Below are 72,089 nucleotides of genomic sequence, written 5' to 3'. Positions count from 1 at the left end.
CAATTAAGATGCGGGGAGTGATATCGAGACCTTGTTGCTTGATTCTAAGGAGCATCTCATTCTCCAATGCACGAACTTGATCCAAGATGTAAACGACCTAGAAAGAAAATTTTAGTAAGTCAAGGCAACAAACATGGTCAACTTAAGAAGCCAACTTAGGAGCTCAAAGTCAGACCAACCCTTAATGTTTACCTGGCATTTCTAAGAAGCCCTTAAACTAATATTTTAATTCATAAAGCCCTTTTATATTATTTTCAGTCTATTGAGTCCCATGGAGGTTCTCCACCCTAAACATAGCCAAAAGCACTATTTAAGGCCAAAGTAGGAATATTTCTGGCAAAAAGCTACAATGAGGGACTCGATAGAATTGAAATAATAACTGTAAGGGCTTAATGAATTAAAATATGCCAGGTAAATGTCAGGAGCTGATGTTGAATTTGAGCTCGCCAAACTAGTGTAGTTTCTAAAAAATCTTACTTGACCACCGGTATCGGGATAGCCCAACACATTGGCTTGAGCAAAGTAACCGTGTGGAGATAGGATAACGACATTGAACGTCATAGGAATTCGGCCAAGAAAGTTCTCAAGGGTGCATGGATCCGGTGCCTCGAGTAGGTCAAGGAGTAGATGAATCGTCTCATACACACGCTCAGCTGTATCACCCCAACCCTTCTCTAGTCCAAGCTCTTGGAACCTATATTTTATAATTCTATAAGATTCTTTTACTTGTTATATTATCAAATTTGAAATTATGAGATAAGTAGATGTTTGATTCACCCGTAGTGGAACTGAGAATATGGAGTGTCTACTGGAAGATTCATGATATGTTTCTCAGCCTTCCTTAGTGCAGACCGGAGAGCAGGGAGGCTCTGAATTCTATCATTCAGCATCATAGTCTGCATTCGTCCATGGATATTAGTTAACATAGCAAGTTTAAGCAGAAACACATATAGATGCCCCCAAAAAACAATTGTTGGATTTTTTTTACTTTTATTTTTATTGGAAAAAACAATTGCTAGAAAATTATACTCCAAGAAACTAAATTAATATGCCTTTAATTTTGTACAAACTTTACCGTTCCCCTGTAGCTATGAACCCTGAGAAAATTAAGCAGTGGCCACATGCTTTCTTTGTCATTAAACAACTTTGAGGAGAGGTGTCGATTAAGGAATTGCACTCCATTTCCAATTGACTTGGAAAGTGACGGACGAGGGAAAGTAGCATTGAAAGGCTCAAAATCCAACTCGAGAACAAAGTTCCCCTGAGCGCTGAAACAATGAAAAAGAATAGAGATTTATTCTTGGTTTTAATAATTTTTCAAAACAAAACTAGATAATACAATCTAATCAAAACACCCACCTCTCAGCAAGTTCTTCCTTGAACTGTAAATATTCAGCAACGGTCAACTCCTGCACAGCGAGTTCACTCACATTCACACGAACATACTCCCATACCCCAGGCCGAGGACGAATCGCAAGAGCAACCCATGGAGGTAACACTATTGCCTCCTGTATTATGGTTAGAAATATTAAGTTATTAGGTGTTTGAGGAGAACAAGAATTTTTAGACATATGAGTTTAGTCCCACATTGCCCAACATATTGTATCTCTAAATAGAGGGGGAGTAGTTATTGCCTTCAATAAGAATCTACATTATTTGACTGTTTAACAATTATATTAATTACACTGATAGTAACAGGGTCAGATATAAATGAGGGGTGAATAGATTATCTCGAAATAAGGCTTGTACAACATCATAAAAACACATTTTCATAACAAAAATTACAAAGCCATCATATATTCGATATATTTTCTTAAAAGTTATGTGATTAAGCGAATATATTCTCAAAAAAAAAGGGAAAAATGTGTCCATGCCCCCAAAACAGAAACTTTATGTGCTGCAGCCCCTCCTAGTTTCCCCCATGTGGTCCAGCCCCTTAAAGTGTGACATTTTGTGCTGCAGCCCCCTTTTTAACAATTATTACATGCCACCTAAGCTAAAATCCCCAAAATAACATTATCCCCTCTCATCAATCCTTCAAACCCACTTCTCTCTCTCTCTTTCTCTTTAAAAACAAGGGCTTTCCCAAGCTCGTCGCTCTGGCCCTCGCCCTCCTCGCAGTCGCCACCTCCGCCCACGTGAACGCGGTTTCAAACAAACCGCATGAAGCCAAGGCCCACCCGTTTCCGCATCAATGTCAGGCTTGGAAACTTGGCGTCCAAGTTCGATGAATGAATGGGCGGCTAATTTTTTTTCTACGACTCGTCCGCTTTCACAATGGGGATTTGTTGTGGGGGCCAGTTTCCCATGGTATACAGAATTCATGTGGTAGCGTTTCAACCGCAGGACGACACCAGGAACGAGCCGGACGATCCCAAGAACGCGTCGATTGCATTTCCGCTCTCGTTCGTCCCAAAAATAATTGGAGACTTTCGGCGAAATGCCACTTCTGTAGTGTGTTAGTTCTAATCTGCACAGTGTTAGTTTTATTCTGTGGCGTGTTAGTTCTAATCTGCACAGTGTTAGTTCTATTCTATAGCGTGTTAGTTCTAATCTGCATAGTGTTAGTTCTATTCTGTAGCGTGTTAGTTCTAATCTGCACATTGTTAGTTCTATTCTGTAGCGTATTAGTTCTAATCTGTATAGTATTAGTTCTATTCTGTAGCTTGTTAGTTCTAATTTATACCACGTTAGTTCTATTTTATACCGCGTTAGTTCTAATTTATACAAAATTAGTTCTATTTTATACCACGTTAGTTCTAATTTTAACCATATTAGTTCTAATTTATAACAAATTAGTTCTAATTTTAACCATGTTAGTTCTAATTTATACCATGTTAGTTCTAATTTATACCAAGTTAGTTCTAATTTATACAATATTAGTTCTATTTTATACCAAGTTAGTTCTATTTTATACCACGTTAGTTCTAATTATAACCATATTAGTTCTAATTTATAACAAGTTAGTTCTAATTTATAACAAATTAGTTCTAATTTTAACCATGTTAGTTCTAATTTATACCAAGTTAGTTCTAATTTATACAATGTTAGTTCTATTTTATACCAAGTTAGTTCTATTTTATACCACGTTAGTTTTAATTATAACCATATTAGTTCTAATTTATAACAAGTTAGTTCTAATTTATAACAAATTAGTTCTAATTTTAACCATGTTAGTTCTAATTTATACCAAGTTAGTTCTAATTTATACAATATTAGTTCTATTTTATACCAAGTTAGTTCTAATTTATACCACGTTAGTTCTAATTTTAACCATATTAGTTCTAATTTATAACAAGTTAGTTCTAATTTATAACAAATTAGTTCTAATTTTAACCACGTTAGTTCTAATTTATACTACGTTAGTTCTAATTTATACTAAGTTAGTTCTAATTTATACAATGTTAGTTCTATTTTATACCAAGTTAGTTCTAATTTATACCACATTAGTTCTAATTTTAACCATATTAGTTCTAATTTATAACAAGTTAGTTCTAATTTATAACAAATTAATTCTAATTTTAATCATGTTAGTTCTAATTTATACCACGTTAGTTCTAATTTATACCAAGTTAGTTCTAATTTTTACAATGTTATTCTATTTTATATCAAGTTAGTTCTAATTTATACAATGATAGTTACGAAATGGCCAAGAAAGTTTTCTGCAGATGTTGCAAACTCCCAAATGCGCATTATGCATTGATTAGTGAATTAATTATCGAAAGAATATGGTGATTTCAGTGATCGTGTCGACGTTGTTAACAACACGACAAGGATTTGCAAGGAGCGAAGAGAGGAACAACCGTGATACAGCAGGATTTGGGCGTCTGTTTTTGGAATAATGCTGCACTAATTCTGAAAAGCATATAAAATAAAAATGCTAAATCCAAATTAGTATGTGATCATGGAACATGAAAGACAAAAAAATCAGTGGGTAGAGAATGAGAGCATTTGTGGTATGAATTTAGTCCCAGAACCATCGGTTTGGATACCTATTATACGGGTTATGGAGCCAACTTATATGCAAATCAAAATAAAAAAGGACAGCTATCAAGATTGTTTAATCTAGTTCTATTTTATACCAAGTTAGTTCTAATTTATACAATGATAGTTACGAAATGGCCAAGAAAGTTTTCTGCAGATGTTGCAAACTCCCAAATGCGCATTATGCATTGATTAGTGAATTAATTATCGAAAGAATATGATGATTTGTTGTATAAATTAGAACTAACGTGGTTAAAATTAGAATTAATTTGTTATAAATTAGAACTAACTTGGTATAAATTAGAATTAACGTGGTATAAATTAGAACTAACGTGGTTAAAATTAGAATTAATTTGTTATAAATTAGAACTAACTTGTTATAAATTAGAACTAATATGGTTAAAATTAAAACTAACGTGGTATAAATTAGAACTAAGTTAGTATAAAATAGAACTAACGTGGTTAAAATTAGAACTAACTTGTTATAAATTAGAACTAATATGGTTAAAATTAGAACTAACGTGGTATAAAATCTAACTTGTTATAAATTAGAACTAATATGGTTAAAATTAGAACTAACGTGGTATAAAATAGAACTAACTTTGTATAAATTAGAACTAACGCCTAATATGGTTAAAATTAGAACTAACGTGGTATAAAATAGAACTAACTTTGTATAAATTAGAACTAACGCGATATAAAATAGAACTAACATGGTATAAATTATAACTAACTTGGTATAAATTAGAACTAACGTGGCATAAAATAGAACTAACGTGGTATAAATTAGAACTAACGTAATATAAAATAGAACTAACGTGGTATAAATTAGAACTAATTTGGTATAAATTAGAACTAACGCGGTATAAAATAGAACTAACGTAGTATAAATTAGAACTAACACGCTACAGAATAGAACTAACACTGTGCAGATTAGAACTAACACGCTACAGAATAGAACTAACACTGTGCAGATTAGAACTAACACTGTGCAGATTAGAACTAACACTGTGCAGATTAGAACTAACACGCTACAGAGTTAGTTCTATTTTTATACTAAGTTAGTTCTATTTTATACCACGTTAGTTCTATTTTATACCAAGTTAGTTCTATTTTATACTAAGTTAGTTTTATGTTATAACAAGTTAGTTCTATTTTATACTAAGTTAGTTTTATGTTATAACAAGTTAGTTCTATTTTATACTAAGTTAGTTCTATTTTGCAGTTTCCAAGAGAACGTAATAGTTGTAACTGTTGTGCTTGTAGTTGCAAAAATGTATTTTTTTAGAAATGGCTTGTAACCAAATTGATAATATATTTGTTCAACGCAGGATCCTGGCACGGCTCCAACGAAGAGAAGTTGGCCTTCCCTCGACGTTGGCACGGAGATTTATATTAGCGACGTGGATCAAGTGGCTGAATGGATAGTCAGCGATTTCGACATCTTAATCCCAAAGGTTAAACCTGGATATATTTAAACTACACCTAAAGAGAGATGAGTTTCATTTCCAGAAGCTGAATTTTTTTTTTAATCTTTAAGGCCAATCAAGATAGGAACTAATCCTTCTGTAGCAAATATCAGGCTTCGGCATAATCAGCTCATTTATGCCTCTCCTTGGTCAAGAAATATTATACTCCGGCGTGCTATACTATAGGGTTCACATCTATAAGAAATCCAAATTATTTTGCCGGCGTAGTAAAGGGCGAGACGGGGAGCGACGGCGAGCTACCGCGATGAGGTCGGGCAGAGGAGAGGAGGGGAGGCAGCGGCGAACTCGGGGGGAGGCTTGGGAGCCTGGGCGGAGGTGGCGACGGCGAGGAGGGCGAGGGCCAGAGCGACGAGCTTGAGAAAGCCCTTATTTTTAAAAAGAGGGGGGAGAGAGAGAGAGAGAGAGAGAGAGAGAGAGAGAGAGAGAGAGAGAGAGAGAGAGAGAGAGAGAGAGAGAGAACTGGGTTTGAAGGATTGAGGAGAGGGGATATGGTTATTTTGGGGATTTTAGCTTAGGTGGCATGTAATAATGGTTAAAAATGGGCTGCAGCACAAAATGTCACACTTCAATGGGCTGAACCACATGTGGGAAACTAGGAGGGGCTGCAGCACATGAAGTTTCTGTTTTTGGGGCCTGGACACATTTCCCCCCCCCCCCCCCCCAAAAAAAAAAAAAAGATAATAATACATGTAAAAAATACATTAAATTTTGATCTTGTAATTTTATATCAGCACATAGATAGCAGTGTTAAGTATATGATAGCAATTGGCAATGGTTTTGTTAAGAATAAACAGTTGAGTGAATGATTTGTAAAAATGTTACATGGCTAAAATATGAATTTTCTCTAAGCATTTGGAAGCTCTGTGTGCAATTGACAAACAATAGCATGTTATGAATTTGTAGTGCACTGTGTGCATAAAATAATTCAATTAAGAAAAAATTGACAAATTATTACTAAGTTGGAGAAAACTATCAAATTAGGATAGTCATTTAGTGACTAACAGTCACATGTGATATATATTCATATTGCACCTGTGCAGCTTTAAGAACATCCTCAAAGACCCCATCCTTGAGATTCTCACGGTCAGCTTCAGGGATTACATCTTTATACTCAGCTAACAGCTGATGGCGTTGCAGCATTCCCTTCCCCTGTTCGATAAACCTGCAAATTGAGAGATAGTTAATTTCAAAGATCAAAGATAATCGTGAAAAGGAGAAGAAACACAATTATATCAACATTTATGAAGAAGCACCATCAAGATTAATATCTTTCAAATAGAAAAGAATTGAGACCTTGAGAAGAGGGAAAGCAATTCATTGGTATGTGCCAACAAAGTATCACTCAATCGATCACGAACACTGTGGCCTAGGTTCAGCGATCCCATGGCTGCTTCGTACCCTTCGGTTTCAAAGCTTAAGCAGGTTTAAAGACTGCAATACAAATGAATGAGAATAAGGATACCCAAATCATCATTTGAAGGAATTAAGAAGCAAAGTTATGAAGGGGAAAATACTTCCCAGAGATAAGTAATCTAGTTAAAATATTGTCCAACCAGAATATGTCAAGAAATTAGATAATATGCTCTTCATTTATCTACCATGTTGATCAACATCAAAGGAACGGATCGTTTAATTAACTAACATGTCAGACACTTGGTAGGCATCTGTAACTAAGTTATATTCTTGGAAGTATTAAAGCGTCTCTTAATTAAGAATGTCAACAAGATGATGAAGAAACATCACGGGTATTAATGACCAAAAACTTTGAATTAAAAGAGAGATGAACACATAAACTAGGACAAATCATAAAGCAATTACACTGAGGGATATAAATTCTAAATTGGGCTCCTTTCAATCTTATTGTTCGCAAAAGCATACATCAACTAAAGCTAGAAGTTGGACATGCCAGAGTTATGGCTTTTTAATCACCAACATCAAGAAAACCATTTCCAAGATATTCAGCCTGGGACAAAGAATAAATTGAGATGTCATTGACGGAAATTTGCATAAAACATCAGATGTTTCAGAAACCTATATGAGTTCACCCTGTGAAGAAAAGTCTCTAATCAAGTACATGCTGAAGTTGAACTAATTGAAAAATAAAAAATATTTAATTAGAGAAATTTCCTTAAAAAAATTCATATCTATCTCTTCTATCACAAGTGCATCCATAAAATTGTCTAAGTGATGGATATAAAATAAAGCCACTAAAATGAACAATCTGAAGATGAAAGAGTACAAGGAAAAGCACCAAGTAAACCATAAATTTCAAAGAAAATGAGAGCATATAAGGATATACTTGTAAATGGGATCAAGGAGATGGAAAAATTAGGCAAGAGAGAACTCCCTTCTACTTCTGCCTGCAATGAAATTGGCTAAGACTCTCAGAAATTTAATATGTTGATGTCTGCATCAGGACAAGAGAATTAAAATTTGCAAAGCCACCGACCTACGGAAAACAATTTGCCAGTGAAAAGAAACAGAGTTGCCAACTCATGTTCCCTCCAGGAAGTGTAACGTGGTCTCAATCCCGTGAAAGAGGGAGAGAGAAAGAGAAAAAATTTCCTTGGAAAGGCTGGAATTTTTGGATGCTTCAAAGCTTACTCAGAAAAGTTCAAATACTGCCGTTGCAATAAAATTTCCTTGAAAAAGCTGGAATTTTTGGATGCTTCAAAGCTTATTCAGAAAACATCAAATACTGCCATCGCGAAAGAAACAAAATTTCATTCATGGGTTTAATGGAGAGTAAAAATTTAAAACATAAGACTTGACTATTTTACGCAAAAAGAATATAACTAAAAAGGTGATATAAGATTAGTGAATAAGGCCACCTTGGTGAAAATATAATTGAACTTGTAATAAAACTTCAATCATTGCACAAATAAAAGACTGGACAAGTAAGCAAACAAGAGTTAGTAAGCTCACCTGGAAAATAAAATAAAAAATTCATAGAATTTGCATAAAATTGCATGCAGGGAGAACGCAATTTTATGCAAAATCAGACAATCAAGCTAATGCTTAACCAAGAATTGTAAAGTCATCTGAGGAATAACATAACAAAATAATAGGTATACGCAGAAAACAGCTAATGCAGATACAGTACTTTCAATCTCTTCTTCAGGATGAACTTGTTCTGAAAGTAGTTGTTTAATTTTTAATCCATAATGAATCAAGCAAATTAGAACTATGTTAACAAATCCACTTTACAAAGCAAAAAAGTATTTTCAGTAGGTTCTTTGAGCTGAACTTATTTTTAAAGTGCTTGCTTCCAGAAAAGGGTAATTTGACCATATGGTTAATGGAGCAAAACTATAGTAACAACATTTACTTTACAAAGCAAATCAAGCAAAAGTATGATAATAACATCGACTTTTTAGTGTTGAAACCTTTACCAATCTATGCAGAAAAGTGATTGTAAACTCCTGAAAACTACAATTGAAAAATTGTTGCCTGACATTAAAATAAATTAAATCTGTTCTTGAAACGAAAGAAACTACTTTAACTCTAAAAAGAGCATCATTTCCACTACATGGCAAGGTTTTTTTTTTACCAGGGAAAGGAACTTTTACCTTTAAAAAGCCTTTCTTTCGCAAAATAAAAAAAAGTAGAGTAGTATTGATAATTTTTTTGGTGTTTCCACTAAATGAGAAGGCCTTAATAAGGGTAAAACAACCTTACTTTCCAAGCAATCTTTTCGCCCAAGTTTTTTTTATAATAATCAAGTACTTACAAGAAAATTAGTAATTTCATGGACTACAAATCTTTAGTAAAAACTGCATGCATGCCATTTCCTATTGGAGAAAGTGGATTTCTGCAGAAATTAGATCTTATAATGATTAAAAAAGAAATTTACTAAAAAAATAAGTTTGAAATACTGTAAAACTTCTGAGGTTTGGTAGAAACTTCTGCCTGTCTGCTAAGAGAAATTTTTTATTTTTTATTTTTACGCAATTGATTTTTTTATCAATTACTTACCAGAAAATTAAACTATATAGTGACTTGTTGCAGTTATCAGAGACCAAATTAAACCAGTTGAAATCTTTATTAGTAAAATTGCATGCATGCATTTCCTATTAGAAAACACGAATTATTTGACTAAATGCAGAAGTTAGATCTCAAATTAAATAGATTGTTTTCCAAAAAAACTACTTTTCAAATGTTTAATATTCTAAATTACAGCAGTAATCATTTGTAACTTGTAATAACTTCAAATCTATGAATAATAACCAAATTGCATGCAAATGCATACACTTCCCCATTACAAAAACTTCTGCTTTTCTATTAAGAGTGCTTTCCAAGACAAAGGTGAGTCCTCAACGGAGAAATCGAAAAAAAGATGAAATTTTGAGAGGTGGGCTGAGTCGGGTTTTGAGAGGGAAGAGAAACCCATGAAGGAATCTGAGAAATTCGAAGAGGGGGCGATCGATCTTGGCCTTCACCAAAATAAAAAAGAGATGAAATAGTTTGCAACTTGATTGACTAAAGCAGACTATCACCAAAATAAAAAAGAGATGAAATAGTTTGCAACTTGATTGACTAAAGCAGACTAATTTCCAAACTCATTAAATTAAACTGTGGATGCATAGCTAAAAAAATTAAGCTAGAAGAGATATAGTGAGCTTTAATTACCAAACTAAAGAAACCCAAGTGGAGCTCAGAGTGAAGAAGCGGAGAAAGCGAAGTAAAGTGAGGATTGAAGAGGGCGATGAGATTGAGAGCCAAGGCTCCTCCTTAGATACCCACAAGAGAAATAAAGAATCTGAGATTTTTTTTTTTTAAATAAAAATTCTCTTTTGGGTTCTCTTGAGTAGTTTTTGTTGTTATTTGTTGAATGCTGCCAAGTTTTCAGAACTTTTTTGGGCTTGAGAGTTCCCAATTCCGAAACCGTCGTCAATTGGTCCATGACATGGCCACCGGTTTTCGCTCTCTTTCCGCACGAAGCGTAACCGCCTGCCTGAGTTTGAACAGGAGGGCGGTGTAGTTTGTAAAAAGAGGCTAAATAGCAGTTGAATACCTTAGAGCATCTCCAATAGTTTCTCCAAAATTTTCTTCAAAATGAGGAAGCAAAAGTCATATTTTTCAACTAATTTTTACAGCAACTCCAACAGTTTCCCCAATTTGAAGAATCCATTTTTTCCTCCAAAAATTTGAAGAATGCTGCAGATTTGGAGAAGCTTCCCCATTTTTTCTCCTCCATCCCTATTTTGGAGAATGAGATAGGGAATCTGTTGGGCCAAAAACCTAACTAAATTCTCCAAAAGTGAGAAATGAGGAAGCTGTTGGAGATGCTCTTAGGGCCCGTTTGTTTGCATTATTTGCAGGCTTTCACCTTCCAAAAATTGTGTCCAAACGGGCTCCTGTAGTTTCACTCGCTTTGCATTTATGTACCCTCAATTATTTTTCGTGGCATTTTATATATATCCTATAAGTTATTTAAAATTGTCACATTGGTATTCTTTATCATGCACGCCGAAGTGGAGGCACGTAGAAAGAGGCTCGAGTGAGGACGCCTTTTGGCTTTGTCCTTCTTGGGAGGGGTCGAGTGAGGACGCCACTTGACTCGTCCTGCATAGAGCCGAGTTGATATGATACATAGTTAATTCAGGACATGTGTCAACTCCTAAAGTGGGATTAACATTTAGTTATTTTTGTGATACAATATTAGCCCCTTTTACTCGAACTTGGGTGGCCGTTTCTAGGTGAAATTAAACCGTCACCTGTTGGGATTCTGAGGTGCATTTATGAGGAGTCATTGATGGAACGCTGTTGACGTGATTTTTTGACATCAGGGGGATCGTGCGCCAACGCTGCTTTAATTTCTGAGCAGGGATTGCGTGACCATTGGAGAGTGGCGCTCCGATTGCTGAGCAATCTCTTCGAATTCCAGAGTTAATTCCATCCATCCATTAGTAATCGAGTCGATCGTTATGATTTCGCCACTTCTCTGCCTACTTGCCTATATATACACTTGCTCTTCTAAGGGATCAGTTCTACTTGCTTTTGAAACCCTAGAACTCTTTGCAACTTGCGCGATTCCTTATCATCCCATCACCTTTGCCAACAATCTCCTTTGAGGCTTGAATCAGTCTGCTTAGAAAGTTTCATTCCAAAGTATATTCGACGTTGCTCGAGACCTACTACGATAGGTAAGACATTCCCAGGGCGCTCACGTTGTTGGTGCTGGAGAAGACTCAGGCCATGTACGACCACAGAGGCAACGTCGCTCCAGTGTATATCAAACACTTGGAGTACAATTTGTGCCTTCCGCTTTATCCTTTCCTCCGCCGAATTTTTGAAGCTTTGGGGGTCTGAACTTCACAGATCAAACTGAACTCTATTACTACACTGGTGGAGTTTGTCGTCATCTGCCATCGGGTGGGAGTCAAGCCGACTCTAAGGATTCTTGGCCATCTGATCTGCATTAAGGTCAGGAAAAACGAAGACCACTTCTACTTCCACAACCTGGGTGGCTTCAAGTTAGTTTCAAACCCTCCCGAGTCGAACAAAGATTGGAAGAAGAAGTTTGTCTGGGTCTTCGGGGCGGATCCAATTTTGGCTTGCTCGGCTTGACCCAGGACCAAGATATTCATTTCTGATTCATTAGATTATGAAATAGAAGGGAAAAAACCATTTAATAATATAAGTAGATATATTCTCACATATCTAAATACTATAATCAATATTGGCATTTCATGCATAGGGGACAAAATAGCACTGAATATTCATGATGACAATAATGAATCTAATTTTGTTTACCATGTGAATTTGACTGTTGCTAATTGGCATCTGCTATTAATATTCATGATAAGAATAATGATAGCTACATCATTTTCTCTTGGGGACTGTTTGGTTGCACACTTTTTGAGGAAATTTTTCTCAAAACATCTGACAATGGCAAATTTATAATTAAAAGTTTTCCAGAGATTTCTGTAAATTGTGTTTGGTTCAACAAAAAATTTACAGAAATATTTTTTATAAAATATCAAAACCTACCAAATTTTACAAAAAGCAATTTCCTCTCAAAATGAGAGGAAATCACCAGAAATCTGACACATACCATATTTAATTAAAAACCTACCAAATCTTGTTATTTTTTATAAAGTTATGAGCTATTTTCTTGTTTTGAACCAAACAAGCAAAGTACAAAAAACAAGAAAATTGGTACTTTTTGATTTCTCAAAACTTTTCCTATAATTTTTTTAAGAAATACAAGGAAATCATATTTTAGGTAGAAAACATTTCCTATAATTTCTAGAAATTGAACCAAACACCCCCTTACACTAATTTTGCGCTGCAGAGGGGAAAATGTAGGCTCTCTTGACAAGTCATCAATTAAAAAAAATTCAAAAAATAGAGCTCACTCTTTTTGTCTCGTAGCATCACTACTATAATTTTAAGAGATTTGAGCGGAAATATATTAAAGCCCTATATAAAGATGTTAAAAATAGTTACAATAGCTTTGATGACATGACATCTGCTCATTAACATGGCTACCCATATCAAAGCCATTGACAAGTTCGTAGCATTATTATGTGGGTGTCATCCATATAAATTGTTACAAGTTTCTGTTAAATCATAGAAAGTAGGTATAAAAAAGTTATATTATTTCTTCCCTTACAGCTTACTAGCCTTAGCTCCTTACCCAGAATAACTAAAGAAATAATCTAAGCACCTTTTACAACGGTGGTAGTCGCGAGCTGCAAACGGACAGGTATTTAGAACTATAGTTGCAGCTATAACGAACTAAACAATTACAACTGGAAAAAAATTGATTCAGTTGCATGTAACTACAGTTGCAACCCCTCCACTTACAATCTACTAAACGCACCCTTACGCACTTGCTGCGTTAGCCTACAATTATCATCTAATCCATGTGTAGCCTGGCACTCTTTGGCGAGAATCGGATCCTCTCATCTATGGGGCTGTTTGGTCCCTGTTTTTGAGGGAAAGACTCTCTTGAAAGCCTGCCAAAAATGCAAAAAGTGTCATTTTTGGCAGGCTTTCAGCCAAAATTGCCTCTAAAAAAGAAGATTTTGGTTGAAAGCCTGCCAAAAAGTGATACTTTTGACACTTTTAGCAGGCTTTCAAGAGAGCATTTCTCTCAAAAACAGGGAACCAAACAACCCCATAACTTCAGTTGCAATTACCATTTAATATTATTTTCAACTTACCCAAATAAATAAATGAGAGAAATTCCATGGGCCCTTATAGCCCATTACTCCTCCGAAGATCAGCCCAAGTCACACTTAGTAGGGGCATATTAGTAACATCACTAATTGTTAGGGCTTTTTTCTGAGACGCTATAAAATCGCAAATCTCTGGCCCCGTTCCCCGCCTCCGGACTTCGACGACGTGAAATCTAAAACCCTAGCCCTAGCGCGCGCGCTCTCCCTCCCTCTCTCTGTCGGCGATCTAGGGTTTTGTTCTCAGTTAGAGACTGTGAAGCCATGGCGACCCGAGCTCTATCGCAAAAGGAGCAGGACATCCAGATGTTGCTCGCCGCCGAGGCCCACCTCGGCACCAAGAACTGCGACTTCCAGATGGAGCGTTACGTTTACAAGCGTAGATCTGATGGTAATGCCAATCTCCTTACCAAATCCAAAGTTTTCTTAAAAAAAAAACCTTTTTTTAGTATTGGTTGTAAAAGTCATCTATTAAGTAATCCACCTCGACAACATGTTGAAAATTTCCGATTTTTGTTTGAAATTGAGTTAGATATTAGTTGGTTAGGAGTTTAAATCAGTTCTTTTGGTCCTTGATTTTGCCGCGCTTAATAATTTTGAGTACATTGTAATCAAGTTAATCGGCGTGACTTCTTTGCTGGCGTCATGCTCATTGTCAAAAGTCCATGTGAGTTTGCATTATCACAAGTGTTGTGAAGTTTAATGGGTAGAATTAGATGGAATGTAACTTCCGGATTCTGATGTTGTCTTCTTTTTACGTGGAAATGTAATTTAGGTTCTGTTTGGTGTCAAAAGGCACATTCTTTTGACTGTAATGTTAGCTCCTTGTTTTAAAGTCGTGAATTAACTCGGCTACGTTTGTCCAGTTGCCCTGAATTCGATATGAGAATTTGGCAAAGATAATTAGCTTGTGATGGTAAATTGTTTTAACGTTTTCGGTGTGTAATCTTATTAACGGGACCTGATTGCTTATAGTCAATTCTATACCAAATCTATCAGAAAAAGATATTACAAGCAATATCTCTAGATAATTGCTGTTGTTTGTATGCAGATGTATAATAACGAGTCATTTGTAAAGATGATATGTTCCTTTATGAGTTTACTGACTTTTACTTTTGATACAATTTTAGGAGAATAACATTTTTGGGAAAACAATCTATAGTTTTATATGGTGTTATATCTCAACATTTTCATTGTATTAACTCAGGTATCTACATCATCAATCTCGGAAAAACTTGGGAGAAGCTTCAGCTTGCCGCCCGGGTTATTGTCGCCATTGAGAACCCCCAGGATATAATTGTGCAATCCGCAAGGCCATATGGCCAGAGAGCTGTCCTGAAGTTTGCACAATACACCGGTGCTCATCCCATAGCAGGGAGGCACACACCCGGAACCTTCACGAATCAAATGCAGACATCATTTAGTGAGCCTCGCCTTCTCATCCTCACTGACCCTAGAACTGACCACCAGGTGAAGTTCTCATTTTGAATTATTCATGATTGTATTTTTTTTGAGATCCTTTAGTCCATTATTTTAATGACGCAAAGATTGTGTGCAGCCCATCAAGGAATCTGCTCTTGGAAACATCCCTACTATTGCTTTCTGTGACACTGATTCCCCGATGCGATTTGTTGATATTGGCATTCCAGCCAACAACAAAGGGAAGCACAGTATTGGTTGTCTTTTCTGGTTGTTGGCCAGGATGGTGCTTCAGATGCGTGGCACAATTGCTCCTGCACACAAGTGGGAAGTGATGGTAAGATAAAATTGCTGGTCTTTGTTACTTCTGCAAAGATATGCTAGATGGTTTTGTTTTTAGTTCTTCTCGCTCTCAGATTACGATCATGGTTCGGCCAAATCTATGTATATTTGTGTTCTTTGTTTTTTGTTTTGACCAGTTTATATCTTTATATTTCTATTGGGCAGGTCGATCTGTTCTTCTATAGAGAACCTGAAGAGGCCAAAGAACAGGAAGAAGCAGAGGCTCCGGTGGCTCCTGATTATGGTGCTGTGACTGAGTTCACAGGCATGGGTGGAGCTGACCAGTGGACTTCTGACAAATGGGCAGACATGGGAGCTGGTGCCCCTGTCTCTTCAGTTCCTGCTGGTGACTGGCCTGCTGCTCCAGGTTAGCTCTTGCCAACTGTTGATTTTTGATGTCCATAGTTTTCTTGTACTGGTTTATTAAGATCATTATGGCAACATATTTTCAGAGTGTTAGTTATAATAGCAACATACTTTCAAAAGCCTTAAGGTGATTTCTAACTGTACCATAACAAGGTATTTCTTACTTCATTCAGTAAGATATGGTAGTATGCACGTTCATTGTGCATAATTCCGCATTCAAGATACCACAGACATAATCTGCAATTAAAATCCATTTGTGCTCTGTGGACTACGATTTCAATCACACTAGATCTCTGAAGTTCGCTAGTGCTGTACAAAGATGTCCAACATTATATTCTGAAGTTCTTACCTGAAGATGTTGAATGGAAATTTATCCGAAGGCATAAAAATGTCTATAACACTACTAATTTTTTAATTACAGAATTCACTGTGAATAACATGGAAATAGAAGTAGTTAACAGAATACCAATGTTTTATAAAGCTTCCGCCTAGGCCTAGATGGTACGTAGGCCGCCTAGGCTCAGCCCACCTAGAGCTTGACAGTGCCTACTGCCTAGGCTCTGCCTAGCGCTTTCTCTAACCTTGTAGAATGTCATTGATGACAGCAAACACAATTAAAGGATATCCATTGTTTAGAAGAAATGTTCTGTTGATGCTTGCTTAATATCCTAACAAGGCTCATGTTCGTACCACGGTAGATTTGTTTATTTACTAGTATTTCTTCATGGATGATTAAACTTATTATTACTAATTGATAATATCACTATCGATTTATTGTCTGCGCCACCAACCCTGAGCACGATATTATTGTGGACAAATTTTTGAAAACAACCCATTTGCAAAATTAATGAGCAAAATCGACCTTTTTTAAAAAGAAGAAGCAAAATCGACCCTTTTCATCACAACTCAGATGAAAAGGGTCGATTTTGCTGTAGCAGTTTTTTCAAACTACACGGGACTAGTAGTCTCGTGTAGTTAAGGCATGCTAATTGTGGATTAGCATGCAAATCAAATGGACGGGACTAGTAGTCCCGTCCATTTCATCGTGAAAGGCCTCAAAGGCCCAACTCTCTGGCACGCTCCCCATCGTCTCCACCCTCGTCCCACTGACGACCACAGGATCCGGCCTCCGCTCCCCCAAAGCACATTTCTAGTCCGTTCCCTACACCACAGTCCTTCGAGCTCCGCCTGCCCTCGTCCTCTTGATCATGTCCTCTAAATCCGAATCGTCTGAAAGCGCATAGGCACCAATGCATCTCCTCCGCCATTGAGTGTTGGCTCTGCTGCCATCTTCAGAGCCCAGTCTGCCAGCCTGTGCTTTGTCCTCCACTTGTCTTCACAAACCACCCGGCCGCCCGCTCGCTTCTGGCTGCCAACGCCTACCCCCTCTGTCGGGCGTGATCAGCTCGCTCGGCCGCCGCCTCTTACTTCACAATTGCCACTTTGTGACCTCTCCTATGTACCTCACCTCCTTTTCACGCCGCGCCCCCCCGTAGCTGGGCTCATCCTCTGGAGAGCCTCTTGTTTTCGCTCTCAGCTCATGGAGGGTCTTCGAAGTGGCTTCTTGAGGTCGAAGTGGTGGGGCAAACTTGCAGTAGCAGAGCGGAGCAGACGTAGGGGGAGGGGTTCCTGGAGAGCAGACCCAGCTGTGCGCGGGGGAAGGTGGCTGTAGGTGGAGATGGCGTCGACGGCGGCTGTGAAGAGCTCGGCGCAACAGCGGCGGAGGGCGAGGCGAGACGCACGAAGCGTGGGGGCGGCTGCGTTGTGCGAGTGCCCCAGCGACGACGACCTTCTGCTGGGGGGGAAGAAAATAATACGCCGGTGCGTGGGCGGCTCCGGGAAGCATGGCTCGATCTAGGGCTCGCAGGGGGACGGGTGCGGGTTGGAGGGAGATGGGGAAACTGATGGGTTTGGTGTGGGTGGGGGTGCAACATGCCTTAACTAAACGGGACTAGTAGTCCCGTGTAGTTCAAAAACACCCTGATAGCAAAATCATCCTTTTTCATTTTAGTTGTGATGAAAAGGGTCGATTTTCCTCTTTTTTTGTGAGAAGGTAGATTTTGCTCATTAATTTTGCAAAAGGGTTGTTTTCAAAAATTTGTCCTATTATTAGTTACAGAACTGGACTAGAATCCAAGTATTGCTCTCCCGAAACGATCCTTTTTTGATATATTGATAAATTTGTTTCTGCTCTTCTTTCCCCCTTTTTGTGAATAGCTCCAGTAGTGGGTGATGGATGGGATGCTGCTGTTGCTCCTTGCCTGCCTGGTCGTACCTGCCGGTTGGCTTGGAAGCTGCACCCCCATCTGCTACAGGCTGGGAATAGATCTTTAGTTTTCATGGTGAATTGGGGTCTGGCTTTATAAAGATCGTTTAGATGTTGCGTGAAAATTGTTATTGTTTTATTTAGTTTTCCACTTTTAGGCTGCTGAACTGTTTTTACTCCTTCATTGGTTGTATCTTTTCTCTTTCTTTTTCTCTTGAAAACATGGATAAGAGTAAATTTTGTTATGTTTGGCATCATGGTTGTCTTAATGTGTAATTTTATTTTTTTCCCTTAGATTTTTGTTAACCTTTGAGTAAATTTTTGGTTGTTTTATCTTTTTAAGATTGGTATGGTCTTTACATGACCTCTACAGGTTCGTACAAGACAGCTGTGTTGTGGAAAAAAAATTACCTAATAAATAATTTATTCTTTCTCCATATGACCTGCATCCCCAATTAAATAAGCTATACAAATATGTCCATTACACTGAGGATGGACGAAATCTCGCTCGTGTATGCTGGTGAAGTTGCTCTTTGTCACAGCATTGCGTCCACGGGGAATAAAATTACATGAACAGCCGGTAATACACTTTAATTTCAGTAGTAAAAGACATCTCCATGCAAAACCCAATCAACTCCTTGAAAACTTTTTATTTTTGGAGGTTATACCTCAAACTTTTTTTCGCTAACAGTTAAAAGTAACTAATTAACACTGGAAATTAAATTGGTTTAACGTTATGGGTTATGAAGGGGTGATCATGTTTTATTGTGACAGCTTTAATATCTGCTTAATGTTGATTTTATGTCCAAACGGACAAATCGGATCATTCTGTAGTGCAAAAATTGTTCTAGTAACTAGTTTCCACCTCACTGGCAAATTTACCTCTTTGAATGACAGCTTTAATCCTGTTGCGAGTGCTGTTAAGGCGCTCCGGCGGAGGAGGAGATGCGGTGGTGAGTTGTGAGGTTGTGCTGTTTGAGCATTTGATTTGGATGCTTGAGACTGGAGGGGGTGATCAGGATATATTGGGATCCTCTACTAATGCATAGTGTTCCTAATATCTCCTAATAAAGAGATTTTAGCCTTTGATTTATCAATCAAATGCCAAGATCTCATCCTTATCCTCCCACTACTTTTTCTCATGAGGAGATCTTAGCATTTGATTGATAAATCAAAGGTCAAGATCCCATTAGGAGATATTAGAAACCTCCTTATTAGTAGAGGATCCATCAGGATTATGAGCGTGTTGATGACTTGGTCGAGTATTATGAGTGTTGATATGAAATTTTTTCCTTTTGTGGGCGGTGAGTCACTGCGGAGGAGGGGAATGAGAGGGCACGCACGTTAGGGGTAGAAGTGTAATTTTGCGGTGGATGAGGATTCCGTTTTTGTAATCGCGCGCAAATGTTGGTTTTGGTTTACTATAGTGTATGTAAATGTGAGTTTCGGCAATTATTTTTGTTTGTTTTCCTTTTTTGTTATTAGGAGCACAAAGAGTTTTGTGTACATTCATTTGGTAGATTAATGCCTTTTATCATTTTTATTCTGATCATGCGACTGGGCAAACTAGAAATGTGAGCTCACAATAATTCCACGTTTATTCATCAGAAATGCACTTCATGTAACTATATATGTAAACTATTTTATTAACCCTTACACATTCCATAGAAGATTATTAAGTTTCGGGTTTGGTTAATATGTCATGTAGAAATTACTTGGCTTTTGCTTGCAGTAATTGATAAAGATTAAATTATCTGCCAGCTTAACGATAGAGAAGTACCAGCATTATACATAAGTACGATGGTGTAACATGTTTGGTTGGTTTCTTGGAAGCCAAAAAAAAAAAGAGGTGACATCTCATCTTTATTCTTAGTTGCAAGATGAGAATCAATCAAAGCAAAAGAAACTATTATACAAAACATATTTTCTATAATGGGTTTCTATGATTTTTTGGGCAACCACATAGGTTTTGTGAATAAGGATTAACGTGAAGTTGTCAAATAAGCAACCAAAGATTTTGCAGCACATAATCTCCACAGGACCTTTTTTCTGCCTTTTGGGTCCACAGGACCTTTTTTCTGCCTTTTGGGAATCTGTTGAAAGTCCAATTAGCAACCAATTTAAAGCTCGAAACTGGACACTCAGACAATTTTTATTCAATATAGGGTTTTCAACATTATATCATACTAGTATAATTGCTATAAAATAAGGAGCTGATCGTTGAATTAATAAGTATAAATTGTAAATAATTGGTAGATAGTGGTGCTAGGAATTTTATGGAGATTAATCTGCGGAATTAAACACTAAACAAATAACGGCGCCAATGAAAATACTACACGCAAGCAAACATCAAAATTTAACGTGGTTTGGCAAATCGTGCCTACGTCCACGGGGCAATCCAGAGAGCAATATTTCACTATTAATCGAGAGTACAATCTCTCAAAGTTACACCCGAATTTGAGGATCAAATCACAAAGAGAAAAATACAGCGTTACCTCTAAAGCACCAAAACCCTAAAACCCATCTCACCACACATCTCCAATTCCCGCCGAGAAACTAACACTGTACCCTCGATGACGTCGTCGTTCTGAATACAATGGCTTTTAAATCACTATAATCAGACAACTAAGCTATCCGGAATCTCAACTTCTCGTGGTACTCTTCACGTGCCCAATTCCTTTAATAAAGGAATTTTATCCCTAAATCCTCCTTTCCTATTCAAATTATGAATAGGTCCCTCAAATCATTTTCTTAGTAGGATACAACCAATTTGACCTAGTTCTTGTGGGCCCCAATTTGGATGGACCCACAACAAACTTTCCCTCCAGCCCAATGAGGGGTATACCAACCTGTAACTCCTCATCGGGAGTTCTTGCCAGCCAATCGCCGACATAACTCGGTCTTCTCTCTAGAAACAATCTTCATTAAAAAATCTGTTGGATTTTTATCTGTGTGAATCTTTTGTAGCTTCAGCTACTCTTTCTCACCAGTTTCTCTAAGCCAATCACATCAATGTGTTTTGTCCTGGATTGAAATATAGAATTCTTGCTCAAATCAAAAGCACTTTGACTATCAATAAACATTTGATAATTGTCCTGCTGCAAACCTAACTTCTACAGAAATCTTCTCAACCAAACAATCTCCTTGCCAGCTTCTGTAACTGCAATATATTCCGTCTTTGTTATAGATAAAACAACATATTTCTGTAACCTTGATTGCCAAGATACGACTCTCCCTACAAAAGTAAACAATCAACTTGAGGTGGACTTCCTGTGATCGAGATCACCTGCTATGTCCTTATTTGCAAAACCATGTAATATTGCTTTCGAACCTCTAAAACTTAAACATAATCTGGAACTGTCTTTTAAATATTTTAAGGTCTTATTTACACCTTCTCAATGAACTTCCCTGGATTGAAAAGAAAACTGCTCACAACGCCAACTATATGAGCTATATCTGGCTGAGTGCAAATTGTGACATACATCAAACTCCCTACAGCTGAAGAGTAAGGAATATTCTTCATCTCATTCTTTTCCTCATCTGTAGTCCGGAAAAACTTCTTGCTAAGCTTCAAATGACCTGTAAGAGGAGTACCGACTGACTTGACATCTTTTATGTTAAACTATCAAGCAACAATTCGACATATTTCTCCTGTGATAATCATAGCTTCCTAGATTTCCTATCACGAGCAATATCCATACCAAGAATATGTTGTGCCGAGCCCAAATCCTTCATGTCAAAGGATTTAAATAACTTCTTCTTCAGCGCACTGATCATTTAACTCTCTTGACCAACAATCAACATATCGTTCACATAAAGTAAAAGGATAATAAAGCTAGAATTTGAAAATCTCCTGAAATATACACACGAATCTGTAATTATCCTCTGGTAGTCATAACTCAACATGAAAGAATCAAATTCCTTGTACCACTGCCTGAGTGCCTGCTTCAAACCATAGAGGCTCTTCTTCAACCTGCAAATGATGTGTTCTTTTCCCTTCACTTCAAAACCCTTCGGCTGCTCCATGTAGATCTCCTCCTCTAAATCACCATGAAAAAATACAGTCTTTACATCAAACTACTCAATCTTAAGGTCCAAACTAGCTGCTAACCCCAAGATAACTCTAATGGACGTCATCTTCACAACCGATAAGAAAATCTCATCAAAATCAATGTCATTTTCTCTTCCTTCATAGCCTAGAACCATCTATCCTTATCTTTATGAGCATATGCCTCCTGAAATCTCTCTGGCTCCCCCTCTTATGTCAGTAAAGAATACTCTGAAAGAGAATATCTTATGGATGGTCGGTGCTCTCTAGCTGATCTCCTAAGTTGTGGCTCTATAATCTCCTATTGCTGGTAATGCTCTCCCTACTGAGGAACCTCCTGCTCGTGATCCTGATCACTATCTCCTTGTTCTGGTATCTGACCATCATCATCAACACCATTATTATACACCTGCTCTGTATCTATAGGATGCAACTATACTAGAGATAAAACAGTGTCATATCTGTAATCTCACTAGCAACACTCTCTGACTGCTCTGCTCTCCTAAGATCTACAATAGTCTGGTCCTCCTAAAAAATCACATTTGCTAGTTTGATAATTCATCTCTTTTCTAGATCCCATAGGTTGTAGTCGAACTCATCTTCTCCGTAACCAATAAAGATGCAAGGAGCTGCCCTATCATCAAGCTTTTGCCTCTTCTCCTTTGGAATGTGTGCGAACGCCTTATAACTAAATACCTTCAGATAAGAGTAGGAAATATCTCTTCCGGACCAAACCCTCTCTGAATTATCAAAACTCAAAGGAACTGAAGGAGACTTGTTGATTTGTAGCATGCAGTGTGAACAACTTCGGCCCAAAAACTCTTAGGTAACTTCATCATCTTCAACATGCATCTGACTTTCTCCACAATGGTCCTGTTGTACCTCTCTATAACTCCATTATGCTACGGTGTGCCAGACTCTGTCCTCTGATGCCGAGTATCATACTTGGTGTAATAATCTCTAAACTCAATATAAATGTACTCTATTCCATTATCGGTGCAAAAACACTTCAATTTCTTTCCTGTCTGCCTCTCCACCATAGCATGAAACTGCTGAAAGACTGAAAATACCAAATCCTTTGTCCTCAACATGAAGACCCACATCTTTCGCGATGCATCATCAATAAATATAGCAAAATACTTATTGCCACCCAATGACTCCACCTCGATAGGACCACAAACATCAGAATAAATCAAATCCAGCATATTATATTTTCTTTTAGAAAGCTTACTAAAAGAAACTCTATGTTGTTTGCCAAATAAACAATAATCACAAGAGGTGAATGATAAACCTTTAGCAAAGGGAATGAGAGACTTCTTCGCCAATAACTGCAACCCCTTCTCGCTCATGTGCCTGAGCCTCCTATGCCACAAGCTGAGAGTGTCACCGTTTTAAGCCACGCTCAAAGAATCATATGAAGCATTCACTTGAGTCTTGTATAAATTACAATATACACTTTTTCTAGCCACCACAAGAGAGTCTTTGGTGATTTTATATTTCCCTCCACCAAATTGAATTTCATATTCCATTCGGTCCAAAGTAAGACCCGCAATTAAGTTGAGCTACAAATTGAGAACATGTTGCACATTCTTCAAGACCAATGTGCATCCGATATCTGTCTGCAAGTGTATATCACCAAGTCCCATATTCTTCGAGTAGCTAGTATTACCCATCTTCACATTGCCAAAATTACCTGCTTTATACGATGTGAAAAGGTCTCGATTGGAGGTAGCATGACATGTAGCTAATGTATCCACTATCCACTCAAACTTCTGACTTGTAACATGCATACAATCTTCTTCTCTGAAGATGAGAATAACATCGATGTCAGACAAAGTAGTTGTAGTATCACCATCTTCTTTTTTCTTCTCATATTTCTTTTCATCTTTGTTCCCAACTTGCTCTTTCTTCCATGGCCAACAATTCGTCTTGATATGACCCGACTTCCCACAATGAAAGCAACCTCTCCCTTTATACTTTGATCTGCCTTTGGATGCGCCACGACCTTTGGACTGGTCCATGTACTTGCTCTTGCCCCTGTTCTCTACGACAAGTGCATGTGAGTTATCTGTGCCTGTAGACTTCCTCTGAGTTTTCTCATTAAATAAATTACTAGTAATGTTTATTGATAACACACCATCTAGAGCTATGTTATTAACCGTCACAACCAGTGTCTCCCAATTGTCTGGCAAAGAACCCAATAGCAAAAAAAGCTTGTAACTCATCATCAATAGTCATCTTCATAGTAGCTAATTGATTAATTAAGTTCTTGAACTCATTCAAGTGCCCTGCTATGTTGATTCCTTATTTAACTTTAAGTTTATCAACCGTCTCATAATAAACGCTTTTTTTCTCACGGTCTTCTGCTCGTAGAGATCCTCAATCTTCTTCTAAAGAGACTTCACATTAGTCTCACCTGATACATGATGAAACACACTAACGTCGATCCACATCCGAATATAACCGATCCCCTTTCTATGTTGTTTCTCCCATTCTTTATCAATCGTTTTTTTGGCTTAGCTTCATCTCCCTCAATAGGATCATGTAAATCTTTACCATATAGAATATCTTTCATCTTGGACTTTCATACTTGTCAATTGAAACCATCCAATTTCATCATTGTGCCAAAACTCTTCATCTTTTCCATCCCAAAAGCATGCCTCGAACCAGAGCTCTGATGCCACTTGTCAAGAATTTTATATAGATCAATCTGCGGAATTAAAGACTAAACAAATAACGACTCTAATGAAAATACTACACACAAGCAAATACCAAGATTTAACATGGTTCAGTAAAATCGTGCCTACGTCCACATGGCAATCTAGAGAGAAATATTTCACTATCAATCGAGAGTACAATTCCTCAAAGTTACACTCGAACTTGAGGATCAAATCACAAAGAGAAAAATACAACTTTACCTCTAGGACACTAAAACTCTAAAACCCGTCTCACCATAAATCTTTAACTTCTGGCGAGAAATCAACACTGTACCCTCGACGACATCGTCGTTCTGAAGATAACGACTTTTGAATCACTGCAATCGGATAACCGAGCTGTACGAAATCTCAATTGTTCTCTCTCTCCCATCTAAATCTGCGCAGCCCTCTACAAACTCTCAAGTTACTGTTCATCCAAAAAAACAAATATAATGATACTCTTCACGTGCCCAATTCCTTTAATAAAGAAATTTTATCCCTAAGTCCTGTTATTCTTCAGGTGCCCAATTCCTTTAATAAAGAAATCTTATCCCTAAGTCCTCCTTTTCTATTCAAATTATAAGCAGGTCTCTCAAATACTTTTCTTAGTAGGATACAACCAATTTGACATAGTTTTTGTGGGCCCTAATTAGGCTGGACCCACAACAAGTTGAGGTTTTTTTAATACTCCAGACGACAAAACTCTTCTTACCTTGTACGGTTTGGAGTATATGATATGTATAATTGCTAACATGAAAATGGGTGAACATTCCTACTATTTTGTGTTTTTTGAAATAAAGGTTGTTCCTCTCATTTCACTAATTTCATTAGGACCTAGTTCAACAACAATAAACACAATTTTCTCCTCATTATTTCGAGTCTCGTAGGTTATCTTTTTTTTTAACAACCAAGTATGATATTTCCTCAAACAAAGTAACCATGATTTATGTAATTCCCGATTACCACAAGGAAGCTAGAGTAGTACTCATTAGTAGTTCTTGTTGGATTAAAATCTACAGGGAAAAAGATCCTAAAAAGAGCCGGGATGCATGTACTTTCAATCAGTACAAACAGCACATAATATCAGTGCAAACAATATCAGTTAAAATATCAACACAAACTGAATATGGTTTCGGTACAAACAGTTGAAATATTAGTGTAAACAAAATATTGTATAATTCAATACAATCAACCAGGGTCTGGACATTTGAGAACACATGGCATGTCTCCAAGAAAACAGGTACATATATACATGATTCTATTACCAATGTGAAGTCCCTCTCTCGTGTAAAGCATCAAATTGTTTGATCCTCTATTTGGCTTGTATTCAAGTGATCCATTCAAAGTTGCATTCGTGCAATGAACCTTGACTAGGGAATTAAGGAGGGGGGAGACAAAGTGAAGGGATGGAGAAAATGAGTTATCATTGATTTAGTGGTATTAATTTGGGTTTGGGTTATTGTGGTTGGAAGAAGAATATTGTGATTTGTGAGGTCGGAAGTGGGGGCCATATTAACGTGATGTTGGATCTCTTCTCTTGGTCATGTGTTGGTTGCTTTATGATTTTTCTCTTTTTATTCAAAAGCATTAAGGCTGGAAAAAAAGGAATTTAGCATTTAAAATCACAAAGATTAAGAAAATGTGGATATCAATGAGGGGATGTAGCTCATATGGTAGAGCGCTCGCTTCGCATGCGAGAGGCACGGGGTTCGATTCCCCGCATCTCCAGTCATTTCGCTTTTTGTAATCCTTTTTTAAGGATTTATACAATGCTTATTAGTTCGTTATTTTTTTTTCTTTCACTCTAGGTATTGACATGGATAAGGGGAGAAATGTATTATAATACTGATTTATTTTGCAAATACATAAAATATTGTTTATTGTTGTATTTTGCATATGCAATACTAGTTTCTTTTTCCAACTCTAGGTGTTGATATGGCTGAGGAAAGAAATGAATACAGTAGTTTATTTTGCAAATGCATAAAATATTTTTAATCGGATAATTTACTTATCGTTTGTTACGAACCATTCAAACTCAGACTGAATAGAGATACGAATGAGATTCATGTCAATTGCATTTAACTAAGTTCTGTATTAACTTTTTGCCAAAAAAAAGAAAAAAAAAGAGCTCAATATTAACAGTCAACTACCTCTATTTTACCTTGACTAACAGCACTTAACCTTTTGGAGTTACTTAATATTTGTACAATATATATAATAGCATTTCACAATTAATATTTTTCAAAGCATTTTTCTAGACATGCATAACTCGTGCTCAAGCAGCTAATCTATATCTATACTATTTATAAAAGAGAATATGGGTGTCAAAACTTTTGACTTCCTATTTTGCTCTTCTTAATATTTATAATTCCTATGTTTGATAATTCCTCAATTCACTTAATTAATGATCCCTTATCCCTCATCCACTAGCAATAATTCAATGCATAAATATTTTATTAGAAATTTTAATGCATAAGTTTTTTATTATGAAAGTCAAAGCATAAGTTACTCAATTCAAGAATCTTCCCTCATTTGTTTTCTTCTTTTACAATTATTTTTAAATTTGTGTGTTAGTTGTATAAAATTGACTGTATATAAATTTGATGGTTATATACACATACACATATATAAACTATATAATATGATTGCTTTACGACAAATAAATAACATACATTGATAAATAATAATATAACATATAAAATAATAGTTCATAAAAAATATTTTAAAATAATATTAAACAAATTACAAATAGAATCTACAAAAAATTTTAATTTTATATAATTAAACATATTAATATTATATTTATCGGAAGGTGCATAAACCCTTCAAGTCAAACTAATATTGTTGACGACACAAAAGATAAAAGATTCATCTTTTTTTTTAATCTTTGACCGCATAAAGTGCATCTTTCAATAATGCACATGTCCCGTTGTTACTGTATGACACTAAAATTTCTCTTTTGTAATGGAGAAATAATATAAGTGAAGTAGTGTAGCTATCATTATATTTTTTATTTAAAAAATTTGAACTTGAGGATTTATGGGCATCGCGAGCATCAGGTTTAGGCTTTTTGTCTGAACTTCCTAGCAAAAACCAAGTGCCATCTAAAAAAGTATTTAAGATTTATTAAAAGAATAACTACCGAAATATCACATTTATTAATATTAGCTATAAATTTTGGATTTTCATTTTGATAAAAAAAGATATTACTAATTATTATACAAGTATGCCCACGTGTAAAGCACGTGTACTATCCTATTACTTATAAAAGAGAACATGGATGTCAAAACTTTTGACTTCCTATTTTGCCCCTCTTAATATTTATAATTTCTGAGTTTGATAATTCCCCAATTCATTTAATTAATAATCCCTTATCCCTCATCCGCTAGCATTAAATCAATGCATAAATCTTTCATTAGGAACTTTAATGCATAACTTTTTCATTGTGAAAGTTAATGCATAAGTTACTCTATTCGATTAGCCACTATCCATTGTGATTAATACCTTTTGAACTTCTGATGTAAAGACCAACATTCACTATCCTCCAAATTGTAGATTTTATTGCAATTACTCTTTCAACTACTTTTGCTGATCATTACTCCATTCGTTCAAACCTTGAAGACCTACTTAACCTCCATTATTTATTCAAACTTCTAAGGTATGCCCATGTTAATTTTTTTCTTTGTATTTTGTAATTGTATGAAATTGGGCATATATTCTCTTCAATTCTTTGGATGCCCCCCCCCCCCCCCCCCCCCCCCCCCCCACCCCCCCCCCCCCCCCCCTTTCTCTCTCATTATTTTTCTAACACGGGTTGTAATTTTATCTCTCTATAGGTCAATTGCTCTTCTCAAAATCATAATAACAAGATCATTCCGTAAAACTTACAGCCTCCCTAGAGATCTAATTTGTAATTCATTTTAAATTTCAAAACATTTTATATAATTCCTCTTTATCCCTTCATATTTTATTTAATTCCTTCTCATTTTTACTCCTCCATATTTTAGTTGATTTCATATTTTAATTCATTAGGGTCTAAAACAATTTCATTCTAAGTTATATATGCCAGCACTGATAAGATTTTTCGCACTTTTATTTCCTTCTTTTGCAATTATTTTTAAATTTATATGTTAGTAGTATAAATTTGGGTGTATATAAGTTTGATGGTTATATATACACATACACATATACAAATTATATAATATGATTATTTTATGAAGATAAAAAATATATATTGATAAATAATAATGTAATATATAAAATAATAATTAATAAAATTTTTAAAAATAATATTAAACAATTTATAAACAGAGTCTATAAAAAAATTTAATTTTATATAACTAAATATTTTAACATTATATTTATTTAAGGTTAAACTGACATTATTGCCGGCACAAAAAATAGAAGATTTATCTTATTTTTTTAATCCTCAATAGAAAAAATTGCGTATATTAATGATGCAAATGTCTCTTAGTAATTGTTAGATATTAAAATTTTCTTTCTTGTAGTAGAGATGTAATGTAAATAGAGAAGAATAGCTATCACAAGATATTTAATTTAAAAATATTAAATTTGAAGATTAATGGGCATTACAAGCATCAAACTTGGGCATTTTGCCTGGACTTCCTAACAAGAATCAAGTTCCATCACAAAAAGTATTAAAGATTTATTAAAAAAATAACTACACAAATATCACATTTATAATATTGGCTATGAAGTTTTGACTTCTATTTTTAATAAAGAAAATATTACTAATTATTTCATAAGCATACTCACGTGCAAAACACGTGCACTTTACTAGTATAATACAATACAAGCAAGGATATCAATGAAATATTATTAAACCACATTGCAAATTACCTGAGAGAGAATGTAAGGTTTCAACTTTCAGTTGTTATCCTTTCACATTAAATAGCCAACATATATTTAAGATTGCACTAGCTATTGATTGTTTAAATACATGATTAAAAAAAAAAACCTTTCTCCATTACACCTCACACAGCCAGATTTCATGGATGCATTCATTTGTTACTGGAATACGGTCTAAATCCACTGCATTCCTTGGAGAAACCATTGAGTTCTCTGTTAAAACAAAATACTCCACTTTTGCTCCTCACATGTAAAGATAAATAAATATCAGAACTTCATACATCAACAAAACCAAGAGGATACACATCAAACATCACTGATCAATCCATCAGCGACGCTTAGAAAAAGTATCCACAATATAAACACAGCCGTGCTTCATTTTCAATATCTCAATATGGACTAAATATGAACAAGAAGCATAAAAAAGATCAAAACAAACAAGATGAATCTATTCAACTGATATCACAGGCAATTATTAGCATATAACATGTTCATTAAAGCAGCATACCTCAATAGAATTACTTACATAATCTCATTACAATGAAGATCTCATCTTCAGACACTACATCTTCACATTAGTTACACGGTGAACACTGGCTATCTACCATAAAGCAATTACCAACATATTGAGTGTGCTGAGACCTCACGACGGGAAAGGTGAAACCCGAAGCCATAGAAATGAGATTTCAAATATATAGCCAACCACATGATTAAAACTGAGGCAAAGAGAAGACGGTAACAGCTTGAGCAAAGAAACAATTAACATGCAAGTATTCAGACAATTGCGAAAGACACTCCAGGATGGTACCAGTCAATAAAGGCAACACAACGATCCATGGTTTAAAAAAAAAGGCTTCAAAAGATAATCTGAATATAGTGAGGGAATGAAATTATTATAATTTTGAGATCCAAACTCAAAACATCTCAGAGATCATTTAGTACGGGAACACTTCATAATGAACCAGACAAGTAGTCTGGAAAGTAAAGAAGAGGAGCTACAAAACAACAAACAAGTTTAAGTTCATTTTGGTTCTAGATGCCATCCACCGATTCTCAAAAGATATATATGATACACAGAAAAGAAACTATGGAAGAACCTAAAAGCAAGAACACAATCATATTGAAAAGCTGCAGATCATCACGAAAAATTCGACTCAAGTGGCCAGGCACAATAATAACGTTGAGATCACGGAATCATGCATAAAGCTATAAACTTCAAGCTAACAACTAACTTATGATCAATCAGGAAAGATGCTATTATGAGAAAAATCAAGTATCTATGGGAAAAATCAAGTATTGGGAAAGGTAAACTCTATACGGAGTATCTGACATCTTAATTCGAAGCGTGTCAACAGTTGAAGGGATACAGTTTCAACAGGAGAAGATGGGAAGGGGGAAAACAATACATTTTAACCGAAAATATTGGAAGAGCAAACAAGACAGTAGGCATGTCATAGTAGTTAGGTACAGGACCTTAGTACTAGATGACAGGAGATAATGCAAGTATCAGGTTAGATAACAACGAAATCCTCGACCCAAATTTGCTAGGGTGGACTATGAGATAGATATGCATCAGATGTCAGCAACCCTAGTATTCTCTGATTAAAACATGCGACGGCAGTTAAAATTAAGATATTAAGTACGGTGCAGGAAGAGGTCAACAACGAAAGCTAACATCTGTTGAAGGATCTACATCTGACCCAGATTGCTTAGTTGCCCAAAGGAAATTTGACTGAAACAATAGACAAAAAGTGACATCAAAGTATATAATTATCCCCTGACAGAGAACAACAGTTTAAACAAATAATAGTGAAGAATTGGAGGGATCGGAGCAAGATCAGGTAATCACAAGAAAAAAAGAAGTAAATCAACTATCCTTAATCAAGCATTTGATAGGTAAATCCTTCCATGTTTATGTAATAGGTTTGTATCGAAACATAAAGTATTTATAGAGCAGGTAACTGAGGAGAAGCTTAAAACCAGGAAAGGCATCATGCAGCCCGTTTGAGAAGAATAGCATAAACAACAAAAAGTAGGAAAATAATGTCTCACCCTCAGATGAGAATACATAGCTCAAGACATCAAATACGTGAGATTTCCGTAATCTCAGATTGAGCTGGCACGGAAAAAAAGAACGATGAGAGAGTGATCCATTGGAAACAAGCCTTCTTGCAAACATAAACTAGAATCAAGGAGGCATATTGCTGACTCAAGCCATCATTGAGCATATTCTTAACACTTAATCAAGAACAGATAGTGACTAGGCAACAAAAGTATCTTCCAGTGTCCATGGAAGTAGTAAGGGACAAAACACTCAACGAACATATCGGTCGGTCCAAACATAAAAAGATAAACTGAGTTTAGTTCACTCTAGTAGGCAAACAAAGTACATGTTTCATTAAGAGACAACTTTACTATATACACCTAAATCCAGCAGAGACAGCGGGGACAAAATTCTTTACATTCTAAACACATTTGTGATGAGACCAGACGGATTTATACAAGGGTATCGGCAAATGTAGATAATGACAATAGTTCAACTTCAGATCAGAAATGAAGATTAATGATTGACATGGAAAATGGTAACTGAATTTCTGAGATTGCAAAAACAAGCCAAGGCTAACATTTAAGACGGGTCTGGCAATCTTTAAATAATATATCAGTATAGGTTCACTGACTGGTTTATTCCAACACATATCAGGACAATGTTGGCTGTTTACCATGGATATTGTGATGCCATACGACTCGCATGAATATCCTTCTGAAAGGAATTTTGAAGCTCAGATTTCAAATGCGATGGTAAACTTTAAATGAAGCTTACGATAAAATAGCATAAAGCTCAAAATAGTGGAATATTAACAAGAGTAACTGGCAAGAAGGGGAACAAATTGTATTACCTGGATTTGCTTTACCCTGCTGAGCACAGTGGCTACCATGGTTATCAAATGCCATCTAAGTCTGCTATTTTGTGAAAATAACTCAAGAAGAGACAATACTAGGTAAGGTAGTTCTAAATTTCAAAATGAAGCATTAGTAGAGGAAGAGAACAGATCTGCAGATAAATAAGCAGCTTACACAGGGGCAGAGAGAACCATTTAAATTGCGTTTCCACATGATTGAGGCCTCGATAAGAAAGGAGTGCACTGCGGAAGTGTTCATGTCTGCGGATCAGCTTTATATATAATTTACTTCCGCAACCTAAACCTAACCAGTACCTAGATGATTACATTTCCTCATCTGGTGATAGATCCACGAAAAAGAAACCAACCTATGCAACAAAATTCAGCTTATATAGAATGGATGAAGACTGCAAATCTATGCCAACGAATAGAAATAGAAACAAAAGTGGTTTCTCACAGGATAACATATCCCCACTGCAGGAACTACAAACCCAAATAATATACGCACAACAAGAAACAGGAAAGATAATTATCCACGTGATTTAGAATTCATCAGAAAGCTAGACAGGTTAAAACATCTGCATGCTAGCATACAGATAAACAGAAGGCAGAACATGCACATAATGAGCAAAAAGGAACACAAGTCAAATATGCCTTAAGAAGGGGAAAAAAACCAAACTGTTGGGATCACCGTGAGATATCTCACAGAATAACAAACACAATAATATTGCTGGAGTCAGTTGTGAAGGAAGAGACTTAACATGAAGGAATAATAACATATTGACTAATAGAGAACATTGACATCAATCACAAGAGAGTGTGTGGAAAGTCACATGAAAGGGCGAAGCAATAGACAAATATAGCCAGCAGGCAGCAGCTCTTGAATGAAAATAATAGAGTGTGAACTTTCACCCCTCCTCCAAACTGATACCAGACATCCTACCAATAGAAATTTATGATTACAGAAAATAATATCTGCTGACATGATGACAGCAACATATTAGTGGGAAAATCTTACTAATATAGCAGAGAAGAGGTGGGCACGAAAAGATAATCAGCAGAATATACGTAGAAAATAGAGCAATATAATAGTCATTTAAAAGACACAGAACCAGGAAATGTTATATATCCACCAGATAGAGAAGTATAGGTCAATAAAGGAAAAGTATCAAAGAACCTAAACTACTATGACATAAAGAATCCTTGCACTAGAATCTCCCAAAGCATGGTAGCTGAGAGATGATATTGAACTGACCCAATATGGAAGGCAAGGAAGACCACAGGACTTATAAAGTTACCTTCCAAGTACAAAGAAGAAACTAAAAGAATAGGACATTTGTAAAAAGGACACTACGAGATAAAGCGAAGACAACTCGACTGGACATTCAATACAGCTGCCAGATTAAGTCGCCAAGATAAATGCCTGAATCATATTTTCTGCTGCACGCTTCTGCTCAGGGTTTCCAGATATCCGTGCAATGCGCTCGTGTCGTGATGATTTTGAATCAACAAGTTCTACGTCAGCTCCGGACAACTGCATCAATCACAGGCAAGGAAAGTATGGTCAAGACAGAAATCGTGAAGTGTCACAGAACTATTCACCTATATACTTAGTTTTAAAACAGAAAAAAGAACATTGCAAAATGGTTAGGTTGCTCCGGACAACTGCATCAATCACAGGCAAGGAAAGTATGGTCAAGACAGAAATCGTGAAGTGTCACAGAACTATTCACCCATATAATTTGTTTTAAAACAGAAAGAAGAACATTGCAAAATGGTTTGGTTTTGTGAATAAACTAGCGGAAAATTGCTACCCACAAATTAATATATAGTTTCTGTCAATCAGTGAGAATTACTATTACTATCAAATTTCTCATAGTGTACAATCCAGTACAAATGACCAGGCAGTAAAATGTTGATAAAAGTGAGATCATGTAAACCACAGTTATTATGCGTTCAAGAAAGATCATGCAACATTTCTTTTTATTTTTGTTTGTCTGTTGCAGTCATGTTAAATCCTGAATTTGTTTCCTCTTGGTTTATAATGAAGTCTGCTATCTCCCCATGTTTTAGCAAAGAATAACCAGTAACATGGTACCATCAGAATCTATATTACATGTACACCAGTACAGGTACTGGTATGGGCGTGGCTATGGGTCACGGCGAATTGTAAAAGGTAGGGTAGATGGACACGGCTACACACACACATACATATATATTGAAATTAACAGTTTACGTGAGATTGATAATAATTTTTTATTCACGTGTTATGAGAATCAAAATTCCCATGACATTTTTATGTTTCTTTTATTATGTAGATTATAAATTGGAAACTACTCATGTTTGAACAAGATACCCAAAAAACCTTTAAAATCATAGTTCTGAACTGGGTATGGATTGAAATGAACCAGTCCATTAAGTTTCAGGAAGTTAGCGTGAAGTGTAGGATAAACGTCCAAAAACTGTATGATGAATTTTTAAATGAAAACATGTATTACATAACTAAATACACGTTTGAAACATAAGCGTATATTCAAGGAGTGTCCAAGGAGCGACGATGTTCGATACAGGTACGATACATGATAGAAGTGTCCAAGGAGTGTCGGTGCCTGATGCATACATACATGATAGAAGTCCCAAGAGTGTCCGAGGAGTGTTGTTGTCCAGTACGTATCAGATATGAGCACTGTTTTAAATATCAGCCGATAATCGATATTATCGGCCGAGTTATCGGATTTGGGAGCTCTCCGATAGGATAACTTGGATTTTTAATCGGTTATCGTTTTTGGCAAGTTATCGGGGAGTTATCGGCGTTATCGGTACTTATCGGCCGATAAGTAAGGTTTTTTTATCGGGATTATCGGCCGATAAGTAAGGCTATGCAATCGAATAGTTTCATCGTGCAGTCAAGATGCAAGTTTTGCTTTCTATAATTGGTTAGTGATTCTAAACATGATGATTTACATTTTGGTATGTTTATATTTCATTAAGTATGGTTAGATTATATTTTTTAGTTATCATATTATATATATACATCATCCAGTATATCACTCCGATAAATACTACTTATCCCCGATATATCCCCGATTTCCGCTATCCGATAAGGATTTTGGCCGTCCGATAAATCCCCGATAACCGCTATTTAAAACCTTGGATATGAGTACGGCTTCATGATAGAAATTCCCAGGTAACATAAAGCAGAATAAAACGTAGCTTAAAACAGACATGATGATTATGCATTTGGCAGAAAGCAGAAAGAGATAGCAAGACATGATTTTCATGAAAGACAATCTACAAACAGAAATATTAAAAAAAACTCGAAGTTACGAAGATTTGATCAGAAAATAGTACTTATATGCTGCAGTTACAGCGCCAAGTATGAACATATAAACATACTTGGGCACAATCTAAATAATAAAGTGCACCGTGCATTAGAAAACTCACACTCCGGATGTTAGCAAGGTTAGTTCCACCTCTCCCCACAACCTTGCTCACTGCATGTGAAGGAATCACCACCTCCGTGAATGGGGTCATTCTGCACAAAGAAACAAGCTCAGTCATCAGTAGTGGACGAAGCAGCGTCATTTACATAAATAAATTCCGGGATTGGGGGTTAGATTTCAGCAGCTGGGTCACAGTGTACTTCTAATAAGTTACAAAATATTTGTACTTTTTTAAAATAAATCCCATATGAAATGAACTTGAGGTGAACTATTTTTTGTGTGTTTAGTTTTCATGCCCTCTCCACATGAACAATTATTGTGTCGATACATGCCAAAATTCTAGTTTAAAGAATTGTGTATCTGGTTGTTGATGGAAATAAACTATATGCACTTTTTTATGGACAACATTAAGAGGGAACATCCGAGGATTATTTCAAGTGAAGGAACAAAAGGAAAAAAAAATCTGGGGCAGCATGTTTGTCAATATTATAAATATACAAAAGAATCTAGGCAAAGCCCATATAATAATTAAAAACATACCCTCCTCCATATGCTTTTGATGAATAGGATGAAAGGGATCCATAGCCTTTCTCTCCAGCCTAATAAGAAAGGCAACAGATATATAAGTTATCAGAGACTCAAATTCTTTACAATTGCAAAAGCTACTGAAGATGAACACAGAATACCTGTAAAGCGCCATATCCATAAAGACTGCTAGCAGGAACCATCCCAAAGCTGCCTCCAGTTTCCACCCTCTGATCATAGCCCAAAGAAGCAGCTGATGGAACACTAGGCAATATTGGAGGCCCAGATAAACCCCCGGAGTATACAGAATCAATAGATGGAGCATTAGTTTTTCCAGTTCCATCCCTTTCTTTCAGAACATCCTCCCTTAGTCTAAGAGTAATTTGGAGAAGTGCATCTCGTAAATTGCCTACCTCCCCAGTTACCTACGGATAAGACACAGAAGGAAGAGAGGAAGAAGAAATTTAAATATTGCAGTTTATGTAAACAAAAATTAACAAGGAGAATGAACATAAGAACTGGCTGCAAACCTCAACAAGCTCATCACTGGAAGAAGCACACTTCGGCTTTTCACCTTTTGAGATGCGAATTTCAGCCTTAGTCCTCTTGCGCATGTCATTTACAATAGAACCATTTTTTCCTATTAGACATCCAATGACCTTAGTGGGAACAAGAAGACGAATATTGACAGTTTTGTCACCCTCATCATTTATTTGTTCTTGAAGTAACAAAATAGCTTCCACAGCAGCCGACTTTTCATCATTAGTAGACTGCACATGACATCAGAACAAAGTCAAAGTTAAGAAGGATTATCATATACATGTTTCTGTGTAAGAAAAGAAATGAGCGCGTTCGTATCAGACTAGAAGTCACTCAATCTTACCTAGGATAAGATGAGAGAATTAATTAAGATGGTTTGGCCATGTAAATCAGAGGCCAATAAATGCACTAGTTAGGAGAATCGTAAAATTATAGTTAATGGAGCAAAGAGGACTAGAGGTAAACGTAGAGGAACTTGGTTAAAACAATTAAGAAGGATATGATAATCATTAAGTAAATGGAGGAGATGACCCATAAATGAATGGTTAATTAGGATTCATGTAGCCGACCACAAAAATTTGGGATAAAGGCATTGTTGTTGTTGCTATATGTTTGTGCGCGCGCGCGCGTGTCTGTGTGAGAAAGAGACCTCTTTGGATGTGACTGTTATTAGGCACTCTTCAGATTTGTTCTTTGTGTCATCAACATCAACACGTGCACCACTAGCTTGCCTTATATTTCTAACAACACTCCCTCCTTTACCAATAACACGCCCAATCTTATCAGAGGGACACAACACACGGATTACTAGTTCCCCAGAACGCTCCGAAACACCATAGCTCGAAACAACTGGAAGGGCAGATGGATACACCGGCCACGCACCAGAAGCGTTATTATAACCATGAAGCTCTGAAGGGTGGGGAATTGTAGGAACAGAACCATGAGGCGCAATACTCGGAAAAAAGTCACCAGCTGTATAAATTGGTACATCTGCCGGGATTATAACATTAGAGGGAAGCTGAGGAACAGTGGTATCAAGTGAAATATCTTCCTTATGAGGGAAATTGTACATGACAGCTGAAACACAAAATAGAGCATTCTTTACTGCTTCAGCATCACCGGATATCTGCACAAACACATCAAGATAAAAGTAAATTAGAAAGAAATGTAAACCAGCACTTGTTTAGCTGAATGAGAAATAGAGCATGTGAAGCTTAAAGAAGAGCAACTGGGCTAGTGTTAGCCTGAGCATGCAAAAAGACATGCAATCTGTAAAATCAAGAATTAAACTTTTGTGTTCAAGCAGAAGCATCTGCCCTAAAACATAAATAGAGATCAAGCTGGTACACAATTTTATGGAGTAAGGGGGTATTCAGTTGAACATTTTTGACAGGTAAAATGGACTACAGCTGTAAATCCACCGGAATAAACACGACATATTTTAAACAGAGATGAGCAAAATCTAGCGTTTCAAGTAGAAACTAGAGTGCTCCTCGGAGTTTATGGTAGAAATTTGGCCCTGCCTTCCCGTAAATATTTTCCAACCATGAAAAGGATGCAAGTAAATAGAGGCAGGGAGAACAATTTGCATGTACAAAATATTTGAGTTTATTTTTAATATAAAGAAGCAAAATGGTAATGATGAAACAACTTTCAATATGTCAATATTGGCTGAAAATAAAGGAGAATCAGCAGACTGCAAAATAAATGATAAAACACCAAAAGAATAGTTTAATAAGTTATCCCTTTTACTCCAAACTCATAGACTTCGGAACAAAAAAATTATGAGGACAATGATAAACAACTAAACCTTATAATAAATCAATTTATAAAGCATGCCCAATACCCAGAACAACACCACTAGGGAATATTATTCCTTGTTGTGGTTCATTAAATGGTAGAGCTATGCAGATTTTACCTGGAGAAAGTTATCAAAACTCAAAGCGCAAGAGTGGGTAGCATTACTGGAATCCTTTGGGATGACCTTGATGTTAGCACCGGTCTTTGCTCTCATTTTCTTGATAATGACCCCAGATTTGCCAATAACAGTTGACGCTTGGCTAGATGGTAGAAGAATTTCGGCTTCTTCTTTGTTGTCTCTGCTAGAATCTTCAGTATTGGCCAAGGCATTGAGTATAGCTTCGTGGACTTTTAGCAGAGCATCTTGGGCAGCGCAGAGAGGCACCAAGTCATCCAGGTCCTCGTTAATATCAAACATAGGGTCTCTATGCTTGTCATGACAGCTTATGTTAATAACTCTTTTTTTAGCACCAGGGAATGGATCAACAACCTTGATCCTAGCATTTGTATCTTGTCTCAGCGAATTAATCACTTTGCCACCTTTTCCAATTACACTTCCAATAACAGCATCTGGGCAAAGTATTCGGTAGAGAATCAGTTCACCTTCACCAGAACTCTCCCTATCACCGGATCTCCTCTTCTGATTTTTGCTTTCACGGTCACCATCCCTCTGACGAGAGCGCTTGCCAGTATCAACCATAATTTAGAGTCAATGATAATCCTGAAAACAAAAGACCATATGAGTAAAAGACTCAAAGACCAGAATTCAAGTATAAATAAGTACAGCTTTTTCTTAAAACATGGAATAGACAACACAGGCTAAAGGTTCTTAGAATTTAGAAATAGCTAATAGCAATGTTTTAAATAGCGAGCGCATGCCTGCCTAGGCCTAGGCGGTAACCTAGGCTGGCTGCCTAGCTCTTGGAAGTGCCTAAGGGAGCATGGGCCGCTAACGCAGACAGCACCACTTAGGTCTTGGTCGTGATTCCCCCCGCTGCAGCCTCCACGTCCTCTAAACACCTCTAGTCTCCTCCATTAACTATGGACACCTCATCCACCTCCTCCGACTTTCAAAAAACCTCCACCGCCACTTAAACAAAGAAAGAAATCTGCCTAATAGGCAGCCTAGCGCTACACGTAACCTTGGCTAATAGAAAGACAATACTATAGCAAATGATTGTCTGACGCATATAGCATATGCCAAGAGCATAGAGCAAAATAACTCAAATAAATTAAGGCTCAATAGCATGCATTATAGACCAATAACAAAAGTATACAAACTGGAACCAGAATTTGAAGTGTTGACTACTGATAGACCTAAACAAAAGGGATGAAGGCCTATATAAAAAGAAATTACATTTATCATGATTCAACTAAGAAGACGGGCATCAAGGCTCTCCGGCAATTAAATGTTTTCTAAATAAATGATCCTATAAAGAATTAAAAAAAATTAAACTTTTTCGAGTTCCAGGTGACATTCAGTAATAATAGCAAAGAAAAGATCAAAAATTTAAATCTTACAAGGAGATTGAGGAATAAAGATATTGAGAACTAGGGTTCCGAATCCGAGGATGAATGAAAGACCTTGAGAAATCAAGAAAGTGAAATCGAACGGCCACGATAAAACCCTAATCCCTTAATTTGTTTACAATGAGGAAAGGAGAGGAGCAGTACCTGAAGAGAGAGAGAAATTAAGCGAATCAAGAAGCAAAACCCTAAAAAGTAGAAGGAGGCTTTTTTGGTCGTCGTAAGGAAGGCAAAAACGTTTATTGAAGTTTTATAAAGAAATAGCCAACGGGGGTCACGCGGGGATGTAGCTCACATGGTAGAGCGCTCGCTTTGCATGCGAGAGGTACGGGGTTCGATACCCCGCATATCCACCATCTGGACTTTTCTTTAAGGTTATTGCTTATTATTCCTCTTTAAATTTTGCTTGTTTGGGATTTTATTCCCCCTTCCTTTCTATTTCTTATGATACCATGACACCAAAACCAAATATGCATAAATATTATATCTACAAATAAAATATAGCCAACAGAAGTGTCATGCTAGAATTCAACAATGGTTACTGTAACATTTTCATATGTTTATGGTAAAACAATATTATATGAGAAAGTTTGCACAATCCTTGGTATCGAGAGTGGTCTAGCGGGAGGAGGGTTTGTGGTTAGGAGGAATTGATGTCGGCATATCGTATTGATTGACAATCGTAGCAACAAAGCAAAGACCCAATTACCAAAGAGAGCGGAGAGATTTCAAAAGAATTTGGTAGAAGTTACAAAGATTATATAGAGATAAGAGTAATGAAAATTGGGTAAACGGTTTGGGTTTGGCCCATTTAGTATTTAGTCTCAAAGATATGAGGGGTTGGTTCAACAAAATCTTAGACTAAATACTAAACTAGTGTGCACCCTGTGCAAAACACGGCACCCTTTTTTTTTCGCTACAATAATTTTTTGTAAGAGATACAGCGGTTTTTTAAAATGTCACAGCATTTCTGCTTTATGCTACAGTGATATTGCTGTAGTATTTACTGTAGCATTATTTGTTGGGACAAACCCGGGGCCCAATAGAGCAGGGTCGCAGCAATAGTAAAGCAAAAGTAGAGATAAAATAATAGACACACAGATTTACGTGGTTCGGCACTTGATTGCCTACGTCCACGGGCAAGGATAGAAGAATCTACTATGAGGAGAAAACTCTGGAGTTATAATCTCTCTTTCTAAGGAGATACTCTCTCTATTTTTTCTCTCATACTCTTCTATATAAGAAGAAGTTTCTAGGATGAGATTTTCCTTAAGGATTTGGAGCCTATTTATAGTTTTTGGAAAAACACTATGCATAATAAAATATTAATATTTTACTGTGCATTTCTAAAATCTTCAAACTTCACGGCTGCTTTCGGTGTGATAATTTGAGGTGGGTCCCACTCCTTTTGTTTTCTTTTATAATTGTCAACAATTGTGGGCTTAGTGGATTCACATGGGCGGCTGATTGCTGACAATGACTATACTGATAGGCATTAGTGATATATGCATGAAGACATTAGTGACAACATGTGTGGATAGATGTGTTATAATCAGGATCTTATTTATGTGATGAAGCTCTGTACAGATGTACCCTGTAAAGTTGAAATAGAAATAATCATTTTGTTGGAATTACCCTTCTTTATGGGGTTTAACTAACTTATGGTTTGAATAGAACTTAAGAGTAAGTTATCTCAGCACAATCACAAACAGTTTTGAAACCCAGCTTACAGCTCCGTCAGCAAGTGCAAACACATAACCTGTGGTGGATTTGCTATTATCACGATCACCTGCATAATCAGAATCAACATATCCACTGACAATAAAATCAGATCCCCCATAACATAATGCAACATTTGAGGTTCCTTGAATGTATCTTAGAACCCTCTTTACAGCATTCCAATGCTCTTTACCAGGATTCGCCATGTATCGACTAACCACTCCCACTGCTTGTGCAATGTCTGGTCTTGTACAAATCATCGCGAACATTAAGCTTCCCACTGCTGATGCATACGGTACTCGAGACATCTCCATCCTCTCTTCTTCACTGCTAGGACTCATACTGGAGGATAACTTGAAATTAACAGGAAGTGGGGTAGAAATTGACTTATAATCTTGCATGTTAAAGCGTCGTAAGATTTTCTTCAAATAGTTCTTCTGAGAAAGCCAAATCTTCCTATTAACTCTGTCTCGGTAAATTTGCATTCCTAGAATCTTGTTTGCAGATCCTAAATCCTTCATTTCAAATTCCCTAGCCAACTGAGCCTTTAATTCTTGGATATGATCTTTGTTGGGGCCTGCAACCAATATGTCCTCAACATACAACAATAAGATAACAAAGTTATTTTCACCAAACCTCTTGAAATATGCACAAGGGTCTGAATTAAGTCTGTTGTATCCAAGGCTCATGATGAATGAATCAAATATCTTATACCAACACCTCGGCGCCTGCTTTAGACCGTACAGAGATTTGTTCAATCTGCAAACCAAGTTCTCTTTTCCTTTTTCTTCAAAACCTTCTGGTTGAAGCATGTAAATTTCTTCTTCAAGATCTCCATGAAGAAATGCTGTTTTCATAGCCAGGACTATTCGGACTGTTGTTAGTCGCACTACAGGAGAAAATATTTCATTAAAATCAACACCTTCTTTCTGAGCATATCCTTTTACCACCAATCTAGCACGATATCGCTCCACCTGATCATCGCCGTTTCGCTTGATCTTGTAGACCCATTTGTTTCCAATGGTCTTTCTTCCTTGTGGTAGTGACATAAGTTCCCAAGTCTTGTTTTTGTGGAGAGCTTCAATTTCTTCCTGCATTGCTGCCATCCATAAAGATGCATCTGTGCCATTTATAGCTTCATGAAAAGTTGATGGCTCTACATCTTCTGTTAGAAGACAGTATGCAACATTACTCTCCGTAATATACTCCGAGTGCCAAGTCGGTGGTCTTCTCTCACGAGTTGACCTTCGAACTTCTGGAGCCTCGGCCTCGACTGGTTCTTGTACATCATGCTCCGGTGTCGCTTTAGAAGAATTCAGATTATCTTCTACCTGAACAGTTACAGTCTCTGAGTCCTTCCTCGAACTGCTTTCTTTCTCTTCACTTTGTAGTTGGTTCTCTACAAAGATAACATCTCTGCTGATAATAACCTTACGGGCAGTGGGATCCCACAGGCGATACCCCTTTACTCCATCAGCATACCCCAAGAATATGCATTTTCTGGATTTTGAATCCAGCTTTGTAATTTCTTGGGCATTGTACATTACGTACACTGGACATCCAAATATATGGAGGTTAGAATAATCAGCTGGCTTGCCAGTCCACATCTCCATCGGCGTCTTCAATTGTATTGCAGTTGATGGAGATCGATTCACCACATAACAGGCGGTTTTTACTGCTTCCGCCCAAAAGACTTTTTCCATATTTGCAGTAGCCAACATAGCTCTTGTTCTTTCCAACAGAGTTCTGTTCATCCGCTCCGTCACTCCATTTTGTTGAGGAGTATAAGCCGTATTGAATTGTCTTTTGATGCCTTCATGCTTGCAGAATGCTAGGAATTCACCGTCTGTGTATTCTCCTCCATTATCTGGCCTTAAGCACTTGATCTTCTTCTCAGATTCAAGCTCGACCCGCGCTTTGTAGGCTTTAAAGACTGAGAACACATCCGCCTTCTTCTTGATAGGATACACCCAACATCTCCTGGAGTAATCATCAATAAAGGACACAAAGTACTTTGCTCCTCCTAAGGATGTAACTGGTGCTTGCCATACATCAGAATGAACCAGTTCCAGAATAGCCTTGCTTCTAGAACTCGATGTGTTGAACTTCAGTCGATGTTGCTTGCTTGTAACACAATGCTCGCAGAATGGAAGAGCTACCGAATTAAGTCCAGGAAGCAGTTTCTGATCGGAGAGAACCTTCAAGCCTCGTTCTGACATGTGGCCTAGCTTGCGATGCCACATCATGGTTTGTTCTTCTCCACGGCTGGTTGATGCCACACATGAATCAGCTTCCTGCAGAGTCTCTCCCTTGAGCATGTACAGATTTGCAGCTATCTTTTCTCCTTTTATCACCACAAGCGCCCCTCTAACAATCTTCATGACTCCATTTTCTATATGAGTCTTGCACCCGAGCTCATCTAATTGTCCCAAAGACAATAGATTCTTCTTCAAGCCCTTCACATGTCGCACATCTTGAATGGTGCGTATTATACCATCAAACATTTTGATTTTGATAGTACCAATACCACAAATCTCCAAGGCATGATCATTCCCCATGAATACAGATCCTCCTGAGATAGGTTCATATTTGTGAAACCAATCTCTCCGAGAGGTCATGTGCCAAGAGGCTGCTGAATCTAGAAGCCAGACATCAGCAAACTTCTTTCTGCCTTCATCAACAGTGGTTGCTCCACTGAATAGAATTTCACCATCCTCTGACGTGCTGACAATGCATCCTTGAGATGTTGATGGCTCTGAAGACTTTTTATCTCCACTCTTCTTGTTGTGCCAACACTCCGATTTGACGTGCCCTCTTTTGCCACAGTTGTAGCATTTGATATTCTTCTTACTTCGTGATTTCGATCTACCATGGGCATGACTCCCACTGGAGCCACGTTCTGTTGATCTTCCTCTCGTCACCGACAAGGCCTCCGCTTGCTGCGAACTTATCTGCCTGTCTTCCTTGTTCTTGCGTCGATTTTCTTCCTCCAGAACAGCGACTGCAACATCGTCGAAGACTAGATTGTCCGTGAGGACGTTGTTCGTCAGGTTGATGATGAGTTGATCATACGAGTCAGGTAGACTCTGAAGTAGAAGTTCTGCACGTTCATTCGCACCAACTGTATATCCCAACGTTGTGAGTTTGGAGAACAGTGTGTTTAGGGTGTTGATGTGATCGGTCATCGATGTAGATTCCTCCATCCTCAGAGTGTAAAGTCTCCTTTTTAAGAAGATTTTATTGTGCATGGATTTCGCCTCATATAGCTTTGTTAGAGTATCCCAGATCTCCTTTGTTGTCTTCTTCTCCTCTATGCTTGACAGCACCCCGTCTGCTAATGCCAGATGGAGATTTGCAATAGCATTTTCGTCCATCTCGTTCCACTTCTTATCATCTGTGATGTCGTCCGGCCTTGCACCGATGGTCGCCAGGCAATTATCTTTTCTCAATATAGCCTTTATCTTCAACTTCCACAGTGAGAAATTACTCCCGTCGAATTTCTCGATCTTGAACTTCGCCGCCATTGCTTCGACCACGAACAGTAACTTCTTACTAATTCACGTAAATAGTACTGTATTTATGAATAGTAACCGTATCCGTGAATAGTACCGTACTTGTGAATAGTACCGTATTTGTGAACAGTACCGTACTCGTGAATAGTACCCGTCACCTCCAAAGGGTAAGTGATAACCTAACTTATTTTCTGATGTGGAGGATCCACCTTTTAATTTTATTCTTGTATGATTTGAATTGTTGGGACAAACCCGGAGCCCAATAGAGCAGGGTCGCAGCAATAGTAAAGCAAAAGTAGAGATAAAATGATAGACACACAGATTTACGTGGTTCGGCACTTGATTGCCTACGTCCACGGGCAAGAATAGAAGAATCTACTATGAGGAGAAAACTCTGGAGTTACAATCTCTCTTTCTAAGGAGATACTCTCTCTATTTTTTCTCTCACACTCTTCTATATAAAAAGAAGTTTCTGGGATGAGATTTTCCTTAAGGATTTGGAGCCTATTTATAGTTTTTGGAAAAACACTATGCATAATAAAATATTAATATTTTACTGTGCATTTCTAAAATCTTCAAACTTCACGGCTGCTTTCGGTGTGATAATTTGAGGTGGGTCCCACTCCTTTTGTTTTCTTTTATAATTGTCAACAATTGTGATCTTAGTGGATTCACATGGGCGGCTGATTGCTGACATTATTTACTGTAGTATGAATAGCGAATCTTTGGATCCTCCTATAAATATAGAGGAATAGATATAGCTTTGTGGGGATAGTGGGGTCAATTGACCCCATTACCCCCACCGTGAATCCGATAACAAATTAGCTTGGATTCAGAACGTGTCCACGTCTGATTGGATCTAGCACGGGTATGACATTTTATACGTTCACCGAGCTTGGCCATGAGAATTTAAGATGACATTCGAGTAGCAAAGCAACTCAGGTTCCAATGCTAGCATAGCTCCTATATATTTAACACATGTTCGCACGTATGAACCTCAATTTTGTCATCAAGATCCATAATCATCTAAAAATACAGGCATTTAAAATTAAAATGGTCTCATGACATCAATGATCGCTTCAAAGGCATTTGGGCCATCTCCCATCTCTCTGTTACTACATCGAACATTATCACAGGGAGGATCTCAGCCTACCACCTAAAGTTTGGACATGGCTTCGGGTGATTTCTTTTACAGTGGAGCATCCAGCTAAGGCCATGGTGAGCTCCAACTCGCCGTTGAGCATTTCAATTACTTTCCTCACTCCATTTCCCCCCTGTGCTGCCAGGCCGAAGACCACAGGTCGTCCAATCTGCAGCATAATCGAAAAATGAATGAGCAATAATGTGAGCCCCAACATGGACAAACATAGTTTGATACGACAATAACTACACCAGTGTTGTGTTTTAATGTTTGTTTTTTCATTATCTGTCTCAAGCCAGGATATAGGAGGACTACTGAGTAGGTTGTTGAGTGCGAGCGCAAAACTTAGTCGAATCTACATGATATGAATCCTAAAATCCTTTATAGAATTGAATGAAAGAATAGTATCCATGTAACATGTCTATATAGTATGTATAATTTTGAGTCCGGGACAAAAGAAGAAAGGGAGAAGGTTCTCGGCATGAACATTAAATTCAACAAGATAAATATGTGATCCATGTTGAATATATTCGAGACCACTAAATTCAACAAGGTCTTAAGGATTAGAGGGTGCAAAAAGAGCATTTTAGTTCACAAGATAAAGCAGAATGAAAATGATAGAGAAGGCAGCATGCATAAATACCATGACAGCTTTTGCACCAAGCGCCAAGGCCTTGAAAACATCGGTGCCACGACGAACTCCTCCATCGAGTAGCACAGGAATCGCTTCTGAAACAGCTTGGACAACCTGAGAGTGCAAAATACATTACCAACGATTTGGCTACTTACATACCTACAATTTTTTATTTCGGGAACTAATTTCAAAGTATGAAATATATGGGAAGAATATCAAAAAACACTGAAAAAAAAGACAAAAACATACCACAACCCAGGAAAATCCTTGTTGTGTATTCTTAGAGTATTAGGGCATTGCTCAGAAAAACTTGATATTATGACTGAAAGAGAGAAAAACTTTACCTCCTCAACAACAGAGATTGGAGCTGGTGAGTAATCAAGCTGGCGAGCGCCGTGATTGGATACAATTATTCCTGAAACACCTGCTTCTACTGCCTTTCGAGCTGTTCATTTCATTTAGCATCATATGAAACATAATACGATTTTAGTTTTCTAAGGTGATTTGTGACTGAGACAGTGATTTAATAGAAAAGGGGAAACTTTCGAGAAAAGTTACTCTTACCATCTTCTCCTGTGAGTACACCTTTGAGTAGAATCGGTAAGGCTGTAATAGATTTCAGCCATTGTATGTCCTGCCATAAATCACATATAACCAGAAACTCTGATTCTTGAAAAGATCAAAAAATTTTATAGACTAACCTTATATTATCAAAACAATTGGCACTAGTCTAATAGAATAGCGAAACATTTATAAGCTTACAACAAGAGATATATATTTCTATTGGAACAAAGTACACACCTTCCAACTCAAAGAAGGATCAAAAGTTTCATCAGCAAATGCTTCAAGATTTGAGCCATCTTTCTACAGCATAGAAGAGGAAACACGTTCAAAAAATGTGACGTGGCAACTAATTATGCTGATTTCTTTTTATTAGTGCACAAATTAAGTTTTCCGATAATTTACATGATTCCATATGACTTGAGCATGAATAGGAAATAAATAGAATAGTTTTCCAAATTGTTTTAGTATGTTGCGGCTAATAGTACACCCTCAGTTGAGCATGTAAGTTGTACTATAGCCTTCCTATAAAAAACAGAAGAGGACCTTAAATAGCGGATAGTGACACTAAAACCCTCCGTATAGTAGGATTCGATACATAAAAAATAAGCATTGCATACAACAGAAAGTATTAATGGACTGTTCTACTCACAGAATTGATATCCACTGACAATAATTCATAGTTTGCCACCTTTGGTATTATCATCCTGCAAGATAACTCATATTGAAGCAGTAGTTATCAAAACTAACATCTAATTTGTTAGAAAGGAAAAAAATTTGTTTTATACAAAGATCTTTGTTATAGCATGCACAAAAAGGGAATGTAGAATTTCTCACAATGGATACTTATGTTTGCGCAATCTCCAATTTCTTCAATAACTCACTAACAGAGAACTTAGTGTACTGCATTATTTCAGATTATGTATGAGCACGTTCAATATTTTTTTCACTTTATGGTTTGTTGTTAGTTTATTGAACTATGATCCCCATAAACGATTGAAAACTATTACAGCACAATTAGCCATCAAAAGGATTCCAATTGATAAGAATTACTTATTTTTTATGTCTGCTTCTCTTCGTCCTAGCCTTGGAGTATCAACTGTTAGAACAATAGCCTTGAATCCGCTTCTTTCAGCTCTCTTGACTATACTTTCTGTGACATCTCGTCTTCTATAAACCTACAGTAACTAGAAGAAACCTATAAACACCAACAATAGGCTAAAGAGAGCCACATGAACACTAGATAGAAGAAAGTTTGATCTTACGTATAACTGAAAGAAACGAATGGCATTGCAGCTCGAAGCAACCTCCTCAAGCGTGCAAGTAGAAGAAAAAGATAGCACCTGACATTGGAAAGAGATTTAACTGAAATCTCACAAAACTACCATGAAGTTTGTTTGCACAGAACTAGCATAAACTGCGTTTATTGGAGAAAACTATCATGAATTTCTTCAATTAAGCGCGTGGCATATTTTGGACAATTTTATCTCAGTCCTTTGCATATCTTTTATACACTGCATGTCTGAACTTGATGGCTTGACATATAAATAAGGGTAGTTTAGGCCTGTTGTTCAAGATGTTAATGCCATTAATAACAATTTGTGCACAACCCCCATGGTAATTTTGTGAAATTATCCTAAATTTAACAAAGCAAATATGTTAAAATTCAACTTAACAAGAACAGTACCATTATCGAGTTACATGATGCTGCAGCTCTCGCAGTTGCTATCTCTCCTAAGCAACAAAAGGATTGAGTCATTAATCAAAAATACATTCAATATTTACACAATTCTCTAGCAAAGATAATTACCTTCTGGATGTGCTAATTTGTGACTTCCAGTAGGAGCAACAATGATGGGTGAATGCAGATCATATCCCAATAAATTTGTTGACATGTTTATGTTTTTAACATCAAGAAGAACTCTTGGTCTCAACCTGAAATTCCATGATAAACAAATTTGAATAAAACATAGAAATTGCAACGAGTATTCCCGGGAAAAAAGGCTTCAAAGTAATTGAAGAAAAGGAGTAACATAATTCTTTGAAATCCTTTGATGTTCTCGTCCAAAGAATATTGATCTTCTGCTCCTCCTTTGAAGTAATCATAGTACATTTTTGGGAGTTTTTGTCTGGCAAGCTCTTGAAACTCATTTATAAAAAATTTTTTGTTTAACATTAGAAATGCGGACATGTAATAATTATAAGTAAACAATACTTACAAAATAAAAGGAAGATGTTTGATATATCATCCATAACTTTGGTGGACTTGTCTAATTGGTGGATGTATATTAGTAACGGGATGCACAAAATCCCGAAGTATGTAATTTAAAAACCATCGCATTTTCGAAAATTTCTGGGGGTGGTTTTCATCTCTTTCTCGTGCCATATTTTAGATTCGGCGGCTACGAGAGAACTTTTTCAATATAAACACTTACCCTGAGCTCTCAAAAAATGTAGCATCTAATCCATACTTTCCGGTACTCTATTTTGATATTTTCATTTAAGTTAGCTAATTAATCAACATATCAATACATATATGTACCTGTTTATTATTCCACAATTGAAAAGGATGATCACATTCAAAGATTTCTTGATTAAAAAGAAACCCACATAACTCGTTCAAGTGGAGATCTTTCAAGCTAAATTCCTACCGCTAATTGTCTCTACGAGTGAATTGTTCAAAGAAGTAACAATCTTAAGGACTTTTTGATGTGAAACGGGACATGGGGTCTATCAGAATCAACGATTTAATTCAAATAAAATATCGTTTCACCAAATTTCATGATATTAGGTAGGAAATTAAATTCAAAACAACTAATGTGACAGATGGATTAAACGAAATTTGCATCAATAGTTATGATTAATTCCATTCTCGATCAATTTAGCTGCAATATTCATTATCATGCTCAAGTTCTACAATCAATATCAAATTTAAACAGCTGCAATATTCATTATCATGCTCAAGTTCTACAATCAATATCAAATTTAAACAGTCACATGCTCAATTACTCTCAACTCACAAATATAATCTAATCTACAATCAATATCAAATTTAAACAGTCACATGCTCAATTACTCTCAACTCACAAATATAATCTAAGCACTGAATATATGATAAGAGTTTAGAGATGAAATACTCATGCAATTAACTAATAAAATGAGATTAACAAAAAAATAATTTATTGGGCTATCAAGTGGTGAGGTCGACGGATGAACTGGTGATGACAACGATGTCGAACTAGCAACGACGATGGCGGCGAACTGAGCGACGACGACGGCGGCGAACTGAATGACGACTAGGTCGACGCGGCTAGGGTGATGTGATGACGTGTGGGTAGGCGGCTGTGGAGGAGGAGGGGATCAGGGTCGGTTGTTGTTCGGAAGAGGGAATGACACAGGCGGTGGGCTTGGAGTTTTGCGGTTGATGTAGAGGAGGAAGGAGGGCAGGGAAGGGAAGGTCGGCGGCTTGTGGAGCAAGGGGCGGCGACTTCGTTGAAGGATACAAGGGTTTTTGACGGGCTATTTGTAGGTGGAGAAGCAGGGAGGAGCGACGGCTGTGTGAGATGGAGTTGGGGACTGAACGGGAAAGGGGGCGGTAGCATGTGGAGGAGGTGAAGGGCTGGACGCGACTGCTTGGGGAGGATTAGGACAGGGCTGTTTGGAGATGAGAACTCGGATGTCCTAAGGGGGAGGGGATAAGGGGAGCACGTGGCGTTTTGTGGGAGATTGGCGGCTATGAAGAGGAGAAGAAAAGTCGGCCTAGAGTTTCACACCCTCGGGCATCGGCTTCACACCAACATTCGGCTTCACACCAAAAATTAGCTAACAAAATATTTCATTCAATTCTTTATTTTTCTTTCATTCTGATTACAACAGTGCTTTCATAGAGCAATTACAAAATCTCTCAAAATCAATCAAATTCCTCAAATCACTCGGATACTAAAAACTGATTAACTACTAAACTTGACCCAAAATTTAAAAATTAAAATCCTACCAAAATAGAAAAACCCCTCGAATTTCTCATAATTAAAACTAAATTAAGATCTGATCAAACTTGTCAAATCTTCCTTATTCAAAACTAAAATAAAAGAAAGTCAAATAATAAATATGGAAATTGCTATTATTGTCCTCATCACTTTTCTTATACATTCAACATTCTGGCCCACTGCAGTTCCAGTATGCCTCCTCTTGGGTTCGATTCTCAGCTTAGTTTTTTTAAAAAAGCATTTTTTTATGGAGGACACGGGCATCTAATAAGATAAACAAAGATGTGCGAAAGTACATCAACTATGATAATCAAATAAACATGTCAATCATTTGATTGAACACTTCAACTGAAGCTACAATTAAACTTTATAAACTTGGCAAAATCAAGCAGCCAAATTTTATCATGGACGCTATCAACTTACCAAGATTGAATCAGAGGAGTTTTGGGGCCGCCGTACTTGGTCCTTTTCTTTCCCGTTTCGGATGTTGCCAGCTCCAGTATCGTATCGCCAGCTGGGACCCACCAGTTTGTTTCGTTTATTTGTTACGGTTTTGGATCCGTCATTACGTTTGCAGAAACCAAGCCCAACAAACCATCGGATGCTGCTTGTGATTATCCTTATCCAATATTTCCATCCGGCATACCAGGGGCGTGCAAACCGTCGGTTCGGTTCGGTTTTTACCAAATTTTGAACAATCGAACTGAACCGTTGCAAGTCGATTCGGTACGGTTCGGTTCGGTTTGTTCGGTTCTAACTTTATCAAACTTGTTATCAAACTACATACTGTGTTAAGAAAAAAAAAGATATCAACAAAGTGGGAGATTATGAAACATTAAATACTGATATTGTTTACAACCCATAATGATTAAGGTCCTAAGACTCCTAATAGTTACAAGGAATGAACTCACGTCCATCCAAACAAAACGTAAGCATTTCTCAAGCACAAAATTTGAGTTCAAAAGTTTTATTCTTATGAGCACACTCCCCTATTTCCTACGATAACCAGAGTGTAACTTATAGAAAATAAGTTTATACTTATCGAGGCAAAGTGTAACTTAAGAGTTAAGACTATAACTAATATGATTTATTTATAAATTGCCAATTTGACACCAATAATCAAAATCAGTGCCTATTTTTAGTATTTTGAACTATCCAATAAACAAACGAGCAATATCAAACAGTGCATTAACAAAAAATAATACAAGGTTTACAGATATAGGCCTGTAATTATGATAACCAGAGTGTAGAAAATAAATAATTCACTATCAATATTAGCACAAGCCAAGTGTATAGACCTATAGGCATAAGAATCTGAGAGATCATATAATGAATTTGGGCATATATGATTAAGAGCTGCAAACAGATTTATACTTCGACAATAAAATAAAGAATTTAACATTAAGATGAACTTTTTGACAAGAAAGACCTATAAGGCTATGGAACCGAGAAATCATGTGAGATCATTGAGATGTAGAAGAATGATTTCAGTTTATACCTCGGCCTCAGCGACAGCGACGAGTGCGGGTGTCCCCCCCAAAGCCGGAGATAGATCCCGAGCCTAAGGAGATGTTTCGGCCTCGGCCATAAAGATTGCGGAGCGCGGCGGAGTGCCGAGCGGTTGGCGGCTGAGGAGTGAGAGAGAGGACTGAGGAAGTGAGGAAGAGGAAGTGAGAGAGGCGGAATTGAGGAGTGAGAGAGAGTGAGAGAGAGGACCTGAGGAGCGACGGCTGAGAAAGAGGAATGAGAGTTTACTTTAGAGTTTGAGACTTTGAGTCTTAGGGGATGGGTCGGGTTTGAGTGAGATTTAGAGCCGGTATATTTTGGACTATGGGGTATTCGGTCGGTTCGGGTTGAAAAGTTTTCAAACCGACCCGAACCGTCCTACCCATAAAACCGAACCGAACTGTTAATTTCGGTTCGGTTCGGTTCGGTCGGTTTTTTCGGTTTGGACCAAACCATGCTCACCCCTACATCATACCGTTTGCACAAACCAAGCCCAACAAACCATCGGATGCTGCTTGTGATTATCCTTATCCAATATTTCCATCGGATGTATACAGTATAGCGGACTAACAAAAAGGGTTAATTACGGAAAGCCCCTGAACTCTGGAGGAGTTGCATCGAACCCCCTCAAACTTTTCCCACTAACCCCCCTTGAACTTTAGAGTTACTGCACGTAACTCCCTAAACGCCAAGGTTCCTCATTACCTAACGTCTATAAGTTACCTAACATTTATAGGTTAAAACGCTAAATTTCTTTTTTTTTAAAAACATTTATAACCGAAGACCGAGCTTCAAATGGACATTGTTGCGTCCATTTTTTCTCGTCTCTCTTTCCTCCTCGATGTTGCATTCGGATCCAGGTGAGAAAAGGCAATGGTGTCTCGGTTTTCAATCGTGCAGAGAGTGTCAAAATTTCTAAATATTTCGCGTTTTTTTATTCAAATCGAGCAGTTTGTTGTACTCATCTACATACTTCTATGTTTTTTTTTTTGAGGAGCCGAGAGTCCCGATTGATGTCAGCAACATAGATGTGTCAACCTTGGGCCACAACTTGTCTTCACAAATTATTGTTGCCCGTATCCGAATGCACAGGTTAGCACGTCCACAAGGTATTAATCCATGCGAGAGATTTGATCAGTTACGAATTGAAACATAATAAGTTGGGTTTTCAAGATATTGGTCCTGCAAATTATCTAAGTTGCACTACAAACGTGGTGTCCCATTTCTCGGTCTCGGATATATGCAAATTGATCATTGTAAAACACGAGACATTGTAGACTGGTTATTCCTTGTTTCATTACATTGAGGATCTCAATCGATCACGGGGAGTTCGAACATGGCTCCTGCCGTGCCGATATCCTTTATAGTAGGGCAGCCAGTGAGAGTCATGGTGAGCTCTAGCTCACTGTTAAGCATTTCAATGACTTTTCTTACTCCTTGCTCTCCCTTTGCAGCTAAGCCAAATACCACTGGCCTTCCAATCTACGCAAAAAAGAGAGAAATATACAGGAAACTGTCACTGTTGAAACTTGAGATATCAAGGCGAGAGTAGAGTGATTATAGAGATGAGAGTATGTAAAAGGTATTAGAGCATACCATCACAGCTTTTGCACCAAGTGCTAAGGCCTTGAAAATATCAGTTCCGCGACGAAACCCTCCATCGACTAGAACAGGAATTGCACCAGAAACAACGTCTACTACCTGCAGCGTCAATTGATGTTGGGAGATCACACCAGTCATCTATTTGTCAGCAAAGTTTTATTTTTATCACATTTTAGTCTTTTTCTCTAAAGGTTCATCTTGCGAAAGGATATAGTTTTTACTATGTGCCTAATTATCAATACGAATGAGCAGGTAAATGGTTACCTCTTCGAGAACAGATATTGGAGCTGGTGAATAATCAAGTTGGCGGCCACCGTGATTGGATACAATTATTCCAGATACTCCTGCATCCACTGCCCTTTGAGCTGTTTCATGGTTTTATTCGGTATGTTGGAATTGCTTCATTTACAATAATGAAGAATGAAATAAAAGATGAAACTATAAAATTGAGGGAAATAGTACCATCCTCTGCAGTTAGTATGCCTTTGAGAAGAAGCGGTAACTTGGTAATAGATTTTAGCCATTCTATGTCCTGCAAATGTAAAATGTTAGATTCTACTCTACATTCCTACGTAAAGGGATGAAGCTGAAGTAGAATGATGTGAGAAGTAAATTCTTTCTTTCACTATGAACCCTTAGCAATCTTCTCTGAGCCTTTTGAGAAAATTTATTCAAGTTCAATTTATATCTTTTCTAGCCTTTTAATAAATATTCTTAGTTTAAGCAAATGTCTGGTGTATAAGTGGTAGAAATATGCTAAAGAAAAGGTGGAGGCATGGTGAGATTTCTCTGTAAAAAGAATATTACTTGTGTTAGAAAAAAAGTTAGCTTCTGTATCTACAGACTAAAATTTTACACTTGATGTACTGGACATGAAGAAGGTATTCAGGTATACTATTACGTATTCGAGTTGCAGACATGATCAGTTCCAAGAAGGGGCAACTACATGTAACTCTAAATCATTAAAACATATAAAAGAATCCAAAAACATGTGAATTGAACAAAGTTTTGCTTTGCATTTTAGATCTGCAGTTAGGATACAATTTATAATCAAAACATGGGCAAAACTTAGAAATATTTTATGTAAAAAGTAACCAATTCATAATTCTTCTTATACAAGACAGAATTAACATTGTTGATTGTTTGTACCTTCCAACTCAAAGAAGCATCCTTAGATTCAGATACAAATGCTTGAAGACCAGAGTCAGATTTCTGCAAGTAAAACAAACGAAAATAAGTACAGAATTTTTTTTTATATCTAACTATGATCATATGCTTATGCACCGAATTTTTATGATTATATCAATAAACATAGTTTCTACTCACTTTATCAGTATCAACTGATAGTAGACCTTCGAGATTTGACAATTTGGGTGTGCCCAATCTGCAGATCAAATATCAACATTTGCAATAAATCTAATACATGGTTTTAGCATCAGATTCATGTCAAACTCAATAACTCAATAGTAGAATACTGAACGAAATCATGTTTCCTAGCCGCTATACAACTTTAGGAGTAAAGGATTCACTTGTTTTTTACGTCTGCTTCCCTTCGACCAAGTTTAGGAGTATCGACTGTCAAAACAATAGCCTTGAATCCATTGCTCTCAGCTCTTTTAACCAACTTTGACCGTAACGTCTCGTCCTTTGTAAACCTGTAAATCCCCCCCACCCCCACCCACCCCACCCAAAAAAAAGGTCTTAGAATATCATAATGATCAATTAATGTGTACAACATGAAAAACTATGAAATAGAACATTACATATAACTGAAAAAAGCGAATAGCATTGCAGCCTTGAAGCGACTTCCTCGATGGTACAGTTAGAGGCAGTGCGATAGAACCTGGAAACAGAGAAGATTTCAGAACATCGAAGTACTTTAATTATAATTCTATACAATAAAATTGTACCATAATTGTTTACAGGCTGCTGCAGCTCTTGCTGTTGCTAATTCTCCTATTTTGACAAGAAAAGATTTGGTGAGAAATTTATAAGGGGTTTTTAAGATATCAGTCTGCCCAAAAACATGATCGGTATTTTGAAATAAGCCGTGAATGTTCTGCGCGGCGGAAGCTTTCTAGGGCAACAAGAACAATACTCGAACTAAACCACAAACAATATGCAAACCACAATCACAGCAAGAACAAAGAATTTACGTGGTTCGACAAGTTGCCTACGTCCACGGGCGCAAGGAGGGGGCGAGATTTTACTACAGAAATCAAGGAATACAAATAGGGTACAATCTCTCAGACCAAACCCTAAAACAAAGCTCTAGATCTCTCAAAGCTCTCTCACAATTGGATGCAACAAATCTCTCTTAGAGGCTGCTCAAAATCGTCCTCCAGATACCCTAACAAATCAGGTTTAGGATATATATAGCTTACAAAACGAAACGGGTCAAAAACCTGAAAGCCTAGCCCAAAACGACGTCGGTCGACCGGTGCGGTCGACTGCGCAGGTCTCGCGGTCGACCGCACCGGTCGACCGAATCATCAAACCCGAGAGCAGAAAATCCTACAGTCATCCGCGGTCGACCGCGCCGGTCGACCACCACCAGCTCCGGTCGACCGCCACGCACTCTGATTCCCATCAGCTTCGGTGCACGTTTGCAGTCGACCGCGCCGGTCGACCGCCCAACTCTCTGCTAATTTTTCTGAGTTTCTGTAATTTCTTCAATTCTCCACCTCGGCGAATGTTTCCACCAAAACTGAGCCGACACCAAATCATCTAATAGTTCCTCAACAAGTCCAGGAACAATACTCGAGCTGAAACACGATCTCCCCCCATCTGAATCAACTGATCAAACCGGCTGCATCTGAAAGACTGCCTACGTATCCTCTTGCCCAAGGAATCAAGCCGAACGTAGTTCACCCAAATGGCCTCCAAAGGCCTCAGCACTGAAGGATGTTCAAAAGCTTCAAACAATGACCAAATTTCACTCCTGAAACAACTTTGGTCAACATATCTGCAGGGTTGTCATTTGTGTGGACTTTCTCCAATATGACATCTCCATCATCCAAGACGTCCCGTACAAAGTGGAATCTGACGTCGATGTGCTTCGTGCGCGCATGATAAACCTGGTTCTTCGCCAAATAGATAGCCGACATACTATCACAATATATCCGAATAGTCTCCTGTGCAATCCCCAAGTCCTCCAATAATCCACGCAACCATAAAGCCTCCTTAATAGCTTCAGTAACTGCCATATACTCTGCCTCTGTAGTAGAGAGAGCCACTGTGGACTGAAGCGTGCAACGCCAACATACAGGTGCACCTGCCAATGTAAAAGCATAACCTGACGTAGACCGGCGTTTGTCAAGATCTCCAGCATAGTCTGAATCCACATATCCAATACAAGCCTGCCCATCCTTCTCATCCTTCTGAAATACTAAACCAACATCCACGGTTCCTCGAACATACCGTAGAATCCACTTCACGGCCTCCCAGTGACCCTTCCTGGGGTCATGCATGTATCTGGGTCATGCATGTATCTCGATACCATGCTCACGGCCTGTGACAAATCTGGCCTCGTACACACCATCGCATACATCAAGCTACCTACTGCACTAGCATATGGGACCTTCGACATATAATCTCTGTCCTCAACTGAAACAGGTGACATCAACGCTGAAAGCTTGAAGTGGGGAGCCAATGGTGTGCTAACTGCTTTTGCATTGCCATCAAATCTGAATTTCTTCAACATCTTCTGCAAGTAACTCCTCTGTGTAAGCTTCAATTTCCCCTTCACCCTGTCTCGCTCGATCTCCATACCCAATATCTTCTTTGCCTCTCCAAGATCCTTCATCTCAAACTCGGATGATAACTCCTCTTTCAGCTTTCGAATAGCCGAAGAATTCCTGGAAGCAATAAGCATATCATCAACATATAAAAGCAAATATATGAGCTCACCATCCTGTAGCTTGTGCATATAAACACATGGGTCATATGGGCTCCTCGTGTACCCTCGGCCAATCATAAAGCCGTCGAATCTCTTATACCACTGTCTTGGTGACTGCTTCAAACCATAAAGAGACTTCTTCAGCTTACAAACCAAATTTTCCTTTCCTGCAGCTTTGAAACCCTGTGGTTGTGTCATGTAGATCTCCTCATCTAAATCACCGTGTAGAAAGGCTGTCTTCACATCCATCTGGACCAAATCCAAATCCAACTGTGCCACCAACGCTAATAAAATCCGAATCGACGAATGCTTCACAACGGGTGAAAATACCTCGTTGTAATCAATGCCCTCAAGCTGTGCATATCTCTTGGCAACTAATCTGGCTTTGAACCGAATGTCCCCAATAGAAGATCCCTCCTTCTTCGCATATACCCACTTGCAACCAATAGCTTTCTTACCCTTAGGTAGCTGTGCAAGTGCCCAAGTATCGTTCTTCTGAAGAGACCGCATCTCCTCCTCCATAGCTTCCCTCCACCTGATCGAATCGGGGCTAGACTCTGCCTCCCTGAATGTGGCTGGAACCATATCATCAACGACCTCCACTGATAATACATATGCGACCATGACATCATTATACCTAGCTGACCGACGAATCTCTCTCCTCGGTCTATCTGCTGCAATGGACCTCTGAACATGACCCTGTTCATGAGTCCCATGATCCACTGTATCCTGTATCTGCCCGGCTGTCATCTCATCTCCTTCCAGTGTCACCTCTGTAGGAACCTCAATGGATACAGTGCTCTCTGGAGTGGGTGGAGTCACGTCATCCTCCACCTGCTGCGATATCTCTCATGTCTGGTCTCCCTCCACCTGCTGAGGGGCTCGAGGCCTCATCATGTACGCCTCGTCAAATGTGACATCTCTACTAATAACTATCTTCTTGTCCTGTGGATCCCATAACTTGAAGCCTTTGACTCCATCCCTAAATCCCACAAAGACTGCTTTCCTCGCTCTCGGATTTAATTTGCCATCACTGACATGATAATAAGCTGGACACCCGAATATCCGAAGCGACTCATAGTCACTAGCCTCCGAACCAAACCAACGCTCCAAAGGAGTCTTCCCGTCTATCGCAGTGCACGGCAACCTGTTCACAAGATGGCTCGCATAAACCAACGCCTCGGCCCAAAAAGATCTAGGCAATCCACTCTGCGTCATCATACACCGCACCTTCTCCAGCAAGGTACGGTTCAATCTCTCAGCCACCCCGTTCTGTTGCGGTGTCTCTCGAACTGTGAAGTGTCTTCTAATGCCGTGATCCCGGCAAAACTGCAGAAACGGATCACTCTTGTACTCTCCACCGTTATCTGAACGTAGAGTCTTCACCTTTCTACCTGTCTGCAGCTCCACTTTCTTTTTCCACTCCACAAAAATATCCAGGACCTGATGTTTATGCTTCATCGGGTATACCCAATTCCTCCTGGAATAATCATCAATGAAAGTGACAAAATAGTTGGCCCCACCAAGAGATGTGTTCTTGGAAGGACCCCAAACGTCCGTGTGAATATAATCCAATGTACCTTGGGTGTTATGAACAGCGGTGCCGAACTTCACTCTAGTCTTCTTCCCAAGTACACAATGCTCACACAATTCCATCTTGCAGGTCTTAGCACCTTTCAATAGCCCCTGTTTAGCCAATGACTGTAGGGACTTATCTCCTGTGTGTCCAAGTCTCATGTGCCATAAGGTGGTAGTGTCCTCCTCTGTAGTGATAGAAGCTGCCAGACCCCCTGTAACTGTCTTGTCCTTCAAGTAGTATAGGTTGTTTTCCCTGACACCTCGCATCACCACCATAGAACCCTTCGTGACCTTCACTGTAGCATCCTCTAAGATCACTCGATATCCTGCTGCCTCCAAAGTCCCAAGAGAAATGATGTTCTTCGTCAACTGTGGCACGAACCTCACTTCCTTCAATTCCCTCACTACCCCATCATGCATCCTGATCCGGACTGAACCAATACCACTAATAGGACATACGTGGTCATTACCCATAAGCACGACATCCCCTCTTTCCAGCTCCTCAAAGCTAGAAAACCACTCCCTCTTAGGGCAGATGTGATATGTAGCTCCCGAATCCATCATCCACTCCGTGGAATCCGCATAGCAAACCGACGGTAAAGCAGGGCATGAATAGCCTGAAGAATCTGAATCTGAATGCTCACCAATAGCTTTTGCAACATTCACTTCTGAAGCTTGTGCAGCTTTCCCCTTATTCTTTCCGGCTTTTTCTTTCCACTTTGGGCAGTCAATCTTCCAATGTCCTTCTTCTTTACAATACCGACATTGATTTCTACCAACACTCTTATAGGCACTCCTATTCTTTGACTTTGAGCGGTTGAACTGACGACGGTTTGGATCTCGGCCTCGAACTGCTAACGCATCTCCCGATGCCTTCTCGGAGGGTTCACCATCACTCTTCCTCAACTCATAGTTCACCAAAGCTGAGGTCACCTCCTTGTAGCTAACTGTAGTTCTTCCATTGATCATAGTGAGAACGAACGTACCATAATCATCTTCGGGCAACGAACACAGAAGTAGCATCGCCTTGTCTTCATCCTCAACTATAATATCAACATTGGCCATATCTGAAAGTAGCTTAGTGAAATTGTTGACATGCTCCCTGATGGAAACCCCTCTCTTCATCTTGAACTGGTAAAATCTCTTCTTCAAGTGAAGCCGATTCTCAATGCTCTTCGTAAGATATTTCTCATTGAGTGTTTCCCACATCTTCTTCGCCGACGTCTCGTTCATAACATCATAAATAAGATCCGGCGTCAAGCATGACCTAATAACACCACAAGCTCTACTGTTCATCTTTCTCCAAACCTTATCCTCCAACTCAGCGGGTTTCTCTTTTAACTCAAGAGTCTCCTCCAAATTCTGTGCATCCAAAGCATCCATCACCTGACACCTCCACAATCCAAAATTGATTTGTTGTGCGCGGCGGAAGCTTTCTAGGGCAACACGAACAATAACTCGAACTAAACCACAAACAATATGCAAACCACAATCACAGCAAGAACAAAGAATTTACGTGGTTCGGCAAGTTGCCTACGTCCACGGGGCAAGGAGGGGGGAGATTTTACTACTAGAAATCAAGGGAATACAAATAGGGTTACAAATCTCTCAGACCAAACCCTAAAACAAAGCACTTGATCTCTCAAAGCTCTCCCACAATTGGATGCAACAAATCTCTCTTAGAGGCTGCTCAAAATCGTCCTTCAGATACCCTAACAAATCAGGTTTAGGATATATATAACTTACAAAACGAAACGGGTCAAAAAACCTGAAAGCCCAGCCCAGATCATCGTCGGTCGACCGCGCAGGTCTTGCGGTCGACCGCACCGGTCGACCGAATCATCAAACCCGAGAGCAGAAAATCCTACAGTCATCCTCGGTCGACCGCGCCGGTCGACCGCCACCAGCTCCGGTCGACCGCGCCGGTCGACCGCCACGCACTCTGATTCCCATCAGCTTCGGTGCACGTTTGCGGTGGACCGCGCCGGTCGACCGCCCAACTCTCTGCTGATTTTTCTGAGTTTCTGTAATTTCTTCAGTGAAAACCTTCTATTTGTGTAACTTATAAGGTTTTGGGGAACTTATTTAACATTTAAGGACTTGTTTCATAATACCGATGATTTGCACAACCAATATCTTGAAAAACCCAATTTGTAACATTTTCACTCCTAGCTCAAATATCTGACAGGGATTAGTACCTTCAGGGTGCGCTAACTTTTGCATTCCGGTAGGGGCAACAATTATTGGTGATGACAAATTGTACCCCAATAAGGCGGTTGACATATCTATATTGCTTACATCCACTAGGACTCTTGGTCGTAACCTGAGAATTCATGCTAAAAATAATCATGTGTTTTACACATGTCAACATAAAATCATAGCAAAAAGAGAAGTAGGTGTTACAATATTCTTTGAAACGCTTTGATGTTCTCCCTTAAGGTAAATTCATCCTCAGCTCCTCCTCTGAAGTNCTCTTGAAATTCACTCACATTAACTGGATCACTCTCCATTTTCCCTGCACAAACTACCGATTCAAGTTTCGTATCCAATAAGTTCGTTTGTTCATGCATTCATCATTCTGAAGTAAAGGTAAGCTAGTTTTGGCCATGGAGACATGAAATGTGACTATCTTCAGGGTTAGCAAATGAACTCGTTTACTTTTCGGTTAGTGCACTTATAACAATCTGATACTGTCAACTTGTAATAAGATTGACCAACGATCAAATAACCTCTGCTACTTCTCTCCATCAAGAAGCCATCCAATCTCATCCAAGGAATAGTTCTTCGTAATCTCCAAAAATTAAATTTTGAGAAAAAACATCATAGCCAAACATGAAAGAAAAAAAGTTGAAATCAGAAATTTGTCTTCAGAAATTAGAACACTTTTAGATCACACGTATATAATCACCAGAAAGTAAAACCTGTAGCTGATTTTTTTTCTTCATTAAAAGATCATTTCCGCTTGTATACTATAAGGAGTTTCAACATAGTTACTGCTTTTATCATTCAGCACAAATACCCAGAAATCACCAATTAAACTTCTGTGTTTACTTCAATAAACAAATTGGAGGGAGACTACAGCTTTAAGCTCATTCTACATCAACTCAAAAACAATTTCATAGGTACCATTTTATTTTATTTCATAATCATGAAGATATAAGCACATAGCAAACTCTAGATGAATTAAACTGCAATAAATGAATGTATTGAGTAAACATCATTAGAAAAGGGACGGGGAAAAAAAAGGATAAAGGAACCAAACCTTGGGGCTGAGAAGAAGAAGAAAAACAGAACGCTGGTTGACAATTTTTTTTTGTCCTGTAATTTAATAGGGTTAACTTCACAAAACCCCCTGAACTTTGGAGGGTGTTGCAATAACCCCCTTGAACTTTATTTATCTCACTTAATCCCCCTAAACTATTGGGTGTCTCACAAAACCAGCTTGAAATTTCTCTTATCTCATCTAACCCCCATGCCTATAATTTGCAAATAACTAAAATATCTTTGAGTGAAAATTTCCTAAACTTTCATCACATGTCATGTTAAGGCAACATACTCCTTTCCCTAAAGTTCGAGTGTTTTCCTCTCAAGAAAATTTTAGTTATTTGCAAATTATAGGAAGGAGGTTAAGTGAGATAAGCTAAAGTTCAAAAGGGTTTTGTGAGACACCCCATAGTTTATGGGGGTTAAGTGAGAAAAAAAAAGTTCAGGGAGCCCACAAAGTTCAGGGGGTGGGGGGTTTGTGAAGTTAATGTTGGAAATTTATCAAATAATTAAGATTATAGTATGCAGATAAATCCGAAAAATAAACAATTAAAACTGGCCTGATCGGGAGCAGTCGTGTATTCACTGCCCTAGAAAATTGAAAACCCGCCTATCGCCCTGGCGCAGATGGTTCCCTCCCCTCTTGCGGTAAAAGCCCCCGGAAAAGGCCGGCCTCTGCACTCGGGCGAGAGTGCAGAACTTCAGCTCAAATGAAAGAAGTTGCCCATAAAATAAAACTAAGATGTAGATGAAAATAATATGTAGGGGAGAGAAGAAAAACAAGAGAAACTTGTTGTATATTTTTTCTTATCATTTTGAGCTCAACATACGGATATATATATAGGGTTGGAAAAGACGTTACAAAACCCGTAATTAATTCCGTAACGTTCGTCATAAATTTGATAACGTTCCCCATAATTATATAGCCGTTACACATATTTTTAATTGCTAATTAAAACATGTTTTAATTATAAAATTTTTATTACTATTCATGAAGGCAAAATTGTCTTTTCTTAACAAAATATCTAACAGTTAACCCTTAAAATTACCCTTACTTAGGGGCTGTTTGTTTGCTTTATTTTGAGATGGAAATGGGGTGAAAACCTGCCAAAATCTGACATTTTGACAGGTTTTCACCCAAAAAAAAAAACAACAACCAAACAGCCCCTTAACTGGCATGACAGAACAATGAGAACCAACAATAATGTTCTCTAGTAAAATATTTATGTTCTGTCAAAAAAAAAGAAGAAGAAAAGAACCTTTGGCACATACCCCGCCATCTTCACTCAAGATAATATAAAAAAAAGTTTAAATCTACTATTTAAATAATTCCCTGTTGCATCTCCCAGTCGACGTTCAACCTTCGCTCAGTGAATGATTCTACAAGTGGTCTATGTGCAATTAACCCAATTTCCAAGAATACACCCTTTAGAGCACTTACGTCAAAGACAGTCGCGTCAAATACCAGAGATGCACACAAATATCGGTCACTCACTGTAAATTTTGAAATTTACTTTTGTACTGACATTTTCAAATTTACTTGTGCTTCTTTCATTACATTAAGGATCTCAATTGATCGCAGGGAGTTCGAACATGGCTGCTGTTAACACGCTTCAGCGTACGGCAGCCAGTGAGGGTCATGGTGATCTCTACCTCACTCCTAAGCATTTCATCAATTACTTTTCTTACTCCTTTCTTTCCCTCTGCAGATGGCCAAAAGACCTCTGGCCTTCCAATCTATAGAAAGAGACAGAAATATGCACGGATAAAAACACGAAAACTTAAAGAAATGAACCTGTGACTGTCGACGCATGAGGTATAAGGAAAATTTGGAAATAAGTAGAGAGACGAGAATACCATTAAAAAAAAGTTTAAGACAAATGAAAAATCCCATAAGCTCTCCCCCATCGAAGTCATTATTGATGTGCTAGATACTTGAAACTCTCTCCAAGAAAGCAACTTCCTAACAATAACACCAACATAATTGTCTCCTATTATTAACAATTTTTTTTAATGTGAACACTTATTTCTCAAAAAGAATGATTTATATCAGCTTTTTCCTTAAAATCAGAGAAGGCTCTTCATACTTCTAAGATGCCAGATCAAGAATTCAAGAAGAAGGGAGTTGGTTCTATCTCGGCCAAGCTACTAACAGAAGTTCTTCATCCAACATGTTGACTTTGTTGGCTTGAATTTGGCCAAACATCACGGGAGGTGCTGTCAAGTTATCTCAACGCGGCTGCTGAAGAAATTGTGGAAGGGATGTCTCATCTTTATGTCACTTTCATGTGTTGTCCCCATCTCAATCAACCACTCCCTCTTTTTTTGTTTTGTCTCTGCGTGTATTAAAGAAGGTCACACTTTTTTAAGTCATTTTTGTGAACACGTCTTTTGTTCACGCGTCAAGTGGGGGCCACAACGAAAAAAAAGAAGAAATTGGGACATAGGAAAACCGCGTGGGGGACCTGGCTATATATAGCCTTTTTTGTTCCTAGGGTTTTCGGTGGAATAAAAAGAGCAGCGGCTTTTTTTGTGCGGAGGCTGGGTATGGTTTTTGCGGCTACAGGAGATCAATTGCACAGAGAGCTGGGGATTTGATTTTTCGGCTGCAGGTGAAGAACACGAGGAAAAGCAAAGCTTTTGTTGGGAGTTGTTCTTTTATTTGTGCATCCCTTTGAGAGAATATTTGTAAGAGGGATTTGAGAGTTTGTTTGAGTGGGTTTAGATTGTGAGATTGTAAACCCTAGTTGTATCTCTCCCTCTAATAGTAGATCTCCCCCTCCTTGCCCCGTGGACGTAGGCTATTTGCCGAACCACGTAAAAAGTTATGTTCTTGCCGTGATTTGTAATAGCTTGTAGGATCCCTCGACGCGCAGTCCTAGAGCTGACGAGAGGACCCTCGATGCGCAGTCTTCGATGAGATATCTGGCTTTTTGATTCTTGTGTCTCATCTTTATGTCACTTTCATGTGTTGTCCCCATCTCAATCAACCACTCCCTCTTTCTTTGTTTTGTCTCTGCGTGTATTAAAGAAGGTCACACTTTTTTAAGTCATTTTCTCACTTGTGGTCCCCTCCCCAATCAATCAATCACTGATTGATTTATTCAATCTCTATGTGAATTAAAAGGGAAGTGAGAGTGTAAGGCAGAGTAGAGAAAAACACAGACACACGAGAGATAGCCACACAACAAAAGTGAGTTCTCAAATTTTGTATGAGTGTTGTAATTTGAGAAAGAAATATAGTGAAACACCCTCTTGCCGTGGACGTAGATCAAATTGATCGAACCACGTAAATATTGTGTTTGTGAATGTTCTATTTTCTGGTTCTGTGTTCAATTATCCCAACAAAACAATCTTCACCATAACATAAGAGAACTAAAAAGTGATGCAGCCTTCGGTCATGTTAATTGAATCAAATAGAGTTGAGCTTCAAAACTCCAAGAACACATCTCTTGAAGAACATATATCAATATCAGACACCCATATAAGTATTGATTACTGGTATGTCGAAATTTACTTATGTTTCTTCATTACATTAAGGAGCGCAGTTGATCACGGGGAGTTTGGACATGGCTCCTGTTGATATCCTTCAGAGTAGGACAACCAATGAGGGCCATGGTAAGCTCTAGCTCACACTTAAGCATTTCAATGACTTTACTTACTCCTTGCTCTCCCTTTGCAGCTAGACCAAAGACCACTGGTCTTCCAATCTATACAAAGAGACACAGAAATATACATGAATAACAAACATGAAAATTAAGAAAAAAACAACCTGTCACTAATTGAAACTTGAGAGTTAAAAGAAAGAATAAAGTGAGTATAGAGATGAGAATAGATAAAAGGGTAAATTTCACAAAAACTCCCTGATTTTGGGTTTTTTTACAAAGCCTCATAACTTTGTAAATTAGAGAAAAGCCCCTTGAATTTGACTTAATTAGTTTAAGTTGTTAGGTTTGGACAAGTTATGTCCTTACATGCTTCTTAAATTTTCTGAAAGAGAGTTTTCCGTGTTAGGATAATTAGATAACCACAAGTATATTTTAGACTTTTACTTTTTGTGTTAATGTCCTTTACGACAATTTCCAATAGCTCATGCGAGTTTGTGTTTTGAAAGTGCAAGAGGTTTTTCTCTGATTAATAGAGTTCAAGGGGGTTCTGCACTTGCACACCCCAAAATTCAAAGGGGTTTTGTGCACCCCAGTTAGCATACCATTACAGCCTTCGCACCAAGCGCCAAGGCCTTGAAAATATCATTTCCACGACGAAAACCTCCATCAATTAGAACAGGAATAGCACCAGAAACAGCTTCGACCACCTGTAGCCTCAAATGATAGTTAATGATTTGCATATCGCACTAGTTTTCGGTTTCTCCATAAATTAATATATGATCTAATAAGTTTTATTATGAATGGTCGAGCAAATGGTTTCCTCTTCAAGAACAGAGATTGTAGCTGGAGAATAATTAAAGTTGGCGTGCACCATGATTATATACAATTATTCCAGATACTCCTGCGTCCACTGCCTTTCGAGCTATTTCAGGATTTTGTCACTATGTTACAGATAGTGTTGTTGACAATATCATACAAGCTAACAATATACTTGTATAAAAATAAAAATGAAACCATTAACTTAGAAAATAGTACCATCTTCTGCATTGAGCAGCCCTTTTACAATAATTGGTAATTTGGTAATAGATTTTATCCATTCTATATCCTGCAAATGTAGGTGTCTAGACGTCAAGATGAAGTTGAAAAAGAAGCACAAGAGAATTAAATTCTTTTAATTTTGGCTTTCTTGGGATGCCTTCATGAAAATAAGCAGAAATTTCATGAGATAGCTGTTGATAATAGTGTATTGTAGTGGGTTTTAGTCCCACATTGCTTGGGAGAACAAACCTCACACTCCTCTACTTGTATAAATATATGTGCACACTCAATATTCAATTCAAGGGAAATTTACCTAAGATTCTCTCTCTCTCTCTTACTTTAACATGGTATCAGAGCTAGGGCTATTTCCCTTTCAATAAAATTTTTAACGCTTTTGCGTTCTTTTGCCAAATCTTGGCCTTATTGCTTTGCAGCCGTTTAATGTTTTATTTTTTTTATTTTTATTTTTAATTATTTGGCGTTCATCTGCCAGATATTTTGGCCTTGTCGTTTTGCGGCCTCTTAACGCGTTTCGCGTTCTCGTTTAACCTTCGGGTTCTATTTTAAACCTTCGGGTTTCATTCTAACCTTCGGGTTCTATTTTAAACCTTCGGGTTTCATTCTAACCTTCGGGTTCTATTTTAACGGCATTGTCGTTTCAAGACCGTCTCTCGGTCTCAAATTAACGGCATCGTCGTTTCAAGCCGTCTCTCGGCCTCAAACGAACGACATTAGTAACAGCATCTCGACATCTTAACGTCTCAAGATTGCTGTTATGGCTCCTTCAGAGAAGATTCCCAAACCACCTTTGCCCCTCAATGATCAAAGTGACTGGGCAGGGTGGTCCACCATTGTCACCAATGCCTTGCGTGGCGCTGGTTTGCTTGATCATCTCACCAGTACGGGACCAGTTCCACCGTCCATCAGCACTGTTGCTTCATCCAGTACTATTGCCTCTGGCAGTGGTGATGTCGATCTTCAGACTGCTCGTGCTCTCTATGTCAAGGAGAGTTCAGAGTGGCAATTGCAGGAATTTTTAGAAGAAACTTCACCGAGGTGGAGAATTGTGAACACGTCTTTTGTTCACGCGTCAAGTGGGGGCCACAACGAAAAAAAAAAGAAATTGGGACATAGGAAAACCGCGTGGGGGACCTGGCTATATATAGCCTTTTTTGTTCCTAGGGTTTTCGGTGGAATAAAAAGAGCAGCGGCTTTTTTTTGTGCGGAGGCTGGGTATGGTTTTTGCGGCTACAGGAGATCAATTGCACAGAGAGCTGGGGATTGATTTTTCGGCTGCAGGTGAAGAACACGAGGAAAAGCAAGCTTTTGTTGGGAGTTGTTCTTTTATTTGTGCATCCCTTTGAGAGAATATTTGTAAGAGGGATTTGAGAGTTTGTTTGAGTGGGTTTAGATTGTGAGATTGTAAACCCTAGTTGTATCTCTCCCTCTAATAGTAGATCTCCCCCTCCTTGCCCCGTGGACGTAGGCTATTTGCCGAACCACGTCCTAGAGCTGACGAGAGGACCCTCGACGCGCAGTCCTAGAGCTGACGAGAGGACCCTCGACGCGCAGTCTGAGAGCTGACGAGAGGAAGAGCAGATATCTCACTTTGATGAGATATCTGGCTTTCGGTTCTTGTTTCCTTTGAGAAGCGAGAATTCCGTTGTGATCTAATCTCTTGTTGTGCACCTTGCGCACCGGAGGTGCTGCCGAAATTTCCGCTGCGCACAACAATTTTCTCACTTGTGGTCCCCTCCCCAATCAATCAATCACTGATTGATTTATTCAATCTCTATGTGAATTAAAAGGGAAGTGAGAGTGTAAGGCAGAGTAGAGAAAAACACAGACACACGAGAGATAGCCACACAACAAAAGTGAGTTCTCAAATTTTGTATGAGTGTTGTAATTTGAGAAAGAAATATAGTGAAACACCCTCTTGCCGTGGACGTAGATCAAATTGATCGAACCACGTAAATATTGTGTTTGTGAATGTTCTATTTTCTGGTTCTGTGTTCAATTATCCCAACAAACTGGTATCAGAGCTTCTCGGTTCTAGGATAGCTTTCAATCCTACACAATAGCTTCTGTGAAGTTCTCGGTGTCGATCTTTGATGGCCAGAACAATTTCGACCTATGGAGGATAAAGATGAAGGCTTTGTTGCGACGTGAAGTCACGGTTAAAGCTATCGATGGGAAATACCCAGAAGATATGACTAGTGCCGAGATCGAAGAGATGGACGAAAAGGCTGAAAAGGCTCACAGCGCCTTGCAATTGTCACTATCCGACAATGTGCTTCGTGAAGTTGGCGATGAGGAAACGACAGCGGGGTTGTGGTCAAAGCTCGAAAGTCTCTACTTGAAGAAATCTCTTACTACGAGATTATACCTGAAGCAGCGGCTATACACATTGAAGATGAAGGAAGGTACACCCATTCAAGAACACCTTGATGAATTTAATAAAATTGTCATGGATATGAAAAACCTGGATCTAAAGCTTGATGATGAAGATCAGGCTCTCATTGTGTTGTGTTCCTTGCCCGACTCTTATGAAAACTTTGTTAATTCTATGTTGTATGGAAGAGAATCCATAAGTCTTGAGGATGTGAAGGCCTCTTTGAATTCTGCTGAGTTAAGAACAAAGTTGAATGGGAGAGGTACCGATAGGCAGGCTGATGGTCTGCTAGCCAGAGGTAGAATGAAGACCAGAGAGGGTGATAAAGGGAAATCCAGAAATCGTTCAAAGTCCAGGTCAGCCAAAAACAAGAAAAATGTGGAGTGTTTCTACTGTCACAAGAAAGGGCATTACAAGTCAGAATGCTATGCTCTAAAGAAGAAAGACAACCAGCGTGGTGAAACCTCAGATTCAGCTAATACGGTAAAGGCTGATACTGCGCTGTTGCTGAGACGATTCTTGCAGTATGTCCCTTGGATGGCCGTTCCGATAGAGAATGGATCTTGGATACAGGTGCATCTTTTCATATGTGTCCAAATAAAGATTGGTTTACTACTTACAGATCTATAAGTGGTGGATCAGTCTTGATGGGCAACAATGTAGTTTGCAAGACAATTAGTATTGGTACAGTTCGCATCTGGTGTCACGATGGGATAGTGAGAACTTTGTCAGATGTGAGACACATCCCAGACTTAAAGAAAAATCTGATTTCTTTGAGTTCTTTGGATTCTATTGGGTGTTCTTACACTGGTGAAGGTGGAGCTCTTAGAGTTACTAACGGTTCATTGGTTGTGATGAAAGGTAGTAAGGTGAACAGTCTTTATGTTCTCCAATGCAGTACGGTGACAGGCTCTACATGTGTGTCTTCTGATGCTGATAGGGACACTACTCAGTTGTGACACATGCGCTTAGGTCACATGAGTGAGAAGGAGATGACTATTTTGAGTAAACGTAGCTTACTCTATGGTGACCATACATCATCACTTGATTTCTGTGAACATTGTGTGTTTGGGAAGCAAACTCGGGTCAGCTTCTCGACTGGCTCACATACGACGAAGGGCACTCTCGACTACATCCATTCAGATTTGTAGGGACCTGCTCAGGTTCCATCCAAAGGTGATGCTCTTTATTTTCTGACATTTAATGATGATTTTTCCAGAAAAGTTTGGGTTTACTTTCTCAGGCGCAAAAG

At 38.1% G+C, this 72,089-nt stretch overlaps 4 protein-coding genes, 2 non-coding genes and 2 pseudogenes across 7 annotated transcripts; 3 read left to right on the top strand and 5 right to left on the bottom strand.

The window, feature by feature from the left end:
* The window catches only part of LOC109849917, an 11,442-nt pseudogene extending 3,445 nt beyond the window's left edge, over positions 1–7,997 (bottom strand).
* LOC109849167 (40S ribosomal protein Sa-2-like) lies at positions 13,800–18,346 on the top strand. Its single transcript, XM_020418980.1, has 5 exons — positions 13,800–14,048; positions 14,865–15,127; positions 15,216–15,413; positions 15,584–15,785; positions 18,002–18,346. Exons 1-5 carry the CDS (start codon positions 13,922–13,924, stop codon positions 18,148–18,150), a joined length of 939 nt encoding a protein of 312 aa, XP_020274569.1. The 5' UTR covers positions 13,800–13,921; the 3' UTR covers positions 18,151–18,346.
* Positions 26,450–26,522, top strand: TRNAA-CGC. The gene has a single exon. It is a non-coding gene; the product is annotated as a tRNA-Ala (tRNA).
* Positions 30,092–40,625, bottom strand: LOC109849643 (KH domain-containing protein At4g18375-like). Of its 2 annotated transcripts, none has more exons than XM_020419501.1 (8): positions 40,546–40,625; positions 38,990–39,592; positions 37,721–38,197; positions 37,062–37,301; positions 36,693–36,956; positions 36,547–36,605; positions 36,008–36,098; positions 30,092–34,097 (listed from the first exon to the last, which is right to left on the bottom strand). In XM_020419501.1, the coding sequence occupies exons 2-8, from the start codon at positions 39,569–39,571 to the stop codon at positions 33,966–33,968; spliced, it is 1,845 nt and encodes a 614-aa protein (XP_020275090.1). In that variant the 5' UTR covers positions 39,572–39,592; positions 40,546–40,625; the 3' UTR covers positions 30,092–33,965. The 2 variants fall into 2 exon arrangements, with proteins under 2 accessions (XP_020275090.1, XP_020275088.1); XM_020419499.1 differs by lacking the exon at positions 40,546–40,625 and adding an exon at positions 40,393–40,539.
* On the top strand, positions 40,679–40,751 carry TRNAA-UGC. Its single transcript has one exon. It is a non-coding gene; the product is annotated as a tRNA-Ala (tRNA).
* Positions 46,579–50,141, bottom strand: LOC109848969 (peroxisomal (S)-2-hydroxy-acid oxidase GLO4-like). Its single transcript, XM_020418720.1, has 11 exons — positions 49,999–50,141; positions 49,776–49,900; positions 49,653–49,699; positions 49,231–49,308; positions 49,019–49,143; positions 48,618–48,672; positions 48,206–48,268; positions 47,969–48,038; positions 47,749–47,849; positions 47,414–47,518; positions 46,579–46,939 (listed from the first exon to the last, which is right to left on the bottom strand). Exons 1-11 carry the CDS (start codon positions 50,139–50,141, stop codon positions 46,760–46,762), a joined length of 1,092 nt encoding a protein of 363 aa, XP_020274309.1. The 3' UTR covers positions 46,579–46,759.
* LOC109848953 lies at positions 54,596–63,005 on the bottom strand (annotated as a pseudogene).
* Positions 67,176–68,607, bottom strand: LOC109849432 (peroxisomal (S)-2-hydroxy-acid oxidase GLO4-like). The gene is made up of 4 exons (XM_020419268.1): positions 68,443–68,607; positions 68,228–68,329; positions 68,010–68,114; positions 67,176–67,509 (listed from the first exon to the last, which is right to left on the bottom strand). Exons 2-4 carry the CDS (start codon positions 68,279–68,281, stop codon positions 67,330–67,332), a joined length of 339 nt encoding a protein of 112 aa, XP_020274857.1. The 5' UTR covers positions 68,282–68,329; positions 68,443–68,607; the 3' UTR covers positions 67,176–67,329.

The sequence above is a fragment of the Asparagus officinalis genome, chromosome 7 (assembly GCF_001876935.1).
Source record: "Asparagus officinalis chromosome 7, Aspof.V1, whole genome shotgun sequence".
Taxonomy (NCBI): domain Eukaryota; kingdom Viridiplantae; phylum Streptophyta; class Magnoliopsida; order Asparagales; family Asparagaceae; genus Asparagus; species Asparagus officinalis.
This window is presented reverse-complemented; position numbering and strand designations above follow the sequence as displayed.

What these genes read in the sequence shown, in the direction of transcription:
- LOC109849432 (XM_020419268.1), bottom strand. Translation starts at nt 68,281, where the DNA reads ATGGTGCACGCCAACTTTAATTATTCTCCAGCTACAATCTCTGTTCTT. An exon ending in CAATCTCTGTTCTTGAAGAG is followed by an intron (nt 68,115 to 68,227) that starts GAAACCATTTGC and finishes TTGAGGCTACAG; the next exon opens with GTGGTCGAAGCTGTTTCTGG. An exon ending in TTGGTGCGAAGGCTGTAATG is followed by an intron (nt 67,510 to 68,009) that starts GTATGCTAACTG and finishes CTCTTTGTATAG; the next exon opens with ATTGGAAGACCAGTGGTCTT.
- LOC109849167 (XM_020418980.1), top strand. Translation starts at nt 13,922, where the DNA reads ATGGCGACCCGAGCTCTATCGCAAAAGGAGCAGGACATCCAGATGTTG. An exon ending in ACCCTAGAACTGACCACCAG is followed by an intron (nt 15,128 to 15,215) that starts GTGAAGTTCTCA and finishes GATTGTGTGCAG; the next exon opens with CCCATCAAGGAATCTGCTCT. An exon ending in CACACAAGTGGGAAGTGATG is followed by an intron (nt 15,414 to 15,583) that starts GTAAGATAAAAT and finishes TCTATTGGGCAG; the next exon opens with GTCGATCTGTTCTTCTATAG.
- LOC109849643 (XM_020419501.1), bottom strand. Translation starts at nt 39,571, where the DNA reads ATGGTTGATACTGGCAAGCGCTCTCGTCAGAGGGATGGTGACCGTGAA. An exon ending in TCAAAAGCATATGGAGGAGG is followed by an intron (nt 36,099 to 36,546) that starts GTATGTTTTTAA and finishes TTCTTTGTGCAG; the next exon opens with AATGACCCCATTCACGGAGG. An exon ending in ACCTTGCTAACATCCGGAGT is followed by an intron (nt 34,098 to 36,007) that starts GTGAGTTTTCTA and finishes TGATTGATGCAG; the next exon opens with TTGTCCGGAGCTGACGTAGA.
- LOC109848969 (XM_020418720.1), bottom strand. Translation starts at nt 50,141, where the DNA reads ATGTTAAACAAAAAATTTTTTATAAATGAGTTTCAAGAGCTTGCCAGA. An exon ending in CAAATTAGCACATCCAGAAG is followed by an intron (nt 49,700 to 49,775) that starts GTAATTATCTTT and finishes TTTGTTGCTTAG; the next exon opens with GAGAGATAGCAACTGCGAGA. An exon ending in TGTCAGTGGATATCAATTCT is followed by an intron (nt 48,269 to 48,617) that starts GTGAGTAGAACA and finishes TCTATGCTGTAG; the next exon opens with AAAGATGGCTCAAATCTTGA.